Source organism: Geotrypetes seraphini, chromosome 3, assembly GCF_902459505.1.
Source record: "Geotrypetes seraphini chromosome 3, aGeoSer1.1, whole genome shotgun sequence".
In the NCBI taxonomy this organism is placed as follows: Eukaryota; Metazoa; Chordata; class Amphibia; order Gymnophiona; family Dermophiidae; genus Geotrypetes; species Geotrypetes seraphini.
Genome location: NC_047086.1, coordinates 186885105 through 186957193, shown reverse-complemented (window position 1 = coordinate 186957193; position 72089 = coordinate 186885105).

Sequence of the window (72089 nt, the reverse complement as noted above, 5' to 3'; positions counted from 1 at the left end):
CCAGTGATGAAGTTTCCCAGTGATGAAGTGTCCCTTTGATAGAATGTCCCAGTGATAGAATGTCAAAGTGATGAAGTGTCCCAGTGAGTGTCCCAATGAGGGAATGTACCAATGAGGGAATGTCCCAGTAATGATGTGTCCCAGTGATGAAGTGTCCCAGTTATGAAGTGTCAAATGATAGAATGTTCTAGTGATGAAGTGTCCCAGTGATGAAGTGTCCCAGTGATGAAGTGTCCCAGTGATAGAATGTTCCAGTGATGAAGTGTCCTAGTGATGAAGTGTCCCAGTGATAGAATGTCCAAGTGATGAAGTGTCCCAGTGATAGAATGACCCAGTGATAGAATGTCCCAGTGATTAAGTGTCCAGTGATATGTCCCAGTGATGAAGTATCCCAGTGATGAAATGTCCCAGACATAAAGTGTCCCAGTGAAGAAGTGTCTGAGTGATAGAATGTCCCAGTGATGAAGTGTCCCATTGATGAATTGTCCCAGTGATAAAATGTCCCAGTGATGAAATGTCCCAGTGATGAAGTGTACCAGTGATAGAATGTCCCAGTGATGCAGTGTCCCAGTGATAGATTGTCCCAGTGATGAAGTGTCCCAGTGATAGAATGTCCCAGTGGTGAAGTGTCCCAGTGCGAGAATGTCCCAGTGATGAAGTGTTCCAGTGATAGAATGTCCCAGTGATGAAATGTCCCAGTGATGAAGTGTCCCAGTGATAGAATGTCCCAATGATGAAGTGTCCCAGTGATAGAATGTCTCATTGATGAAGTTTGCCAGTGATAGAACGTCCCAGTGAAGAAATGTCCCAGTGATAAAGTGTCCCAGTGATAGAATGTCCCAGTGATGAAGTGTCCCAGTGATAGAATGTCCCAGTGATGAAATGTCCCAGTGATGAAGTGTTCCAGTGATGAAGTGTCCCAGTGATAGAATGTCCAAGTGATGAAGTGTCCCAGTGATGAAGTGTCCCAGAGGTGAAGTGTCCCAGTGACAGAATGTCCCAGTGATGAAGTGTCCCAGTGATAGAATGTTCCAATAATGAAGTGTCCCCGTGATAGAATGTCCCAGTAATGAAATGTCCCAGTAATGAAATGTCCCAGTGATGAAGTGTCCCAGTGATGAAGTGTCCAAGTGATAGAATGTCCCAGTAATGGTGTCCTAGTGATAGAATGTCCCAGTGATGAAGTTTCCCAGTGATGAAGTGTCCCAGTGATAGAATGTCCCAGTGATGAAGTGTCCCAATGATGAAGTGTCCCAGTGATAGAATGTCCCAGTGATGAAGTGTCCAAGTGATAGAATGTCACAGTGATGAAATCTCCCTGTGATGAAGTTTCCCAGTGATAGAATGTCCCAGTGATGAAATGTCCCAGTGAAGGAATGTCCCAGTGATAGAATTTCCCAGTGATGAAGTGTCCCAGTGATAGAATGTATCAAGGATGAAATTTCCCAGTGATGAAGTGTCCCAGTGATGAAGTGTCCCAGTGATAGAATGTCCCAGTGATAGAATGTCTCAGTGATGAAATGTCCCAGTGATGAAGTGTTCCAGTGATAGAATGTCCCAGTGATAGAATGTCCCAGTAATGAAATGTCCCAGTGATGAAGTGTCCTAGTGAAGAAGTGTCCCAGTGATAGAATGTCCAAGTGATGAAATTTCCCAGTGATAGAATGTCACAGTGATAGAATGTCCCAGTGATGAAGTGTCCCAGTGATTAAATGTTCCAGTGATGAAGTGTCCCATTGTTAGAATGTCCCAGTGATGAAGTGTCCCAGTGAAGGAATGTCCCAGTGATGAAGTGTCTCAATGATGAAGTGTCCCAGTGATGAAGTGTCCCAGTGATAGAATGTCCCAGTGATGAAGTGTCCCAGTGAAGGAATGTCCCAGTGATGAAGTGTGCCTGTGATTGTGTCCCAGTGATGAAGTGTCCCAGTGATAGTTTGTCCCAGTGATGAAGTGTCCCAGTGATCGAATTTCCCAGTGATGAAGTGTCCCAGTGATGAAGTGTCCCAGTGATAGAATGTCCCAGTGATGAAGTTTCCCAGTGATGAAGTGTCCCATTGATAGAATGTCCCAGTGATAGAATGTCCCAGTGATGAAGTGTCCCAGTGATGAAGTGTTTCAGTGATTGAATGTCCCAATGATGAAATGTTCCAGTGATGAATTGTCCCCGTAATAGAATGTCACAGGGATGAAGTGTCTCAGTGATAGAATGTCCCAGTGATGAAATGTCCCAGTGATGAAGTTTACCAGTGATAGAATGTCCCAGTGATGAAATGTCCCAGTGTTGAAGTGTCCTAGTGATAGAATGTCCAGTGATGAAGTGTCCCAGTGAAGGAATGTGCCAGTGATAGTATGTCCCAGTGATAAAGTATCCCAGAAATAGAATGTCCCAGTGATGAAGTGTTCCAGAGATTAAGTATCCCAGTGATAGAATGTCCCTGTGATGAAGTGTCCCAGTGAAGGAATGTCCCAGTGCTGAAGTGTCTCAGTGATGAAGTGGTGATGATGTGTCCCAGTGATAGAATCTCCCAGTGATGAAATGTCCGTGATAAAATGTCCCAGTGATGAAGTGTCCTAGTGATAGAATGTCCCAGTGATATGATGTCCGAGTGATGAAGTGCCAAGTGAAGGAATGTCCCAGTGATAGAATGTCCCAGTGATGAAGTGTCCCAGTGATAGAATGTCCCAGTGATGAAGTGTCCCAGTGATAGAATGTACCATTGATGAAGTGTCCCACTGATAGAATGTACAAGTGATGACATGTACTAGTGATGAAGTGTCCCAGTGTTAGAATTTCATAGTGATGAAGTGTCCCAGTGAAGGAATGTCCCAGTGATAGAATGTCCCAGAAATAGAATGTCCCAGTGATTAAGTGTCCCAGTGATGAAGTGTCCCAGTGATAGAATGTCCCAGTGATAAAGTGTCCCAGTGAAGGAATGTCCCAGTGATAGAATGTCTCAGTGATGGTGTCCCAGTGATAGAATATCCAGTGATGAAGTGTCCCAGTGAAGAAGGGTCCCAGCGATAGAATGTTCCAGTGATAAAGTGTCCCAGTGATGAAATGTCTCAGTGATAGAATGTCCCAATGATGAAGTGTTCCAATGATGAAGTGTCCCAGTGATAGAATGTCCCAGTGATGAAGTGTCCCAGTAATGAAGTGTCCCAGTGATTGAATGTCCCAGTGATGAAGTGTCCCAGTGATAGAATGTCCCAGTAATGAAATGTCCCAGTGATGAAGTGTCCCAGTAATAGAATGTCTCAGTGATGAAGTGTCCCAGTGAAGGAATGTCCCAGTGATAGAATGTCCCAGTGATGAAATGTCCCAGTGAGAGAATGTCCCAGTGATAGAATGTCCCAGTGATGAAGTGTCCCAGTGATAGAATGTACCATTGTTGAAGTGTCCCAGTGATAGAATGTACAAGTGATGACATGTACCAGTGATGAAGTGTCCCAGTGTTAGAATTTCATAGTGATGAAGTGTCCCAGTGAAGGAATGTCCCAATGATAGAATGTCCCAGAAATAGAATGTCCCAGTGATTAAGTGTCCCAGTGATGAAGTGTCCCAGTGATAGAATGTCCCAGTGATAAAGTGTCCCAGTGAAGGAATGTCCCAGTGATAGAATGACCCAGTGATGGTGTCCCAGTGATAGAATATCCAGTGATGAAGTGTCCCAGTGAAGAAGGGTCCCAGCGATAGAATGTTTCAGTGATAAAGTGTCCCAGTGATGAAATGTCTCAGTGATAGAATGTCCCTGTTATGAAGTGTTCCAATGATGAAGTGTCCCAGTGATAGAATGTCCCAGTGATGAAGTGTCCCAGTAATGAAGTGTCCCAGTGATAGAATGTCCCAGTGATGAAGTGTCCCAGGGAAGGAATGTCCCAGTGATAGAATGTCCCAGTGATGAAGTGTCCCAGTAATAGAATGTCCCAGTGATGAAGTGTCCCAGGGAAGGAATGTCCCAGTGATAGAATGTCCCTGTGATGAAGTGTTCCAGTGATAGAATGTCCCAGCGATGAAGTGTCTCAGTGATAAAGTGTCCAAGTGATAGAATGTCCCAATGATGAAGTGTCCCAGTGAAGGAATGTCCCAGTGATGAAGTGTCCCTGTGATTGTGTCCCATTGATAGTATGTCCCAGTGATGAAGTGTCCCAGTGATAGAATTTCCCAGTGATGAAGTGTCCCAGTGATAGAATGTCCCAGTGATGAAGTTTCCCAGTGATGAAGTGTCCCTTTGATAGAATGTCCCAGTGATAGAATGTCAAAGTGATGAAGTGTCCCAGTGAGTGTCCCAATGAGGGAATGTACCAATGAGGGAATGTCCCAGTAATGATGTGTCCCAGTGATGAAGTGTCCCAGTTATGAAGTGTCAAATGATAGAATGTTCTAGTGATGAAGTGTCCCAGTAATGAAGTGTCCCAGTGATGAAGTGTCCCAGTGATAGAATGTTCCAGTGATGAAGTGTCCTAGTGATGAAGTGTCCCAGTGATAGAATGTCCAAGTGATGAAGTGTCCCAGTGATAGAATGACCCAGTGATAGAATGTCCCAGTGAATAAGTGTCCCAGTGATTAAATGTCCCAGAGATGAAGTGTCCCAGTGAAGGAATGTCCCAATGATGAAGTGTCCCTGTGATTGTGTCCCAGTGATTAAGTGTCCAGTGATATGTCCCAGTGATGAAGTATCCCAGTGATGAAATGTCCCAGACATAAAGTGTCCCAGTGAAGAAGTGTCCGAGTGATAGAATGTCCCAGTGATGAAGTGTCCCATTGATGAATTGTCCCAGTGATAAAATGTCCCAGTGATGAAATGTCCCAGTGATGAAGTGTACCAGTGATAGAATGTCCCAGTGATGCAGTGTCCCAGTGATAGATTGTCCCAGTGATGAAGTGTCCCAGTGATAGAATGTCCCAGTGGTGAAGTGTCCCAGTGCGAGAATGTCCCAGTGATGAAGTGTTCCAGTGATAGAATGTCCCAGTGATGAAATGTCCCAGTGATGAAGTGTCCCAGTGATAGAATGTCCCAATGATGAAGTGTCCCAGTGATAGAATGTCTCATTGATGAAGTTTGCCAGTGATAGAACGTCCCAGTGAAGAAATGTCCCAGTGTTAAAGTGTCCCAGTGATAGAATGTCCCAGTGATGAAGTGTCCCAGTGATAGAATGTCCCAGTGATGAAATGTCCCAGTGATGAAGTGTTCCAGTGATGAAGTGTCCCAGTGATAGAATGTCCAAGTGATGAAGTGTCCCAGTGATGAAGTGTCCCAGAGGTGAAGTGTCCCAGTGACAGAATGTCCCAGTGATGAAGTGTCCCAGTGATAGAATGTTAAATAATGAAGTGTCCCCGTGATAGAATGTCCCAGTGATGAAATGTCCCAGTAATGAAATGTCCCAGTGATGAAGTGTCCCAGTGATGAAGTGTCCAAGTGATAGAATGTCCCAGTAATGGTGTCCTAGTGATAGAATGTCCCAGTGATGAAGTTTCCCAGTGATGAAGTGTCCCAGTGATAGAATGTCCCAGTGATGAAGTGTCCCAATGATGAAGTGTCCCAGTGATAGAATGTCCCAGTGATGAAGTGTCCAAGTGATAGAATGTCACAGTGATGAAATCTCCCTGTGATGAAGTTTCCCAGTGATAGAATGTCCCAGTGATGAAATGTCCCAGTGAAGGAATGTCCCAGTGATAGAATTTCCCAGTGATGAAGTGTCCCAGTGATAGAATGTATCAGTGATGAAATTTCCCAGTGATGAAGTGTCCCAGTGATGAAGTGTTCCAGTGATAGAATGTCCCAGTGATAGAATGTCCCAGTAATGAAATGTCCCAGTGATGAAGTGTCCTAGTGAAGAAGTGTCCCAGTGATAGAATGTCCAAGTGATGAAATTTCCCAGTGATAGAATGTCACAGTGATAGAATGTCCCAGTGATGAAGTGTCCCAGTGATTAAATGTTCCAGTGATGAAGTGTCCCATTGTTAGAATGTCCCAGTGATGAAGTGTCCCAGTGAAGGAATGTCCCAGTGATGAAGTGTCTCAATGATGAAGTGTCCCAGTGATGAAGTGTCCCAGTGATAGAATGTCCCAGTGATGAAGTGTCCCAGTGAAGGAATGTCCCAGTGATGAAGTGTGCCTGTGATTGTGTCCCAGTGATGAAGTGTCCCAGTGATAGTTTGTCCCAGTGATGAAGTGTCCCAGTGATCGAATTTCCCAGTGATGAAGTGTCCCAGTGATGAAGTGTCCCAGTGATAGAATGTCCCAGTGATGAAGTTTCCCAGTGATGAAGTGTCCCATTGATAGAATGTCCCAGTGATAGAATGTCCCAGTGATGAAGTGTCCCAGTGATGAAGTGTTTCAGTGATTGAATGTCCCAATGATGAAATGTTCCAGTGATGAATTGTCCCCGTAATAGAATGTCACAGGGATGAAGTGTCTCAGTGATAGAATGTCCCAGTGATGAAATGTCCCAGTGATGAAGTGTACCAGTGATAGAATGTCCCAGTGATGAAATGTCCCAGTGTTGAAGTGTCCTAGTGATAGAATGTCCAGTGATGAAGTGTCCCAGTGAAGGAATGTGCCAGTGATAGTATGTCCCAGTGATAAAGTATCCCAGAAATAGAATGTCCCAGTGATGAAGTGTTCCAGTGATTAAGTATCCCAGTGATAGAATGTCCCTGTGATGAAGTGTCCCAGTGAAGGAATGTCCCAGTGCTGAAGTGTCTCAGTGATGAAGTGGTGATGATGTGTCCCAGTGATAGAATGTCCCAGTGATGAAATGTCCGTGATAAAATGTCCCAGTGATGAAGTGTCCTAGTGATAGAATGTCCCAGTGATATGATGTCCGAGTGATGAAGTGCCAAGTGAAGGAATGTCCCAGTGATAGAATGTCCCAGTGATGAAGTGTCCCAGTGATAGAATGTCCCAGTGATGAAGTGTCCCAGTGATAGAATGTACCATTGATGAAGTGTCCCACTGATAGAATGTACAAGTGATGACATGTACTAGTGATGAAGTGTCCCAGTGTTAGAATTTCATAGTGATGAAGTGTCCCAGTGAAGGAATGTCCCAGTGATAGAATGTCCCAGAAATAGAATGTCCCAGTGATTAAGTGTCCCAGTGATGAAGTGTCCCAGTGATAGAATGTCCCAGTGATAAAGTGTCCCAGTGAAGGAATGTCCCAGTGATAGAATGTCTCAGTGATGGTGTCCCAGTGATAGAATATCCAGTGATGAAGTGTCCCAGTGAAGAAGGGTCCCAGCGATAGAATGTTCCAGTGATAAAGTGTCCCAGTGATGAAATGTCTCAGTGATAGAATGTCCCAGTGATGAAGTGTTCCAATGATGAAGTGTCCCAGTGATAGAATGTCCCAGTGATGAAGTGTCCCAGTAATAAAGTATCCCAGTGATTGAATGTCCCAGTGATGAAGTGTCCCTGTGATAGAATGTCCCAGTAATGAAATGTCCCAGTGATGAAGTGTCCCAGTAATAGAATGTCTCAGTGATGAAGTGTCCCAGTGAAGGAATGTCCCAGTGATAGAATGTCCCAGTGATGAAATGTCTCAGTGAGAGAATGTCCCAGTGATGAAGTGTCCCAGTGATAGAATGTCCCAGTGATGAAGTGTCCCAGTGATAGAATGCACCATTGATGAAGTGTCCCAGTGATAGAATGTACCAGTGATGACATGTACCAGTGATGAAGTGTCCCAGTGTTAGAATTTCATAGTGATGAAGTGTCCCAGTGAAGGAATGTCCCAATGATAGAATGTCCCAGAAATAGAATATCCCAGTGATTAAGTGTCCCACTGATGAAGTGTCCCAGTGATAGAATGTCCCAGTGATAAAGTGTCCCAGTGAAGGAATGTCCCAGTGATAGAATGTCCCAGTGATGGTGTCCCAGTGATAGAATATCCAGTGATGAAGTGTCCCAGTGAAGAAGGGTCCCAGCGATAGAATGTTTCAGTGATAAAGTGTCCCAGTGATGAAATGTCTCAGTGATAGAATGTCCCTGTTATGAAGTGTTCCAATGATGAAGTGTCCCAGTGATAGAATGTCCCAGTGATGAAGTGTCCCAGTAATTAAGTGTCCCAGTGATAGAATGTCCAAGTGATGAAGTGTCCCAGTGATAGAATGTCCCATGGAAGGAATGTCCCAGTGATAGAATGTCCCTGTGATGAAGTGTTCCAGTGATAGAATGTCCCAGTGATGAAGTGTCTCAGTGATAAAGTGTCCAAGTGATAGAATGTCCCAGTGATAGAATGTCTCAGTGATGGTGTCCCAATGATAGAATATCCAGTGATGAAGTGTCCCAGTGAAGAAGGGTCCCAGCGATAGAATGTTCCAGTGATAAAGTGTCCCAGTGATGAAATGTCTCAGTGATAGAATGTCCCAATGATGAAGTGTCCCAGTGATGAAGTGTCCCAGTGAAGGAATGTCCCAGTGATGAAGTGTCCCAGTTATGAAGTGTCCCAATGATAGAATGTCCCAGTGATGAAGTGTCCAAGTGATAGAATGTCCCAGTGATGAAGTGTCCCAGTGATAGAATGTCCAAGTGATGAAATTTCCCAGTGATAGAATGTCCCAGTGATAGAATGTCCCAGTGATGAAGTGTCCCAGTGATGAAATGTTCTAGTGATGAAGTGTCCCATTGTTAGAATGTCCCAGTGATGAAGTGTCCCAGTGAAGGAATGTCCCAGTGATGAAGTGTCTCAATGATGAAGTGTCCCAGTGATAGAATGTCCCCGTGATGAAGTGTCCCAGTGAAGGAATGTCCCAGTGATGAAGTGTCCCAGTGATGAAGTGTCCCAGTGATAGTATGTCCCAGTGATGAAGTGTCCCAGTGATCGAATTTCCCAGTGATGAAGTGTCCCAGTGATGAAGTGTCCCAGTGATAGAATGTCCCAGTGATGAAGTTTCCCAGTGATGAAGTGTCCCATTGATATAATGTCCCAGTGATAGAATGTCCCAGTGATGAAGTGTCCCAATGATGAAGTGTTTCAGTGATTGAATGTCCCAATGATGAAATGTTCCAGTGATGAATTGTCCCCGTAATAGAATGTCCCATGATGAAGTGTCTCAGTGATAGAATGTCCCAGTGATGAAGTGTACCACTGATAGAATGTCCCAGTGTTGAAATGACCCAGTGTTGAAGTGTCCTAGTGATAGAATGTCCCAGTGATGAAGTGTCCCAGTGAAGGAATGTGCCAGTGATAGTATGTCCCAGTGATAAAGTGTCCCAGAAATAGAATGTCCCAGTGATGAAGTGTTCCAGTGCTGAAGTATCCCAGTGATAGAATGTCCCTGTGATGAAGTGTCCCAGTGAAGGAATGTCCCAGTGATGAAGTGTCTCAGTGATGAAGTGGTGATGATGTGTCCCAGTGATAGAATCTCCCAGTGATGAAATGTCCGTGATAGAATGTCCCAGTGATGAAGTGTCCTAGTGATAGAATGTCCCAGTGATATGATGTCCGAGTGATGAAGTGCCAAGTGAAGGAATGTCCCAGTGATAGAATGTCCCAGTGATGAAGTGTCCCAGTGATAGAATGTCCCAGTGATGAAGTGTCCCAGTGATAGAATGTACCATTGATGAAGTGTCCCAGTGATAGAATGTACAAGTGATGACATGTACCAGTGATGAAGTGTCCCAGTGTTAGAATTTCATAGTAATGAAGTGTCCCAGTGAAGGAATGTCCCAGTGATAGAATGTCCCAGAAATAGAATGTCCCAGTGATTAAGTGTCCCAGTGATGAAGTGTCCCATTGATAGAATGTCCCAGTAATAAAGTGTCCCAGTGAAGGAATGTCCCAGTGATAGAATGTCTCAGTGATGGTGTCCCAATGATAGAATATCCAGTGATGAAGTGTCCCAGTGAAGAAGGGTCCCAGCGATAGAATGTTCCAGTGATAAAGTGTCCCAGTGATGAAATGTCTCAGTGATAGAATGTCCCAATGATGAAGTGTTCCAATGATGAAGTGTCCCAGTGATAGAATGTCCCAGTGATGAAGTGTCCCAGTAATGAAGTGTCCCAGTGATAGAATGTCCCAGTGATGAAGTGTCCCAGTGATAGAATGTCCCAGTAATGAAATGTCCCAGTGATGAAGTGTCCCAGTAATAGAATGTCTCAGTGATGAAGTGTCCCAGTGAAGGAATGTCCCAGTGATAGAATGTCCCAGTGATGAAATGTCCCAGTGAGAGAATGTCCCAGTGATAGAATGTCCCAGTGATGAAGTGTCCCAGTGATAGAATGTACCATTGTTGAAGTGTCCCAGTGATAGAATGTACAAGTGATGACATGTACCAGTGATGAAGTGTCCCAGTGTTAGAATTTCATAGTGATGAAGTGTCCCAGTGAAGGAATGTCCCAATGATAGAATGTCCCAGAAATAGAATGTCCCAGTGATTAAGTGTCCCAGTGATGAAGTGTCCCAGTGATAGAATGTCCCAGTGATAAAGTGTCCCAGTGAAGGAATGTCCCAGTGATAGAATGACCCAGTGATGGTGTCCCAGTGATAGAATATCCAGTGATGAAGTGTCCCAGTGAAGAAGGGTCCCAGCGATAGAATGTTTCAGTGATAAAGTGTCCCAGTGATGAAATGTCTCAGTGATAGAATGTCCCTATTATGAAGTGTTCCAATGATGAAGTGTCCCAGTGATAGAATGTCCCAGTGATGAAGTGTCCCAGTAATGAAGTGTCCCAGTGATAGAATGTCCCAGTGATGAAGTGTCCCAGGGAAGGAATGTCCCAGTGATAGAATGTCCCAGTAATGAAATGTCCCAGTGATGAAGTGTCCCAGTAATAGAATGTCCCAGTGATGAAGTGTCCCAGGGAAGGAATGTCCCTGTGATGAAGTGTTCCAGTGATAGAATGTCCCAGCGATGAAGTGTCTCAGTGATAAAGTGTCCAAGTGATAGAATGTCCCAATGATGAAGTGTCCCAGTGAAGGAATGTCCCAGTGATGAAGTGTCCCTGTGATTGTGTCCCATTGATAGTATGTCCCAGTGATGAAGTGTCCCAGTGATAGAATTTCCCAGTGATGAAGTGTCCCAGTGATAGAATGTCCCAGTGATGAAGTTTCCCAGTGATGAAGTGTCCCTTTGATAGAATGTCCCAGTGATAGAATGTCAAAGTGATGAAGTGTCCCAGTGAGTGTCCCAATGAGGGAATGTACCAATGAGGGAATGTCCCAGTAATGATGTGTCCCAGTGATGAAGTGTCCCAGTTATGAAGTGTCAAATGATAGAATGTTCTAGTGATGAAGTGTCCCAGTGATGAAGTGTCCCAGTGATAGAATGTTCCAGTGATGAAGTGTCCTAGTGATGAAGTGTCCCAGTGATAGAATGTCCAAGTGATGAAGTGTCCCAGTGATAGAATGACCCAGTGATAGAATGTCCCAGTGAATAAGTGTCCCAGAGATGAAATGTCCCAGTGATGAAGTGTCCCATTGATAGAATGTCCCAGTGATGAAGTGTCCCAGTGAAGGAATGTCCAAGTGATGAAGTGTCGCAATGATGAAGTGTCCCAGTGATGAAGTGTCCCAGTGATAGAATGTCCAAGTGATGAAGTGTCCCAGTGATAGAATGACCCAGTGATAGAATGTCCCAGTGAATAAGTGTCCCAGTGATTAAATGTCCCAGAGATGAAGTATCCCAGTGAAGGAATGTCCCAATGATGAAGTGTCCCTGTGATTGTGTCCCAGTGATTAAGTGTCCAGTGATATGTCCCAGTGATGAAGTGTCCCAGTGATTGAATTTCCCAGTGATGAAGTGTCCCAGTGATGAAGTGTCCCAGTGATAGAATGTCCCAGTGATGAGGTTTCCCAGTGATGAAGTGTCCCATTGATAGAATGTCCCAGTGATAGAATGTCCCAGTGATCAAGTGTCCCAGTGATGAAGTGTTTCAGTGATTGAATGTCCCAATGATGAAATGTTCCAGTGATGAAGTGTCCCCGTAATAGAATGAACCAGGGATGAAGTGTCTCAGTGATAGAATGTCCCAGTGATGAAATGTACCAGTGATGAAGTGTACCAGTATTAGAATGTCCCAATGATGAAGTGTCCCAGTAATAGAATGTCCCAGTGATGAAGTGTCTCAGTGATAGAATGTCCCAGTGATGAAGTGTCCCAGTGATGAAGTGTCCCAGTGATAGAATGTTCCATTGATGAAGTGTACCAGTGATGAACTGTCCCAGTGATAGAAATTCCCAGTTATGAAGTGTCCCAGTGATAGAATGTCCCAGTGATGAAATGTCCCAGTGATGGAGTGTCCTAGTGATAGAATGTCCCAGTGATGAAGTGTTCCAGTGATGATGTATCCCAGTGATAGAATGTCCCAGTGATGAAGTGTCCTAGTGAAGGAATGTTCCAGTGATAAAGTGTCTCAGTGATGAAGTGGTGATGACGTGTCCCAGTGATAGAATGTCCCAGTGATGAAATGTCCATGATAGAATGTCCCAGTGATGAAGTGTCCTAGTGATAGAATGTCCCAGTTATATGATGTCCGAGTGATGAAGTGCCAAGTGAAGGAATGTCCCAGTGATAGAATGTCCCAGTAATGAAGTGTCCCAGTGATAGAATGTACCATTGATGAAGTGTCCCAGTGATAGAATGTACAAGTGATGACATGTACCAGTGATGAAGTGTCCCAGTGTTAGAATTTCATAGTGATGAAGTGTCCCAGTGAAGGAATGTCCCAGTGATAGAATGTCCCAGAAATAGAATGTCCCAGTGATTAAGTGTCCCAGTGATGAAGTGTCCCAGTGATAGAATGTCCCAGTGATAAAGTGAACCAGTGAAGGAATGTCCCAGTGATAGAATGTCCCAGTGATGGTGTCCCAGTGATAGAATATTCAGTGATGAAGTGTCCCAGTGAAGAAGGGTCCCAGGGATAGAATGTTCCAGTGATAAAGTGTCCCAGTGATGAAATGTCTCAGTAATAGAATGTCCCAGTGATGAAATGTCCCAATGATGAAGTGTCCCTGTGATTGTGTCCCAGTGATTAAGTGTCCAGTGATATGTCCCAGTGATGAAGTGTCCCAGTGATTGAATTTCCCAGTGATGAAGTGTCCCAGTGATGAAGTGTCCCAGTGATAGAATGTCCCAGTGATGAGGTTTCCCAGTGATGAAGTGTCCCATTGATAGAATGTCCCAGTGATAGAATGTCCCAGTGATCAAGTGTCCCAGTGATGAAGTGTTTCAGTGATTGAATGTCCCAATGATGAAATGTTCCAGTGATGAAGTGTCCCCGTAATAGAATGTCCCAGGGATGAAGTGTCTCAGTGATAGAATGTCCCAGTGATGAAATGTACCAGTGATGAAGTGTACCAGTATTAGAATGTCACAATGTTGAAGTGTCCCAGTAATAGAATGTCCCAGTGATGAAGTGTCTCAGTGATAGAATGTCCCAGTGATGAAGTGTCCCAGTGATGAAGTGTCCCAGTGATAGAATGTTCCATTGATGAAGTGTATCAGTGATGAACTGTCCCAGTGATAGAAATTCCCAGTTATAAAGTGTCCCAGTGATAGAATGTCCCAGTGATGAAATGTCCCAGTGATGAAGTATCCTAGTGTTAGAATGACCCAGTGATGAAGTGTTCCAGTGATGAAGTATCCCAGTGATAGAATGTCCCAGTGATGAAGTGTCCCAGTGAAGGAATGTTCCAGTGATAAAGTGTCTCAGTGATGAAGTGGTGATGACGTGTCCCAGTGATAGAATGTCCCAGTGATGAAATGTCCTTGATAGAATGTCCCAGTGATGAAGTGTCCTAGTGATAGAATGTCCCAGTGATATGATGTCCGAGTGATGAAGTGCCAAGTGAAGGAATGTCCCAGTGATAGAATGTCCCAGTAATGAAGTGTCCCAGTGATAGAATGTACCATTGATGAAGTGTCCCAGTGATAGAATGTACAAGTGATGACATGTACCAGTGATGAAGTGTCCCAGTGTTAGAATTTCATAGTGATGAAGTGTCCCAGTGAAGGAATGTCCCAGTGATAGAATGTCCCAGAAATAGAATGTCCCAGTGATTAAGTGTCCCAGTGATGAAGTGTCCCAGTGATAGAATGTCACAGTGATAAAGTGTCCCAGTGAAGGAATGTCCCAGTGATAGAATGTCCCAGTGATGGTGTCCCAGTGATAGAATGTTCCAATAATGAAGTGTCCCCGTGATAGAATGTCCCAGTGATGAAATGTCCCAATGATGAAGTGTCCCAGTGATGAAGTGTCCAAGTGATAGAATGTCCCAGTAATGGTGTCCTAGTGATAGAATGTCCCAGTGATGAAGTGTCCCAGTGATGAAGTGTCCCAGTGATAGAATGTCCCAGTGATGAAGTGTCCCAATGATGAAGTGTCCCAGTGATAGAATGTCCCAGTGATGAAGTGTCCATGTGATAGAATGTCCCAGTGATGAAATGTCCCAGTGAAGGAATGTCCCAGTGATAGAATTTCCCAGTGATGAAGTGTCCCAGTGATAGAATGTATCAGTGATGAAATTTCCCAGTGATGAAGTGTCCCAGTGATAGAATGTCCCAGTGATAGAATGTCTCAGTGATGAAATGTCCCAGTGATGAAGTGTTCCAGTGATAGAATGTCCCAGTGATGAAGTGTCCCAGTGATGAAGTGTCCCAGTGATAGAATGTCCCAGTGATGAAGTGTCCCAGTGATAGAATGTCCCAGTGATGAAGTGTCCCAGTGATAGAATGTCCAAGTGATGAAATTTCCCAGTGATAGTATGTCCCAGTGATAGAATGTCCCAGTGATGAAGTGTCCCAGTGATGAAATGTCCCAGTGATGAAGTGTCCCAGTGATAGAATGTCCCAGTGATGAAGTGTCCCAGTGAAGGAATGTCCCAGTGATGAAGTGTCTCAATGATGAAGTGTCCCAGTGATGAAGTGTCCCAGTGATAGAATGTCCCAGTGATGAAGTGTCCCAGTGAAGGATTGTCCCAGTGATGAAGTGTCCCTGTGATTGTGTCCCAGTGATGAAGTGTCCCAGTGATAGTATGTCCCAGTGATGAAGTGTCCCAGTGATCGAATTTCCCAGTGATGAAGTGTCCCAGTGATGAAGTGTCCCAGTGATAGAATGTCCCAGTAATGAAGTTTCCCAGTGATGAAGTGTCCCATTGATAGAATGTCCCAGTGATAGAATGTCCCAGTGATGAAGTGTCCCAGTGATGAAGTGTTTCAGTGATTGAATGTCCAAATGATGAAATGTTCCAGTGATGAAGTGTCCCCGTAATAGAATGTCCCAGGGATGAAGTGTCTCAGTGATAGAATGTCCCAGTGATGAAATGTCCCAGTGATGAAGTGTAGCAAAAATGGATGGAACACTAGTGATGTATATAACGTGATTTAAATCAAGGGAAAAAAGACCTCAAAATACCCCTAAAATGTGAGCAATAAAGTCACAAATATTTTGGGGTTGGGTATCATCACTGGTCAAAAACCCTTGAAGTATTTTTAATATTTTTGCTTTTAATTAATTTTTAATATTTTTAAATATTTTTAAAATATTTTTTCTATTAATGTGAATATAGTGTATATCATTTTTATATTCGCATTTTCTTTCTCTGAACAAATGAGCATATAAATGGCTAGCGACTGTTAGTTCAATACCAAAGTAATCATCATGCTTATATTTGAATGATAATAAGCACTTATCTTTGATAACCCGACGGGGGCCCAGTCCGTTTCGCACTGATGGGCTTCTTCAGGGGTAATGAAAAGGCTTGTTAGATTGCCAGTTAGATTTCAACTTTGCTCAAAGATCTTTAAATGAAAGAAAAATATGTAAGAATATACATTATATACCATATTTTTACTGAATAAATCATTGATGAAAAGCATCAAGCACCCTGTGTACTAATGTTAAAACTGTAATTTCATCTGTAATATTGTATGCATAGACTTTCTATATGTTATGTTATATTTATCATTAAAGCATTATCTCCATAAATTTAAATGTGTCTGGGTTGAACCAATGCAACTGTTAGTCAAAATGTAGTTTAAATGTTACAATGATGATTGCAAGCTCTCTGTTTCTTTGTAGCAATTCAAGGGTGTCTCAAATGAATGAATGTATCCATGAGTTGAATATATTTTAAGCGTTACAAATATGGCTACAAACTCAATTCTTTGTTTACAACAATTATTTATGATGAAATGTACTGACCAAAATGAATATAGAAAATTTCTTAAAGCTTAATGATCTTTAAACAAACAGCAGTGCTTTCAAATCTAACAATTTAACAACCATGTGATACTTGCCGTTGGTGAAACTCTCATGAACATCTTAGAGAGTTATATGTAATGAATAAAATGGCGCCCGTAACTAAACAGAACGCTATAAATTTGTTGGCCAATCAGAACGCTGGATACACAAATGCTCCGTTTTTTTTAAAAACAATTTCTTGATATATATGATTTTTGTTTGATTGTTTAATCACTCGTTTTGTATATAATAGTTTAAACATCTGAATATTTAAATAAGTCCACAATCTATCATGATTGATTACCATTGAACCGACTTAAAGTTTGACGGCGACAAGATATTATGAACTATAGCTGTAAGTTCAGTTTCTTTTTAGATACTTTGCTAGTCACAATAGTGCTCAGAAAAGTTAAAAACTTAATGATATTTAAATGGAAAGCAGTAATATACAATCTAACCGCTTTAAAATTGAAAAATACTTGCCGGTGGTGAAACTTTCATCAACTCCTCACCGAATTTTTACAAAAACAAAATGGCGATCGTATTTAAACTAGACGCTGTGAACTTACTGGCCAATCGGAACACAGATGCAAAACCAATATGATACACGATTTTAATCATTTTTGATTGATTTATTTATATATCAATCTTAAAATGTTACCTTAGAGCATTTGAATTCGCCTGAGATGTATGATGGATAATTGCTATGAAATTTATAAACAAAAACAAAATGTTGAAATCGCTGTTTGTGGCTTTATGTATGTCAACCCAAATTGTTGTGCTTGAAATGCAGCATTTAAATTTGGATACTAAAATTGAATGCCAAAATATAAAAATAAATATTTTTGCAATGATGTGTATGGGCATTAATGGCAATTGTTCAACCAAAAGAACATGTACAGAAGACCTTGAATACAATCGAGTCTTGATACTTTGAATAACACAAATTCAAATTTTCTGTTTGAAGTGTATGAAACTGTGTGTATGGATTAAATTCCAATAATGTATCTAACTGAATAGAAATACACTGAATTATGGATATGTGCTTTCACTTGTAAATTTAAAATGACACTTTCTAAAAGAAAGCATGCCATTCTATTTGACTGTTTAGTCCATAAGGTTCAAGTGAATGAAGTCTCGAGATCCAAGATTGTTCTCTTCTTAATAAAAGTTTGTTACGGTCTTTTGGATTTGGGAACTTGATCAATAACCCAGCATTTAAGTTGTTGAAATTTGTGTTGAAATTCATTGCAATGGGCTACCATGGGGGCTTCAATTTTTATTCTTTTAAGATTAGACCGATGTTCATTCAATCTAATCTTCAAACTTCTTATGGTTTTGCCTACATACATCTTGTTGCATGGGCATACAACAAGATAAACCACATGTGTACTGTTGCAATTGCTGAAAAAGTTAATCTTATATTGTTTGGAATCAAATGGATTCAAGAAGATGTCTGATTGTATCATGATTTCACAGTTGGAACAGTGTCCACATTTGTAGTGACCCTTTAATATGGTAGACTTTGTAGTAGATGTTTTAAGTTCAGACGGGCTTAAAAGTTCTTTAAGGTTCTTGCCACGAGAGTAAGCATTTCTTAGATTAGTATCTTTAAACACATCCAAAGTTTGCATTACTTTCCAATGTTTTTTCATTACATATGAGATTTTAGAACTTGCATTGTTGTATTTAGAGACGAAGGTGCAAACGTTGTTGCTTTGGTGATGCTTTGAAACTGAATTTAACAGATATTCTCGATTATTGAATTTTGCTCTTGTATATGCTAATTTGATGTTTCTTCTGCTGTAGCCTCTATTAAGGAACTTATCCTTTAATGATTTGGATTGGTGTTTAAAATCTCTCTCATCACTGCATATACGTTTATATCTGAGAAATTGAGAATATGGTAAGCTGGTCTTGCATCCCAACGGGTGACAACTGGTGGAATGTAATAGAGTATTACGATCTGTGCTTTTATGATGAACTTTTGTTGTAAATCCTTTTGTTGTTTGTGTAACTTCAACATCTAGAAAATTTATGATTTGGTAAGAATGTGTATATGTAAAAATAATATTCTCATTGCATGTGTTTAACCATCCAAAGAAAAGAATAAATTCCTCAACAGTACCTGACCACAACAGAAAAATATCATCTATGAATCTATGCCACGATTTAATTCTACTGTTGAATGGTGATGATAATATCCATTCTTTTTCAAAAAGATTCATGAAAATACAAGCAATCGACGGAGCAAACGTTGCACCCATCGCGACTCCAGACAACTGAACATATAATTTATCAAGAAACAAAAAATAATTTTCTTGCATTGCTAATCTTGTCAAATGTATCAAAAAGTCAGTAGGAACACAATGTGGACGTGGCCTAGATTCCAAAATTTGTCGAATAGCCTCAATGGCCTCAATGGCCTCTGATTGAGGGATGGATGTATATAGAGAACTGATGTCCAAGGTTACCATCAGGAATAAAGTGCCATCTGTTTTTTGTTCAGATATGGTATCCAAGATATTCAGAAAATGTGTGGTGTCTTTAATATATGAAAAATGATCTTCAACATGAGATCTTAAAAATTTATCAACATACGAAGATAATGCTTCTAATAAAGACCCTTTTGCAGAAATAATCGGTCTACCGGGTGGTTTCTGTATGTTTTTGTGAATTTTTGGTAGTAGATATAGAACTGGAATGGTTGGATTAACTACATTCAAATATTGATGTTCACGTTTAGTTATATAACCATTAGATAATGCTTTTTTGGTTATCTTTGAAATGACAGTTTTTAATCTATGAGTTGGATCAAGACGTATTTCCTTATAGATAGATGGATTACATAATTGAGACAGTGCTTCTTTAATATAGTCGGATCTGTTCATAACGACTACAGCACCCCCTTTATCTGCATTCTTGATTATTAATTGGTCATTTCTACGAAGATTTTGTAAAGCATTACGTTCCATCTTTGTTAAATTGTTATTTCTGAAAGAAAACTTCATTTGATCTATCTCTTGCAATACTAACTCTTTAAACACTGTTAAAGTGGAATCAATTGGACCTGGTGGAACCCAACTTGATTTATTATAAACCACCGAACGGTCAGAAATCTCTTTGTCTTTGAAAAAAATTTTTAGTTGTAATGAACGTATAAATTTTTCAAAGTCTATACGAAATTGAAAGGCATTGAAATGATTTGACGGTACAAAAGATAAACCCAAAGATAAAACGTATTCTTCTATAGAATTGAGTTGATATGATGATAAATTCACTACGGTCGATACAGGTTCCTTTGTTGTCGTCCTCGTCGGTTGTTTCTGCCACCTCTTTGTCTTCGGTAATTTTGTCTTCTTGTGGCTAAAAAATCAGCTGAAGAATCACTGCTGATAGAAGAGCTTTGTGTAGTTTGGACACCTGAAGGTATTGAAACAGTGTTGGCATCATTTTTTCTGTACATCCAAGGGTATACCCGACCTGATTCGTAATCTTTCTGATCTCTTGCTAATTTTCTCATCTTTTGTTTTCTTACAGATTCTTTATGTTTGTCGACTTGACTGGAGATATCTTTAAATTTGATGTCAAACTCCTGTTCTCCTAATTTAGATTTCAAATTGACAAAGTCAGTATCTAATGAAGCTTTTTGTGTGTTGATAACTTTCTTGCTGCGTTCTATCACTAATAACATAATGTCCAAAGAACATTTGTTGAGAATTTTGTTCCAACAGTCAATGAAGTCAGTGTCATCTTTGAACATCTGTGGTTCTAGGTGAACCCTCAATCCACGAGGAATGTGTTCTTTCCTGCAATATTCAACTAAAGCTGAACCATTCAATTCCAATCTCACAATCCGTTTGTATTTGATAATAATGTCATTAATATCTGCTGATTCAATGGAATTGGCAGTGGTGCTCAATGTTTCAAATTCATTCATAAGTGAATTAGCTTTATCTACTGTAAAGCTCAGACCAGAGGTCCATGATTTATTCAGAGTTTCCATAATGTGTACACAGTATCAGCTGAATGAAAGAATGGAAAACAAAATAGTGTCCAAATAATCATATAATGTAGCAAAAATGGATGGAACACTAGTGATGTATATAACGTGATTTAAATCAAGGGAAAAAAGACCTCAAAATACCCCTAAAATGTGAGCAATAAAGTCACAAATATTTTGGGGTTGGGTATCATCACTGGTCAAAAACCCTTGAAGTATTTTTAATATTTTTGCTTTTAATTAATTTTTAATATTTTTAAATATTTTTAAAATATTTTTTCTATTAATGTGAATATAGTGTATATCATTTTTATATTCGCATTTTCTTTCTCTGAACAAATGAGCATATAAATGGCTAGCGACTGTTAGTTCAATACCAAAGTAATCATCATGCTTATATTTGAATGATAATAAGCACTTATCTTTGATAACCCGACGGGGGCCCAGTCCGTTTCGCACTGATGGGCTTCTTCAGGGGTAATGAAAAGGCTTGTTAGATTGCCAGTTAGATTTCAACTTTGCTCAAAGATCTTTAAATGAAAGAAAAATATGTAAGAATATACATTATATACCATATTTTTACTGAATAAATCATTGATGAAAAGCATCAAGCACCCTGTGTACTAATGTTAAAACTGTAATTTCATCTGTAATATTGTATGCATAGACTTTCTATATGTTATGTTATATTTATCATTAAAGCATTATCTCCATAAATTTAAATGTGTCTGGGTTGAACCAATGCAACTGTTAGTCAAAATGTAGTTTAAATGTTACAATGATGATTGCAAGCTCTCTGTTTCTTTGTAGCAATTCAAGGGTGTCTCAAATGAATGAATGTATCCATGAGTTGAATATATTTTAAGCGTTACAAATATGGCTACAAACTCAATTCTTTGTTTACAACAATTATTTATGATGAAATGTACTGACCAAAATGAATATAGAAAATTTCTTAAAGCTTAATGATCTTTAAACAAACGGCAGTGCTTTCAAATCTAACAATTTAACAACCATGTGATACTTGCCGTTGGTGAAACTCTCATGAACATCTTAGAGAGTTATATGTAATGAATAAAATGGCGCCCGTAACTAAACAGAACGCTATAAATTTGTTGGCCAATCAGAACGCTGGATACACAAATGCTCCGTTTTTTTTAAAAACAATTTCTTGATATATATGATTTTTGTTTGATTGTTTAATCACTCGTTTTGTATATAATAGTTTAAACATCTGAATATTTAAATAAGTCCACAATCTATCATGATTGATTACCATTGAACCGACTTAAAGTTTGACGGCGACAAGATATTATGAACTATAGCTGTAAGTTCAGTTTCTTTTTAGATACTTTGCTAGTCACAATAGTGCTCAGAAAAGTTAAAAACTTAATGATATTTAAATGGAAAGCAGTAATATACAATCTAACCGCTTTAAAATTGAAAAATACTTGCCGGTGGTGAAACTTTCATCAACTCCTCACCGAATTTTTACAAAAACAAAATGGCGATCGTATTTAAACTAGACGCTGTGAACTTACTGGCCAATCGGAACACAGATGCAAAACCAATATGATACACGATTTTAATCATTTTTGATTGATTTATTTATATATCAATCTTAAAATGTTCCAATGATGAAGTGTCAAGTGATAGAATGTCCCAGTGATGAAGTGTCCCAGTAATGAAGTGTCCCAGTGATAGAATGTCCCAGTGATGAAGTGTCCCAGTGATAGAATGTCCCTGTAATGAAATGTCCCAGTGATGAAGTGTCCCAGTAATAGAATGCCCCGTGATGAAGTGTCCCAGTGAAGGAATGTCCCAGTGATAGAATGTCCCTGTGATGAAGTGTACCAGTGATAGAATGTCCCAGCGATGAAGTGTCTCAGTGATAAAGTGTCCCAGTGAAGGAATGTCCCAGTGATAGAATGTCCCAGTGATGAAATGTCCCAGTGAGAGAATGTCCCAGGGATGAAGTGTCCCAGTGATAGAATGTCCCAGTGATGAAGTGTGCCAGTGATAGAATGTACCATTGATGAAGTGTCCCAGTGATAGAATGTAAAAGTGATGACATGTACCAGTGATGAAGTGCCCCAGCGTTAGAATTTCATAGTGATGAAGTGTCCCAGTGAAGGAATGTCCCAATGATAGAATGTCCCAGAAATAGAATGTCCCAGTGATGAAGTGTCCCAGTGATAGAATGTCCCAGAGATGAAATGTCCAGTGATGAAGTGTCCCAGTGATGAAGTGTCCCAGTGATAGAATGTCCCAGTGATGAAGTGTCCCAGTGAAGGAATGTCCCAGTGATGAAGTGTCCCTGTGATTGTGTCCCAGTGATGAAGAGTCCCAGTGATGAAGTGTCCCAGTGATAGAATGTCCAAGTGATGAAGTGTCCCAGTGATGAAGTGTCCCAGAGGTGAAGTGTCCCAGTGACAGAATGTCCCAGTGATGAAGTGTCCCAGTGATAGAATGTTCCAATAATGAAGTGTCCCCGTGATAGAATGTCCCAGTGATGAAATGTCCCAATGATGAAGTGTCCCAGTGATGAAGTGTCCAAGTGATAGAATGTCCCAGTAATGGTGTCCTAGTGATAGAATGTCCCAGTGATGAAGTGTCCCAGTGATGAAGTGTCCCAGTGATAGAATGTCCCAGTGATGAAGTGTCCCAATGATGAAGTGTCCCAGTGATAGAATGTCCCAGTGATGAAGTGTCCAAGTGATAGAATGTCACAGTGATGAAATCTCCCAGTGATGAAGTTTCCCAGTGATAGAATGTCCCAGTGATGAAATGTCCCAGTGAAGGAATGTCCCAGTGATAGAATTTCCCAGTGATGAAGTGTCCCAGTGATAGAATGTATCAGTGATGAAATTTCCCAGTGATGAAGTGTCCCAGTGATTGAATGTCCCAGTGATAGAATGTCTCAGTGATGAAATGTCCCAGTGATGAAGTGTACTAGTGATAGAATGTCCCAGTGATGAAGTGTCCCAGTTATGAAGTGTCCCAATGATAGAATGTCCCAGTGATGAAGTGTCCCAGTGATAGAATGTCCAAGTGATGAAATTTCCCAGTGATAGTATGTCCCAGTGATAGAATGTCCCAGTGATGAAGTGTCCCAGTGATGAAATTTTCCAGTGATGAAGTGTCCCATTTTTAGAATGTCCCAGTGATGAAGTGTCCCAGTGAAGGTATGTCCCAGTGATGAAGTGTCTCAATGATGAAGTGTCCCAGTGATGAAGTGTCCCAGTGATAGAATGTCCCAGTGATGAAGTGTCCCAGTGAAGGATTGTCCCAGTGATGAAGTGTCCCTGTGATTGTGTCCCAGTGATGAAGTGTCCCAGTGATAGTATGTCCCAGTGATGAAGTGTCCCAGTGATCGAATTTCCCAGTGATGAAGTGTCCCAGTGATGAAGTGTCCCAGTGATAGAATGTCCCAGTGATGAAGTTTCCCAGTGATGAAGTGTCCCATTGATAGAATGTCCCAGTGATAGAATGTCCCAGTGATTAAGTGTCCCAGTGATGAAGTGTCCCAGTGATAGAATGTCCCAGTGATAAAGTGTCCCAGTGAAGGAATGTCCCAGTGATAGAATGTCCCAGTGATGGTGTCCCAGTGATAGAATATCCAGTGATGAAGTGTCCCAGTGAAGAAGGGTCCCAGCGATAGAATGTTTCAGTGATAAAGTGTCCCAGTGATGAAATGTCTCAGTGATAGAATGTCCCTGTTATGAAGTGTTCCAATGATGAAGTGTCCCAGTGATAGAATGTCCCAGTGATGAAGTGTCCCAGTAATTAAGTGTCCCAGTGATAGAATGTCCAAGTGATGAAGTGTCCCAGTGATAGAATGTCCCATGGAAGGAATGTCCCAGTGATAGAATGTCCCTGTGATGAAGTGTTCCAGTGATAGAATGTCCCAGTGATGAAGTGTCTCAGTGATAAAGTGTCCAAGTGATAGAATGTCCCAGTGATAGAATGTCTCAGTGATGGTGTCCCAATGATAGAATATCCAGTGATGAAGTGTCCCAGTGAAGAAGGGTCCCAGCGATAGAATGTTCCAGTGATAAAGTGTCCCAGTGATGAAATGTCTCAGTGATAGAATGTCCCAATGATGAAGTGTCCCAGTGATGAAGTGTCCCAGTGAAGGAATGTCCCAGTGATGAAGTGTCCCAGTTATGAAGTGTCCCAATGATAGAATGTCCCAGTGATGAAGTGTCCAAGTGATAGAATGTCCCAGTGATGAAGTGTCCCAGTGATAGAATGTCCAAGTGATGAAATTTCCCAGTGATAGAATGTCCCAGTGATAGAATGTCCCAGTGATGAAGTGTCCCAGTGATGAAATGTTCTAGTGATGAAGTGTCCCATTGTTAGAATGTCCCAGTGATGAAGTGTCCCAGTGAAGGAATGTCCCAGTGATGAAGTGTCTCAATGATGAAGTGTCCCAGTGATAGAATGTCCCCGTGATGAAGTGTCCCAGTGAAGGAATGTCCCAGTGATGAAGTGTCCCAGTGATGAAGTGTCCCAGTGATAGAATGTCCCAGTGATGAAGTGTCCCAGTGATGGAATGTCCCAGTGATGAAGTGTCCCAGTGATGAAGTGTCCCAGTGATAGAATGTCCCAGTGATGAAGTTTCCCAGTGATGAAGTGTCCCATTGATATAATGTCCCAGTGATAGAATGTCCCAGTGATGAAGTGTCCCAATGATGAAGTGTTTCAGTGATTGAATGTCCCAATGATGAAATGTTCCAGTGATGAATTGTCCCCGTAATAGAATGTCCCATGATGAAGTGTCTCAGTGATAGAATGTCCCAGTGATGAAGTGTACCACTGATAGAATGTCCCAGTGTTGAAATGACCCAGTGTTGAAGTGTCCTAGTGATAGAATGTCCCAGTGATGAAGTGTCCCAGTGAAGGAATGTGCCAGTGATAGTATGTCCCAGTGATAAAGTGTCCCAGAAATAGAATGTCCCAGTGATGAAGTGTTCCAGTGCTGAAGTATCCCAGTGATAGAATGTCCCTGTGATGAAGTGTCCCAGTGAAGGAATGTCCCAGTGATGAAGTGTCTCAGTGATGAAGTGGTGATGATGTGTCCCAGAGATAGAATCTCCCAGTGATGAAATGTCCGTGATAGAATGTCCCAGTGATGAAGTGTCCTAGTGATAGAATGTCCCAGTGATATGATGTCCGAGTGATGAAGTGCCAAGTGAAGGAATGTCCCAGTGATAGAATGTCCCAGTGATGAAGTGTCCCAGTGATAGAATGTCCCAGTGATGAAGTGTCCCAGTGATAGAATGTACCATTGATGAAGTGTCCCAGTGATAGAATGTACAAGTGATGACATGTACCAGTGATGAAGTGTCCCAGTGTTAGAATTTCATAGTAATGAAGTGTCCCAGTGAAGGAATGTCCCAGTGATAGAATGTCCCAGAAATAGAATGTCCCAGTGATTAAGTGTCCCAGTGATGAAGTGTCCCATTGATAGAATGTCCCAGTAATAAAGTGTCCCAGTGAAGGAATGTCCCAGTGATAGAATGTCTCAGTGATGGTGTCCCAATGATAGAATATCCAGTGATGAAGTGTCCCAGTGAAGAAGGGTCCCAGCGATAGAATGTTCCAGTGATAAAGTGTCCCAGTGATGAAATGTCTCAGTGATAGAATGTCCCAATGATGAAGTGTTCCAATGATGAAGTGTCCCAGTGATAGAATGTCCCAGTGATGAAGTGTCCCAGTAATGAAGTGTCCCAGTGATTGAATGTCCCAGTGATGAAGTGTCCCAGTGATAGAATGTCCCAGTAATGAAATGTCCCAGTGATGAAGTGTCCCAGTAATAGAATGTCCCAGTGATGAAGTGTCCCAGTGAAGGAATGTCCCAGTGATAGAATGTCCCAGTGATGAAATGTCCCAGTGAGAGAATGTCCCAGTGATAGAATGTCCCAGTGATGAAGTGTCCCAGTGATAGAATGTACCATTGTTGAAGTGTCCCAGTGATAGAATGTACAAGTGATGACATGTACCAGTGATGAAGTGTCCCAGTGTTAGAATTTCATAGTGATGAAGTGTCCCAGTGAAGGAATGTCCCAATGATAGAATGTCCCAGAAATAGAATGTCCCAGTGATTAAGTGTCCCAGTGATGAAGTGTCCCAGTGATAGAATGTCCCAGTGATAAAGTGTCCCAGTGAAGGAATGTCCCAGTGATAGAATGACCCAGTGATGGTGTCCCAGTGATAGAATATCCAGTGATGAAGTGTCCCAGTGAAGAAGGGTCCCAGCGATAGAATGTTTCAGTGATAAAGTGTCCCAGTGATGAAATGTCTCAGTGATAGAATGTCCCTATTATGAAGTGTTCCAATGATGAAGTGTCCCAGTGATAGAATGTCCCAGTGATGAAGTGTCCCAGTAATGAAGTGTCCCAGTGATAGAATGTCCCAGTGATGAAGTGTCCCAGGGAAGGAATGTCCCAGTGATAGAATGTCCCAGTAATGAAATGTCCCAGTGATGAAGTGTCCCAGTAATAGAATGTCCCAGTGATGAAGTGTCCCAGGGAAGGAATGTCCCTGTGATGAAGTGTTCCAGTGATAGAATGTCCCAGCGATGAAGTGTCTCAGTGATAAAGTGTCCAAGTGATAGAATGTCCCAATGATGAAGTGTCCCAGTGAAGGAATGTCCCAGTGATGAAGTGTCCCTGTGATTGTGTCCCATTGATAGTATGTCCCAGTGATGAAGTGTCCCAGTGATAGAATTTCCCAGTGATGAAGTGTCCCAGTGATAGAATGTCCCAGTGATGAAGTTTCCCAGTGATGAAGTGTCCCTTTGATAGAATGTCCCAGTGATAGAATGTCAAAGTGATGAAGTGTCCCAGTGAGTGTCCCAATGAGGGAATGTACCAATGAGGGAATGTCCCAGTAATGATGTGTCCCAGTGATGAAGTGTCCCAGTTATGAAGTGTCAAATGATAGAATGTTCTAGTGATGAAGTGTCCCAGTGATGAAGTGTCCCAGTGATAGAATGTTCCAGTGATGAAGTGTCCTAGTGATGAAGTGTCCCAGTGATAGAATGTCCAAGTGATGAAGTGTCCCAGTGATAGAATGACCCAGTGATAGAATGTCCCAGTGAATAAGTGTCCCAGAGATGAAATGTCCCAGTGATGAAGTGTCCCATTGATAGAATGTCCCAGTGATGAAGTGTCCCAGTGAAGGAATGTCCAAGTGATGAAGTGTCGCAATGATGAAGTGTCCCAGTGATGAAGTGTCCCAGTGATAGAATGTCCAAGTGATGAAGTGTCCCAGTGATAGAATGACCCAGTGATAGAATGTCCCAGTGAATAAGTGTCCCAGTGATTAAATGTCCCAGAGATGAAGTGTCCCAGTGAAGGAATGTCCCAATGATGAAGTGTCCCTGTGATTGTGTCCCAGTGATTAAGTGTCCAGTGATATGTCCCAGTGATGAAGTGTCCCAGTGATTGAATTTCCCAGTGATGAAGTGTCCCAGTGATGAAGTGTCCCAGTGATAGAATGTCCCAGTGATGAGGTTTCCCAGTGATGAAGTGTCCCATTGATAGAATGTCCCAGTGATAGAATGTCCCAGTGATCAAGTGTCCCAGTGATGAAGTGTTTCAGTGATTGAATGTCCCAATGATGAAATGTTCCAGTGATGAAGTGTCCCCGTAATAGAATGAACCAGGGATGAAGTGTCTCAGTGATAGAATGTCCCAGTGATGAAATGTACCAGTGATGAAGTGTACCAGTATTAGAATGTCCCAATGATGAAGTGTCCCAGTAATAGAATGTCCCAGTGATGAAGTGTCTCAGTGATAGAATGTCCCAGTGATGAAGTGTCCCAGTGATGAAGTGTCCCAGTGATGAAGTGTCCCAGTGATAGAATGTTCCATTGATGAAGTGTACCAGTGATGAACTGTCCCAGTGATAGAAATTCCCAGTTATGAAGTGTCCCAGTGATAGAATGTCCCAGTGATGAAATGTCCCAGTGATGGAGTGTCCTAGTGATAGAATGTCCCAGTGATGAAGTGTCCTAGTGAAGGAATGTTCCAGTGATAAAGTGTCTCAGTGATGAAGTGGTGATGACGTGTCCCAGTGATAGAATGTCCCAGTGATGAAATGTCCATGATAGAATGTCCCAGTGATGAAGTGTCCTAGTGATAGAATGTCCCAGTTATATGATGTCCGAGTGATGAAGTGCCAAGTGAAGGAATGTCCCAGTGATAGAATGTCCCAGTAATGAAGTGTCCCAGTGATAGAATGTACCATTGATGAAGTGTCCCAGTGATAGAATGTACAAGTGATGACATGTACCAGTGATGAAGTGTCCCAGTGTTAGAATTTCATAGTGATGAAGTGTCCCAGTGAAGGAATGTCCCAGTGATAGAATGTCCCAGAAATAGAATGTCCCAGTGATTAAGTGTCCCAGTGATGAAGTGTCCCAGTGATAGAATGTCCCAGTGATAAAGTGAACCAGTGAAGGAATGTCCCAGTGATAGAATGTCCCAGTGATGGTGTCCCAGTGATAGAATATTCAGTGATGAAGTGTCCCAGTGAAGAAGGGTCCCAGGGATAGAATGTTCCAGTGATAAAGTGTCCCAGTGATGAAATGTCTCAGTAATAGAATGTCCCAGTGATGAAATGTCCCAATGATGAAGTGTCCCTGTGATTGTGTCCCAGTGATTAAGTGTCCAGTGATATGTCCCAGTGATGAAGTGTCCCAGTGATTGAATTTCCCAGTGATGAAGTGTCCCAGTGATGAAGTGTCCCAGTGATAGAATGTCCCAGTGATGAGGTTTCCCAGTGATGAAGTGTCCCATTGATAGAATGTCCCAGTGATAGAATGTCCCAGTGATCAAGTGTCCCAGTGATGAAGTGTTTCAGTGATTGAATGTCCCAATGATGAAATGTTCCAGTGATGAAGTGTCCCCGTAATAGAATGTCCCAGGGATGAAGTGTCTCAGTGATAGAATGTCCCAGTGATGAAATGTACCAGTGATGAAGTGTACCAGTATTAGAATGTCACAATGTTGAAGTGTCCCAGTAATAGAATGTCCCAGTGATGAAGTGTCTCAGTGATAGAATGTCCCAGTGATGAAGTGTCCCAGTGATGAAGTGTCCCAGTGATAGAATGTTCCATTGATGAAGTGTATCAGTGATGAACTGTCCCAGTGATAGAAATTCCCAGTTATAAAGTGTACCAGTGATAGAATGTCCCAGTGATAGAAATTCCCAGTGATGAAGTGTCCCAGTGATAGAATGTCCCAGTGATGAAATGTCCCAGTGATGAAGTGTCCTAGTGATAGAATGTCCCAGTGATGAAGTGTCCTAGTGAAGGAATGTTCCAGTGATAAAGTGTCTCAGTGATGAAGTGGTGATGACGTGTCCCAGTGATAGAATGTCCCAGTGATGAAATGTCCTTGATAGAATGTCCCAGTGATGAAGTGTCCTAGTGATAGAATGTCCCAGTGATATGATGTCCGAGTGATGAAGTGCCAAGTGAAGGAATGTCCCAGTGATAGAATGTCCCAGTAATGAAGTGTCCCAGTGATAGAATGTACCATTGATGAAGTGTCCCAGTGATAGAATGTACAAGTGATGACATGTACCAGTGATGAAGTGTCCCAGTGTTAGAATTTCATAGTGATGAAGTGTCCCAGTGAAGGAATGTCCCAGTGATAGAATGTCCCAGAAATAGAATGTCCCAGTGATTAAGTGTCCCAGTGATGAAGTGTCCCAGTGATAGAATGTCACAGTGATAAAGTGTCCCAGTGAAGGAATGTCCCAGTGATAGAATGTCCCAGTGATGGTGTCCCAGTGATAGAATGTTCCAATAATGAAGTGTCCCCGTGATAGAATGTCCCAGTGATGAAATGTCCCAATGATGAAGTGTCCCAGTGATGAAGTGTCCAAGTGATAGAATGTCCCAGTAATGGTGTCCTAGTGATAGAATGTCCCAGTGATGAAGTGTCCCAGTGATGAAGTGTCCCAGTGATAGAATGTCCCAGTGATGAAGTGTCCCAATGATGAAGTGTCCCAGTGATAGAATGTCCCAGTGATGAAGTGTCCCAGTGATAGAATGTCCCAGTGATGAAATGTCCCAGTGAAGGAATGTCCCAGTGATAGAATTTCCCAGTGATGAAGTGTCCCAGTGATAGAATGTATCAGTGATGAAATTTCCCAGTGATGAAGTGTCCCAGTGATAGAATGTCCCAGTGATAGAATGTCTCAGTGATGAAATGTCCCAGTGATGAAGTGTTCCAGTGATAGAATGTCCCAGTGATGAAGTGTCCCAGTTATGAAGTGTCCCAATGATAGAATGTCCCAGTGATGAAGTGTCCCAGTGATAGAATGTCCCAGTGATGAAGTGTCCCAGTGATAGAATGTCCAAGTGATGAAATTTCCCAGTGATAGTATGTCCCAGTGATAGAATGTCCCAGTGATGAAGTGTCCCAGTGATGAAATGTTCCAGTGATGAAGTGTCCCATTTATAGAATGTCCCAGTGATGAAGTGTCCCAGTGAAGGAATGTCCCAGTGATGAAGTGTCTCAATGATGAAGTGTCCCAGTGATGAAGTGTCCCAGTGATAGAATGTCCCAGTGATGAAGTGTCCCAGTGAAGGATTGTCCCAGTGATGAAGTGTCCCTGTGATTGTGTCCCAGTGATGAAGTGTCCCAGTGATAGTATGTCCCAGTGATGAAGTGTCCCAGTGATCGAATTTCCCAGTGATGAAGTGTCCTAGTGATAGAATGTCCCAGTTATATGATGTCCGAGTGATGAAGTGCCAAGTGAAGGAATGTCCCAGTGATAGAATGTCCCAGTAATGAAGTGTCCCAGTGATAGAATGTACCATTGATGAAGTGTCCCAGTGATAGAATGTACAAGTGATGACATGTACCAGTGATGAAGTGTCCCAGTGTTAGAATTTCATAGTGATGAAGTGTCCCAGTGAAGGAATGTCCCAGTGATAGAATGTCCCAGAAATAGAATGTCCCAGTGATTAAGTGTCCCAGTGATGAAGTGTCCCAGTGATAGAATGTCCCAGTGATAAAGTGAACCAGTGAAGGAATGTCCCAGTGATAGAATGTCCCAGTGATGGTGTCCCAGTGATAGAATATTCAGTGATGAAGTGTCCCAGTGAAGAAGGGTCCCAGGGATAGAATGTTCCAGTGATAAAGTGTCCCAGTGATGAAATGTCTCAGTAATAGAATGTCCCAGTGATGAAATGTCCCAATGATGAAGTGTCCCTGTGATTGTGTCCCAGTGATTAAGTGTCCAGTGATATGTCCCAGTGATGAAGTGTCCCAGTGATTGAATTTCCCAGTGATGAAGTGTCCCAGTGATGAAGTGTCCCAGTGATAGAATGTCCCAGTGATGAGGTTTCCCAGTGATGAAGTGTCCCATTGATAGAATGTCCCAGTGATAGAATGTCCCAGTGATCAAGTGTCCCAGTGATGAAGTGTTTCAGTGATTGAATGTCCCAATGATGAAATGTTCCAGTGATGAAGTGTCCCCGTAATAGAATGTCCCAGGGATGAAGTGTCTCAGTGATAGAATGTCCCAGTGATGAAATGTACCAGTGATGAAGTGTACCAGTATTAGAATGTCACAATGTTGAAGTGTCCCAGTAATAGAATGTCCCAGTGATGAAGTGTCTCAGTGATAGAATGTCCCAGTGATGAAGTGTCCCAGTGATGAAGTGTCCCAGTGATAGAATGTTCCATTGATGAAGTGTATCAGTGATGAACTGTCCCAGTGATAGAAATTCCCAGTTATAAAGTGTCCCAGTGATAGAATGTCCCAGTGATGAAATGTCCCAGTGATGAAGTATCCTAGTGTTAGAATGACCCAGTGATGAAGTGTTCCAGTGATGAAGTATCCCAGTGATAGAATGTCCCAGTGATGAAGTGTCCCAGTGAAGGAATGTTCCAGTGATAAAGTGTCTCAGTGATGAAGTGGTGATGACGTGTCCCAGTGATAGAATGTCCCAGTGATGAAATGTCCTTGATAGAATGTCCCAGTGATGAAGTGTCCTAGTGATAGAATGTCCCAGTGATATGATGTCCGAGTGATGAAGTGCCAAGTGAAGGAATGTCCCAGTGATAGAATGTCCCAGTAATGAAGTGTCCCAGTGATAGAATGTACCATTGATGAAGTGTCCCAGTGATAGAATGTACAAGTGATGACATGTACCAGTGATGAAGTGTCCCAGTGTTAGAATTTCATAGTGATGAAGTGTCCCAGTGAAGGAATGTCCCAGTGATAGAATGTCCCAGAAATAGAATGTCCCAGTGATTAAGTGTCCCAGTGATGAAGTGTCCCAGTGATAGAATGTCACAGTGATAAAGTGTCCCAGTGAAGGAATGTCCCAGTGATAGAATGTCCCAGTGATGGTGTCCCAGTGATAGAATGTTCCAATAATGAAGTGTCCCCGTGATAGAATGTCCCAGTGATGAAATGTCCCAATGATGAAGTGTCCCAGTGATGAAGTGTCCAAGTGATAGAATGTCCCAGTAATGGTGTCCTAGTGATAGAATGTCCCAGTGATGAAGTGTCCCAGTGATGAAGTGTCCCAGTGATAGAATGTCCCAGTGATGAAGTGTCCCAATGATGAAGTGTCCCAGTGATAGAATGTCCCAGTGATGAAGTGTCCAAGTGATAGAATGTCCCAGTGATGAAATGTCCCAGTGAAGGAATGTCCCAGTGATAGAATTTCCCAGTGATGAAGTGTCCCAGTGATAGAATGTATCAGTGATGAAATTTCCCAGTGATGAAGTGTCCCAGTGATAGAATGTCCCAGTGATAGAATGTCTCAGTGATGAAATGTCCCAGTGATGAAGTGTTCCAGTGATAGAATGTCCCAGTGATGAAGTGTCCCAGTTATGAAGTGTCCCAATGATAGAATGTCCCAGTGATGAAGTGTCCCAGTGATAGAATGTCCCAGTGATGAAGTGTCCCAGTGATAGAATGTCCAAGTGATGAAATTTCCCAGTGATAGTATGTCCCAGTGATAGAATGTCCCAGTGATGAAGTGTCCCAGTGATGAAATGTTCCAGTGATGAAGTGTCCCATTTATAGAATGTCCCAGTGATGAAGTGTCCCAGTGAAGGAATGTCCCAGTGATGAAGTGTCTCAATGATGAAGTGTCCCAGTGATGAAGTGTCCCAGTGATAGAATGTCCCAGTGATGAAGTGTCCCAGTGAAGGATTGTCCCAGTGATGAAGTGTCCCTGTGATTGTGTCCCAGTGATGAAGTGTCCCAGTGATAGTATGTCCCAGTGATGAAGTGTCCCAGTGATCGAATTTCCCAGTGATGAAGTGTCCCAGTGATGAAGTGTCCCAGTGATAGAATGTCCCAGTAATGAAGTTTCCCAGTGATGAAGTGTCCCATTGATAGAATGTCCCAGTGATAGAATGTCCCAGTGATGAAGTGTCCCAGTGATGAAGTGTTTCAGTGATTGAATGTCCCAATGATGAAATGTTCCAGTGATGAAGTGTCCCCGTAATAGAATGTCCCAGGGATGAAGTGTCTCAGTGATAGAATGTCCCAGTGATGAAATGTCCCAGTGATGAAGTGTAGCAAAAATGGATGGAACACTAGTGATGTATATAACGTGATTTAAATCAAGGGAAAAAAGACCTCAAAATACCCCTAAAATGTGAGCAATAAAGTCACAAATATTTTGGGGTTGGGTATCATCACTGGTCAAAAACCCTTGAAGTATTTTTAATATTTTTGCTTTTAATTAATTTTTAATATTTTTAAATATTTTTAAAATATTTTTTCTATTAATGTGAATATAGTGTATATCATTTTTATATTCGCATTTTCTTTCTCTGAACAAATGAGCATATAAATGGCTAGCGACTGTTAGTTCAATACCAAAGTAATCATCATGCTTATATTTGAATGATAATAAGCACTTATCTTTGATAACCCGACGGGGGCCCAGTCCGTTTCGCACTGATGGGCTTCTTCAGGGGTAATGAAAAGGCTTGTTAGATTGCCAGTTAGATTTCAACTTTGCTCAAAGATCTTTAAATGAAAGAAAAATATGTAAGAATATACATTATATACCATATTTTTACTGAATAAATCATTGATGAAAAGCATCAAGCACCCTGTGTACTAATGTTAAAACTGTAATTTCATCTGTAATATTGTATGCATAGACTTTCTATATGTTATGTTATATTTATCATTAAAGCATTATCTCCATAAATTTAAATGTGTCTGGGTTGAACCAATGCAACTGTTAGTCAAAATGTAGTTTAAATGTTACAATGATGATTGCAAGCTCTCTGTTTCTTTGTAGCAATTCAAGGGTGTCTCAAATGAATGAATGTATCCATGAGTTGAATATATTTTAAGCGTTACAAATATGGCTACAAACTCAATTCTTTGTTTACAACAATTATTTATGATGAAATGTACTGACCAAAATGAATATAGAAAATTTCTTAAAGCTTAATGATCTTTAAACAAACAGCAGTGCTTTCAAATCTAACAATTTAACAACCATGTGATACTTGCCGTTGGTGAAACTCTCATGAACATCTTAGAGAGTTATATGTAATGAATAAAATGGCGCCCGTAACTAAACAGAACGCTATAAATTTGTTGGCCAATCAGAACGCTGGATACACAAATGCTCCGTTTTTTTTAAAAACAATTTCTTGATATATATGATTTTTGTTTGATTGTTTAATCACTCGTTTTGTATATAATAGTTTAAACATCTGAATATTTAAATAAGTCCACAATCTATCATGATTGATTACCATTGAACCGACTTAAAGTTTGACGGCGACAAGATATTATGAACTATAGCTGTAAGTTCAGTTTCTTTTTAGATACTTTGCTAGTCACAATAGTGCTCAGAAAAGTTAAAAACTTAATGATATTTAAATGGAAAGCAGTAATATACAATCTAACCGCTTTAAAATTGAAAAATACTTGCCGGTGGTGAAACTTTCATCAACTCCTCACCGAATTTTTACAAAAACAAAATGGCGATCGTATTTAAACTAGACGCTGTGAACTTACTGGCCAATCGGAACACAGATGCAAAACCAATATGATACACGATTTTAATCATTTTTGATTGATTTATTTATATATCAATCTTAAAATGTTACCTTAGAGCATTTGAATTCGCCTGAGATGTATGATGGATAATTGCTATGAAATTTATAAACAAAAACAAAATGTTGAAATCGCTGTTTGTGGCTTTATGTATGTCAACCCAAATTGTTGTGCTTGAAATGCAGCATTTAAATTTGGATACTAAAATTGAATGCCAAAATATAAAAATAAATATTTTTGCAATGATGTGTATGGGCATTAATGGCAATTGTTCAACCAAAAGAACATGTACAGAAGACCTTGAATACAATCGAGTCTTGATACTTTGAATAACACAAATTCAAATTTTCTGTTTGAAGTGTATGAAACTGTGTGTATGGATTAAATTCCAATAATGTATCTAACTGAATAGAAATACACTGAATTATGGATATGTGCTTTCACTTGTAAATTTAAAATGACACTTTCTAAAAGAAAGCATGCCATTCTATTTGACTGTTTAGTCCATAAGGTTCAAGTGAATGAAGTCTCGAGATCCAAGATTGTTCTCTTCTTAATAAAAGTTTGTTACGGTCTTTTGGATTTGGGAACTTGATCAATAACCCAGCATTTAAGTTGTTGAAATTTGTGTTGAAATTCATTGCAATGGGCTACCATGGGGGCTTCAATTTTTATTCTTTTAAGATTAGACCGATGTTCATTCAATCTAATCTTCAAACTTCTTATGGTTTTGCCTACATACATCTTGTTGCATGGGCATACAACAAGATAAACCACATGTGTACTGTTGCAATTGCTGAAAAAGTTAATCTTATATTGTTTGGAATCAAATGGATTCAAGAAGATGTCTGATTGTATCATGATTTCACAGTTGGAACAGTGTCCACATTTGTAGTGACCCTTTAATATGGTAGACTTTGTAGTAGATGTTTTAAGTTCAGACGGGCTTAAAAGTTCTTTAAGGTTCTTGCCACGAGAGTAAGCATTTCTTAGATTAGTATCTTTAAACACATCCAAAGTTTGCATTACTTTCCAATGTTTTTTCATTACATATGAGATTTTAGAACTTGCATTGTTGTATTTAGAGACGAAGGTGCAAACGTTGTTGCTTTGGTGATGCTTTGAAACTGAATTTAACAGATATTCTCGATTATTGAATTTTGCTCTTGTATATGCTAATTTGATGTTTCTTCTGCTGTAGCCTCTATTAAGGAACTTATCCTTTAATGATTTGGATTGGTGTTTAAAATCTCTCTCATCACTGCATATACGTTTATATCTGAGAAATTGAGAATATGGTAAGCTGGTCTTGCATCCCAACGGGTGACAACTGGTGGAATGTAATAGAGTATTACGATCTGTGCTTTTATGATGAACTTTTGTTGTAAATCCTTTTGTTGTTTGTGTAACTTCAACATCTAGAAAATTTATGATTTGGTAAGAATGTGTATATGTAAAAATAATATTCTCATTGCATGTGTTTAACCATCCAAAGAAAAGAATAAATTCCTCAACAGTACCTGACCACAACAGAAAAATATCATCTATGAATCTATGCCACGATTTAATTCTACTGTTGAATGGTGATGATAATATCCATTCTTTTTCAAAAAGATTCATGAAAATACAAGCAATCGACGGAGCAAATGTTGCACCCATCGCGACTCCAGACAACTGAACATATAATTTATCAAGAAACAAAAAATAATTTTCTTGCATTGCTAATCTTGTCAAATGTATCAAAAAGTCAGTAGGAACACAATGTGGACGTGGCCTAGATTCCAAAATTTGTCGAATAGCCTCAATGGCCTCAATGGCCTCTGATTGAGGGATGGATGTATATAGAGAACTGATGTCCAAGGTTACCATCAGGAATAAAGTGCCATCTGTTTTTTGTTCAGATATGGTATCCAAGATATTCAGAAAATGTGTGGTGTCTTTAATATATGAAAAATGATCTTCAACATGAGATCTTAAAAATTTATCAACATACGAAGATAATGCTTCTAATAAAGACCCTTTTGCAGAAATAATCGGTCTACCGGGTGGTTTCTGTATGTTTTTGTGAATTTTTGGTAGTAGATATAGAACTGGAATGGTTGGATTAACTACATTCAAATATTGATGTTCACGTTTAGTTATATAACCATTAGATAATGCTTTTTTGGTTATCTTTGAAATGACAGTTTTTAATCTATGAGTTGGATCAAGACGTATTTCCTTATAGATAGATGGATTACATAATTGAGACAGTGCTTCTTTAATATAGTCGGATCTGTTCATAACGACTACAGCACCCCCTTTATCTGCATTCTTGATTATTAATTGGTCATTTCTACGAAGATTTTGTAAAGCATTACGTTCCATCTTTGTTAAATTGTTATTTCTGAAAGAAAACTTCATTTGATCTATCTCTTGCAATACTAACTCTTTAAACACTGTTAAAGTGGAATCAATTGGACCTGGTGGAACCCAACTTGATTTATTATAAACCACCGAACGGTCAGAAATCTCTTTGTCTTTGAAAAAAATTTTTAGTTGTAATGAACGTATAAATTTTTCAAAGTCTATACGAAATTGAAAGGCATTGAAATGATTTGACGGTACAAAAGATAAACCCAAAGATAAAACGTATTCTTCTATAGAATTGAGTTGATATGATGATAAATTCACTACGGTCGATACAGGTTCCTTTGTTGTCGTCCTCGTCGGTTGTTTCTGCCACCTCTTTGTCTTCGGTAATTTTGTCTTCTTGTGGCTAAAAAATCAGCTGAAGAATCACTGCTGATAGAAGAGCTTTGTGTAGTTTGGACACCTGAAGGTATTGAAACAGTGTTGGCATCATTTTTTCTGTACATCCAAGGGTATACCCGACCTGATTCGTAATCTTTCTGATCTCTTGCTAATTTTCTCATCTTTTGTTTTCTTACAGATTCTTTATGTTTGTCGACTTGACTGGAGATATCTTTAAATTTGATGTCAAACTCCTGTTCTCCTAATTTAGATTTCAAATTGACAAAGTCAGTATCTAATGAAGCTTTTTGTGTGTTGATAACTTTCTTGCTGCGTTCTATCACTAATAACATAATGTCCAAAGAACATTTGTTGAGAATTTTGTTCCAACAGTCAATGAAGTCAGTGTCATCTTTGAACATCTGTGGTTCTAGGTGAACCCTCAATCCACGAGGAATGTGTTCTTTCCTGCAATATTCAACTAAAGCTGAACCATTCAATTCCAATCTCACAATCCGTTTGTATTTGATAATAATGTCATTAATATCTGCTGATTCAATGGAATTGGCAGTGGTGCTCAATGTTTCAAATTCATTCATAAGTGAATTAGCTTTATCTACTGTAAAGCTCAGACCAGAGGTCCATGATTTATTCAGAGTTTCCATAATGTGTACACAGTATCAGCTGAATGAAAGAATGGAAAACAAAATAGTGTCCAAATAATCATATAATGTAGCAAAAATGGATGGAACACTAGTGATGTATATAACGTGATTTAAATCAAGGGAAAAAAGACCTCAAAATACCCCTAAAATGTGAGCAATAAAGTCACAAATATTTTGGGGTTGGGTATCATCACTGGTCAAAAACCCTTGAAGTATTTTTAATATTTTTGCTTTTAATTAATTTTTAATATTTTTAAATATTTTTAAAATATTTTTTCTATTAATGTGAATATAGTGTATATCATTTTTATATTCGCATTTTCTTTCTCTGAACAAATGAGCATATAAATGGCTAGCGACTGTTAGTTCAATACCAAAGTAATCATCATGCTTATATTTGAATGATAATAAGCACTTATCTTTGATAACCCGACGGGGGCCCAGTCCGTTTCGCACTGATGGGCTTCTTCAGGGGTAATGAAAAGGCTTGTTAGATTGCCAGTTAGATTTCAACTTTGCTCAAAGATCTTTAAATGAAAGAAAAATATGTAAGAATATACATTATATACCATATTTTTACTGAATAAATCATTGATGAAAAGCATCAAGCACCCTGTGTACTAATGTTAAAACTGTAATTTCATCTGTAATATTGTATGCATAGACTTTCTATATGTTATGTTATATTTATCATTAAAGCATTATCTCCATAAATTTAAATGTGTCTGGGTTGAACCAATGCAACTGTTAGTCAAAATGTAGTTTAAATGTTACAATGATGATTGCAAGCTCTCTGTTTCTTTGTAGCAATTCAAGGGTGTCTCAAATGAATGAATGTATCCATGAGTTGAATATATTTTAAGCGTTACAAATATGGCTACAAACTCAATTCTTTGTTTACAACAATTATTTATGATGAAATGTACTGACCAAAATGAATATAGAAAATTTCTTAAAGCTTAATGATCTTTAAACAAACGGCAGTGCTTTCAAATCTAACAATTTAACAACCATGTGATACTTGCCGTTGGTGAAACTCTCATGAACATCTTAGAGAGTTATATGTAATGAATAAAATGGCGCCCGTAACTAAACAGAACGCTATAAATTTGTTGGCCAATCAGAACGCTGGATACACAAATGCTCCGTTTTTTTTAAAAACAATTTCTTGATATATATGATTTTTGTTTGATTGTTTAATCACTCGTTTTGTATATAATAGTTTAAACATCTGAATATTTAAATAAGTCCACAATCTATCATGATTGATTACCATTGAACCGACTTAAAGTTTGACTGCGACAAGATATTATGAACTATAGCTGTAAGTTCAGTTTCTTTTTAGATACTTTGCTAGTCACAATAGTGCTCAGAAAAGTTAAAAACTTAATGATATTTAAATGGAAAGCAGTAATATACAATCTAACCGCTTTAAAATTGAAAAATACTTGCCGGTGGTGAAACTTTCATCAACTCCTCACCGAATTTTTACAAAAACAAAATGGCGATCGTATTTAAACTAGACGCTGTGAACTTACTGGCCAATCGGAACACAGATGCAAAACCAATATGATACACGATTTTAATCATTTTTGATTGATTTATTTATATATCAATCTTAAAATGTTCCAATGATGAAGTGTCAAGTGATAGAATGTCCCAGTGATGAAGTGTCCCAGTAATGAAGTGTCCCAGTGATAGAATGTCCCAGTGATGAAGTGTCCCAGTGATAGAATGTCCCTGTAATGAAATGTCCCAGTGATGAAGTGTCCCAGTAATAGAATGCCCCGTGATGAAGTGTCCCAGTGAAGGAATGTCCCAGTGATAGAATGTCCCTGTGATGAAGTGTACCAGTGATAGAATGTCCCAGCGATGAAGTGTCTCAGTGATAAAGTGTCCCAGTGAAGGAATGTCCCAGTGATAGAATGTCCCAGTGATGAAATGTCCCAGTGAGAGAATGTCCCAGGGATGAAGTGTCCCAGTGATAGAATGTCCCAGTGATGAAGTGTGCCAGTGATAGAATGTACCATTGATGAAGTGTCCCAGTGATAGAATGTAAAAGTGATGACATGTACCAGTGATGAAGTGCCCCAGCGTTAGAATTTCATAGTGATGAAGTGTCCCAGTGAAGGAATGTCCCAATGATAGAATGTCCCAGAAATAGAATGTCCCAGTGATGAAGTGTCCCAGTGATAGAATGTCCCAGAGATGAAATGTCCAGTGATGAAGTGTCCCAGTGATGAAGTGTCCCAGTGATAGAATGTCCCAGTGATGAAGTGTCCCAGTGAAGGAATGTCCCAGTGATGAAGTGTCCCTGTGATTGTGTCCCAGTGATGAAGAGTCCCAGTGATGAAGTGTCCCAGTGATAGAATGTCCAAGTGATGAAGTGTCCCAGTGATGAAGTGTCCCAGAGGTGAAGTGTCCCAGTGACAGAATGTCCAAGTGATGAAGTGTCCCAGTGATAGAATGTTCCAATAATGAAGTGTCCCCGTGATAGAATGTCCCAGTGATGAAATGTCCCAATGATGAAGTGTCCCAGTGATGAAGTGTCCAAGTGATAGAATGTCCCAGTAATGGTGTCCTAGTGATAGAATGTCCCAGTGATGAAGTGTCCCAGTGATGAAGTGTCCCAGTGATAGAATGTCCCAGTGATGAAGTGTCCCAATGATGAAGTGTCCCAGTGATAGAATGTCCCAGTGATGAAGTGTCCAAGTGATAGAATGTCACAGTGATGAAATCTCCCAGTGATGAAGTTTCCCAGTGATAGAATGTCCCAGTGATGAAATGTCCCAGTGAAGGAATGTCCCAGTGATAGAATTTCCCAGTGATGAAGTGTCCCAGTGATAGAATGTATCAGTGATGAAATTTCCCAGTGATGAAGTGTCCCAGTGATTGAATGTCCCAGTGATAGAATGTCTCAGTGATGAAATGTCCCAGTGATGAAGTGTCCCAGTGATAGAATGTCCCAGTGATGAAGTGTCCCAGTTATGAAGTGTCCCAATGATAGAATGTCCCAGTGATGAAGTGTCCCAGTGATAGAATGTCCAAGTGATGAAATTTCCCAGTGATAGTATGTCCCAGTGATAGAATGTCCCAGTGATGAAGTGTCCCAGTGATGAAATGTTCCAGTGATGAAGTGTCCCATTTTTAGAATGTCCCAGTGATGAAGTGTCCCAGTGAAGGAATGTCCCAGTGATGAAGTGTCTCAATGATGAAGTGTCCCAGTGATGAAGTGTCCCAGTGATAGAATGTCCCAGTGATGAAGTGTCCCAGTGAAGGATTGTCCCAGTGATGAAGTGTCCCTGTGATTGTGTCCCAGTGATGAAGTGTCCCAGTGATAGTATGTCCCAGTGATGAAGTGTCCCAGTGATCGAATTTCCCAGTGATGAAGTGTCCCAGTGATGAAGTGTCCCAGTGATAGAATGTCCCAGTGATGAAGTTTCCCAGTGATGAAGTGTCCCATTGATAGAATGTCCCAGTGATAGAATGTCCCAGTGATGAAGTGTCCCAGTGATGAAGTGTTTCAGTGATTGAATGTCCAAATGATGAAATGTTCCATTGATGAAGTGTCCCCGTAATAGAATGTCCCAGGGATGAAGTGTCTCAGTGATAGAATGTCCCAGTGATGAAATGTCCCAGTGATGAAGTGTACCAGTGTTAGAATGTCCCAGTGATGAAGTGTCCCAGTAATAGAATGACCCAGTGATGAAGTGTCTCAGTGATAGAATGTCCCAGTGATGAAGTGTCCCAGTGATGAAGTGTCCCAGTGATAGAATGTCCCATTGATGAAATGACCTATTGAGAACAAGCCAGCACGGATTCTGTAAGGGAAGGTCGTGCCTAACGAACCTTCTGTACTTCTTTGAGGGAATAAGCAGTCGGGTGGACAATGGGGAACCCATAGACATCATTTACCTCGATTTTCAAAAGGCTTTCGACAAGGTGCCACATGAAAGGCTGCTTAAGAAGCTGTGGAACCACGGGGTGGGAGGGGATGTGCACAGATGGATCAAGCACTGGTTGTCGGGCAGACTGCAGAGGGTCGGAGTAAAGGGTCAATATTCTGACTGGCGGGGAGTCACAAGCGGTGTGCCACAGGGGTCGGTGCTGGGGCCGTTACACTTTAACATATTTATCAATGACCTGGAAAAGGAGGCAAAGTGCGAGGTTATAAAATTTGCAGACGATACCAAACTGTGCGGCAGAGTTAGGACCAGGGAGGAGTGTGAGGACCTACAAAGAGACCTGGACAAGCTGGAAGACTGGGCAAACAAATGGCAAATGCGCTTTAACGTGGACAAATGCAAGGTCATGCATATAGGGAAAAAGAACCCGTTGTTCAACTACAAATTGGGGGGGTATTGTTGGGAGACAGCAGACTTGAGAGAGACTTGGGTGTGCTGGTGGATGCATCACTGAAGCCATCTGCACAGTGCGCAGCAGCCTCGAAAAAAGCCAACAGGATGCTTGGCATCATAAAGAAGGGCATAACAACCAGAAAACGGGAAGTCATCATGCCATTGTATCGAGCGATGGTGCGTCCACATCTGGAATACTGCGTTCAGTATTGGTCGCCGCACCTCAAGAAGGACATGGCGGTACTTGAGAGAGTCCAAAGGAGAGCAACGAAAATGGTAAAAGGGCTGGAACACTGCCCATACGACGAGAGGTTGGATAGGCTGGGGCTCTTCTCTCTGGAGAAAAGGAGGCTCAGGGGAGATATGATAGAGACCTTCAAGATCATGAGGGGCATAGAGAGGGTGGATAGGGACAGATTCTTCAGACTGAAGGGGACAGCAAATACGAGGGGGCATTCTGAGAAACTGAAGGGAGACAGGTTCAGAACAAATGCAAGGAAGTTTTTTTTCACCCAAAGGGTCATGGACACTTGGAATGCGCTACCGGAGGAAGTGATCAGGCAGAGTACGATACAGGGATTCAAACAGGGATTTGGACGGATTCCTGAAGGATAAAGGGATCATGGGATACTGAGGGAGGAGCTGGGATGTAACACAAGTATAGAAAGCTAACCAGGTAATGAGTATAGAAACCAAACCAGGTCGTGCATGTGTAAGACCGGAGGGTTAGGACTTCGATAGGAAGACAGGACTTAAATGAGAAACCAAGGTGGCAAGGGAGCCCTTCTGGTGATACAGACAGGTCGTGACCTGTTTGGGCCGCCGCGGGAGCGGACTGCTGGGCAGGATGGACCTATGGTCTGACCCGGCGGAGGCACTACTTATGTTCTTATGTTCTTATGTTCTTAAGTGTACCAGTGATGAACTGTCCCAGTGATAGAAATTCCCAGTTATGAAGTGTCCCAGTGATAGAATGTCCCAGTGATGAAATTTCCCAGTGATGAAGTGTCCTAGTGATAGAATGTCCCAGTGATGAAGTGTCCCAGTGAAGGAATGTGCCAGTGATAGTATGTCCCAGTGATAAAGTGTCCCAGAAATAGAATGTCCCAGTGATGAAGTGTTCCAGTGATGAAGTATCCCAGTGATAGAATGTCCCTGTGATGAAGTGTCCCAGTGATAGAATGTCCCAGTGATATGATGTCCGAGTGATGAAGTACCAAGTGAAGGAATGTCCCAGTGATAGAATGTCCCAGTGATGAAGTGTCCCAGTGATAGAATGTCCCAGTGATGAAGTGTCCCAGTGATAGAATGTACCATTGATGAAGTGTCCCACTGATAGAATGTACAAGTGATGACATGTACCAGTGATGAAGTGTCCCAGTGTTAGAATTTCATAGTGATGAAGTGTCCCAGTGAAGGAATGTCCCAGTGATAGAATGTTCCAGTGATAAAGTGTCCCAGTAAAGGAATGTCCCAGTGATAGAATGTCTCAGTGATGGTGTCCCAGTGATAGAATATCCAGTGATGAAGTGTCCCAGTGAAGAAGGGTCCCAGCGATAGAATGTTCCAGTGATAAAGTGTCCCAGTGATGAAATGTCTCAGTGATAGAATGTCCCAGTGATGAAGTGTTCCAATGATGAATTGTCCCAGTGATAGAATGTCCAGTGATGAAGTTTCCCAGTAATGAAGTGTCCCAGTGATTGAATGTCCCAGTGATGAAGTTTCCCAGTAATGAAGTGTCCCAGTGATTGAATGTCCCAGTGATGAAGTGTTCCAGTGATGAAGTGTCCCAGTAATAGAATGTCCCAGTGATGAAGTGTCCAAGTGAAGGAATGTCCCAGTGATAGAATGTCCCAGTGATGAAATGTCCCAGTGAGAGAATGTCCCAGTAATGAAATGTCCCAGTGATGAAGTGTCCCAGTAATAGAATGTCCCAGTGATGAAGTGTCCAAGTGAAGGAATGTCCCAGTGATAGAATGTCCCAGTGATGAAATGTCCCAGTGAGAGAATGTCCCAGTGATGAAGTGTCCCAGTGATAGAATGTCCCAGTGATGAAGTGTTCCAATGATGAAGTGTCCCAGTGATAGAATGTCCCAGTGATGAAGTGTCCAAGTGAAGGAATGTCCCAGTGATAGAATGTCCCAGTGATGAAATGTCCCAGTGAGAGAATTGTCCCAGTAATGAAATGTCCCAGTGATGAAATGTCCCAGTGAGAGAATGTCCCAGTGATGAAGTATCCCAGTGATAGAATGTCCCAGTGATGAAGTGTCCCAGTGATGACATGTACCAGTGATGAAGTGACCCAGTGTTAGAATTTCATAGTGATGAAGTGTCTCAGTGAAGGAATGTCCCAGTGATAGAATGTCCCAGAAATAGAATGTCCCAGTGAAGAAGTGTCCCAGTGATGAAGTGTTCCAGTGATAGAATGTTACAGTGATGAAGTGTTCCAGTGATAGAATGTCCCAGTAATGAAATGTCCCACTGATGAAGTGTCCTAGTGATGAAGTGTCCCAGTGATAGAATGTACAAGTGATGACATGTACCAGTGATGAAGTGACCCAGTGTTAGAATTTCATAGTGATGAAGTGTCTCAGTGAAGGAATGTCCCAGTGATAGAATGTCCCAGAAATAGAATGTCCCAGTGATTAAGTGTCCCAGTGATGAAGTGTCCCAGTGATAGAATGTCCCAGTGATAAAGTGTCCCAGTGAAGGAATGTCCCAGTGATAGAATGTCCCAGTGATGGTGTCCCAGTGATAGAATATCCAGTGATGAAGTGTCCCAGTGAAGAAGGGTCCCAGCGATAGAATGTTTCAGTGATAAAGTGTCCCAGTGATGAAATGTCTCAGTGATAGAATGTCCCTGTGATGAAGTGTCCCAGTAATGAAGTGTCCCAGTGATAGAATGTCCCAGTGATGAAGTGTCCCAGTGATAGAATGTCCCAGTAATGAAATGTCCCAGTGATGAAGTGTCCCAGTGATAGAATGTCCCAGTGATAAAGTGTCCCAGTGAAGGAATGTCCCAGTGATAGAATGTTCCAGTGATGAAGTGTCCCAGTGATAGAATGTCCCAGTAATGAAATGTCCCAGTGATAGAATGTTTCAGTGATAAAGTGTCCCAGTGATTAAATGTCTCAGTGATAGAATGTCCCAGTGATGAAGTGTTCCAATGATGAAGTGTCCCAGTGATAGAATGTCCCATTGAAGAAGTGTCCCAGTAATGAAGTGTCCCAGTGATAGAATGTCCCAGTGATGAAGTGTCCCAGTGATAGAATGTCCTAGTAATGAAATGTCCCAGTGATGAAGTGTCCCAGTAATAGAATGTTCCAGTGATGAAGTGTCCCAGGGAAGGAATGTCCCAGTGATAGAATGTTCCTGTGATGAAGTGTTCCAGTGATAGAATGTCCCAGCGATGAAGTGTCTCAGTGATAAAGTGTCCCAGTGATAGAATGTCCCAATGATGAAGTGTCCCAGTGATGAAGTGTCCCAGTGAAGGAATGTCCCAGTGATTAAGTGTCCCTGTGATTGTGTCCCAGTGATGAAGTGTCCCAGTGATAGTATGTCCCAGTGATGAAGTGTCCCAGTGATAGAATTTCCCAGTGATGAAGTGTCCCAGTGATGAAGTGTCTCAGTGATAGAATGTCCCAGTGATGAAGTTTCCCAGTGATAAAGTGTCCCATTGATAGAATGTCCCAGTGATAGAATGTCCCAGTAATGAAATGTCCCAGTGAAGAAGTGTCCCAGTGATGAAGTGTTCCAGTGATAGAATGTTACAGTGATGAAGTGTTCCAGTGATAGAATGTCCCAGTGATAGAATGTCCCAGTAATGAAATGTCCCAGTGATGAAGTGTCCTAGTGATGAAGTGTCCCAGTGATAGAATGTCCCAGTGATGAAGTGTCCCAGTTATGAAGTGTCCCAATGATAGAATGTCCCAGTGATGAAGTGTCCCAGTGATAGAATGTCCAAGTGATGAAGTGTCAAAGTGATAGAATGTCCAAGTGATGAAATTTCCCAGTGATAGAATGTCCCAGTGATAGAATGTCCCAGTGATGAAGTGTCCCAGTGATGAAATGTTCCAGTGATGAAGTGTCCCATTGTTAGAATGTCCCAGTGATGAAGTGTCCCAGTGAAGGAATGTCCCAGTGATGAAGTGTATCAATGATGAAGTGTCCCAGGGATGAAGTGTCCCAGTGATAGAATGTCCCAGTGATGAAGTGTCCCAGTGAAGGAATGTCCCAGTGATGAAGTGTCCCTGTGATTGTGTCCCAGTGATGAAGTGTCCCAGTGATAGTATGTCCCAGTGATGAAGTGTCCCAGTGATCGAATTTCCCGGTGATGAAGTGTCCCATTGATGAAGTGTCCCAGTGATAGAATGTCCCAGTGATGAAGTTTCCCAGTGATGAAGTGTCCCATTGATAGAATGTCCCAGTGATAGAATGTCCCAGTGATGAAGTGTTTCAGTGATTGAATGTCCCAATGATGAAATGTTCCAGTGATGAAGTGTCCCCGTAATAGAATGTCCCAGGGATGAAGTGTCTCAGTGATAGAATGTCCCAGTGATGAAGTGTCCCAGTGATGAAGTGTCCCAGTGATAGAATGTCCCATTGATGAACTGTACCAGTGATGAACTGTTCCAGTGATAGAAATTCCCAGTTATGAAGTGTCCCAGTGATAGAATGTCCCAGTGATGAAATGTCCCAGTGATGAAGTGTCCTAGTGATAGAATGTCCCAGTGATGAAGTGTTCCAGTGATGAAGTATCCCAGTGATAGAATGTCCCTGTGATGAAGTGTCCCAGTGAAGGAATGTCCCAGTGATGAAGTGTCTCAGTGATGAAGTGGTGATGATGTGTCCCAGTGATAGAATGTCCCAGTGATGAAATGTCCGGAATAGAATGTCCCAGTGATGAAGTGTCCTAGTGATAGAATGTCCCAGTGATATGATGTCCGAGTGATGAAGTGCCAAGTGAAGGAATGTCCCAGTGATGAAGTGTCCCAGTGATAGTATGTCCCAGTGATGAAGTGTCCCAGTGATAGAATGTACCATTGATGAAGTGTCCCACTGATAGAATGTACAAGTGATGACATGTATCAGTGATGAAGTGTCCCAGTGTTGAAGTGTCCCAGTGAAGAAGGGTCCCAGCGATAGAATGTTCCAGTGATAAAGTGTCCAGTGATGAAATGTCTCAGTGATAGAATGTCCCAGTGATGAAGTGTCCCAGTAATGAAGTGTCCCAGTGATAGAATGTCCCAGTGATGAAGTGTCCCAGTGATAGAATGTCCCTGTAATGAAATGTCCCAGTGATGAAGTGTCCCAGTATAAAATGTCCCAGTGATGAAGTGTCCCAGTGAAGGAATGTCCCAGTGATAGAATGTCCCTGTGATGAAGTGTTCCAGTGATAGAATGTACCAGCGATGAAGTGTCTCAGTGATAAAGTGTCCCAGTGAAGGAATGTCCTAGTGAGAGAATGTCCCAGTGATGAAGTGTCCCAGTGATAGAATGTCCCAGAGATGAAATGTCCGTGATGATGTGTCCCAGTGATAGAATGTCCAAGTGATTGAAGTGTCCCCCGTGATGAAGTGTCCCAGTGATAGAACTGTCCCAGTGAGAATGTCCCAGTGATGAAGTGTGCCATGATGATGTGTCCCAGTGATGAAGTGTCCCAGTGATAGAATGTACCAGTGATGAAGTGTCCCAGGTGATAGAATGTCCCAGTGATGAAATGTCCCAGTGATGAAGTGTCCCAGGTGAAGGAATTGTCCCGATGATAGAATGTTCCAGTGATGAAGTGTCCCCGTATTAGAATGTCCCAGGGATGAAGTGTCTCAGTGATAGAATATCCAGGTGATGAAGTGTCCAAATGATGAAGTGTCCCTGTGATAGAATGTCCCATTGATGAAGTGTACCAGTGATGAACTGTCCCAGTGATAGAAATTCCCACTTATGAAGTGTCACAGTGATAGAATGTCCCAGTGATGAAATTTCCCAGTGATGAAGTGTCCTAGTGATAGAATGTCCCAGTGATATGATGTCCGAGTGATGAAGTGCCAAGTGAAGGAATGTCCCAGTGATAGAATGTCCCAGTGATGAAGTGTCCCAGTGATAGAATGTACCATTGATGAAGTGTCCCAGTGATAGAATGTACAAGTGATGATATGTACCAGTGATGAAGTGTCCCAGTAATAGAATGTCCCAGTGATGAAGTGTCCCAGTGAAGTTATGTCCCTGTGATAGAATGTCCCTGTGATGAAGTGTTCCAGTGATAGAATGTCCCAGCGATGAAGTGTCTCAGTGATAAAGTGTCCCAGTGAAGGAATGTCCCAGTGATAGAATGTCCCAGTGATGAAGTGTCCCAGTGATAGAATGTCCCAGAGATGAAATGTCCGTGATGATGTGTCCCAGTGATAGAATGTCCAAGTGATGAAGTGTCCCCGTGATGAAGTGTCCCAGTGATACATGTCCCAGTGAGAATGTCCAGTGGATGAAAGTGTGCAGTGATGATGTGTCCCAGTGATGAAGTGTCCCAGTGATAGAAATGTCCCATGTGATGAAGTGTCCCCAGTGATGAAGTGTCCAAGTGATAGAATGGTCCCAGTGATGAAATGTCCCATTGATGAAGTGCCCTAGTGGAGGAATGTCCCGATGATCAGAATGTCCCCAGTGATGAAGTGTCCAGTGATAGAATGTCCCTAGTGATGAAATACTCCAGTTATAAGAAGTGTCCCAGTGATAGAATGTCCCAGTGATGAAGTGTCCACTTGAAGGAATGTCCCAGTGATAGAATGTCCCAGTGATGAAGTGTTCCAATGATGAAGTGTCCCAGTGACAGAATGTCTCAGTGATGAAGTGTCCCAGTAATGAAGTGTCCCAGTGATAGAATGTCCCAGTGATGAAGTGTCCCAGTGATAGAATGTCCCAGTAATGAAATGTCCCAGTGATGAAGTGTCCCAGTAATAGAATGTCCCAGTGATGAAGTGTCCCAGTGAAGGAATGTCCCAGTGATAGAATGTCCCTGTGATGAAGTGTTCCAGTGATAGAATGTCCCAGCGATGAAGTGTCTCAGTGATAAAGTGTCCCAGTGATAGAATGTCCCAATGATGAAGTGTCCCAGTGATGAAGTGTCCCAGTGATAGAATGTTCCAGTGATGAAGTGTCCCAGTGATGAAGTTTCCCAGTAATAGAATGTCCCAGAGATGAAATGTCCGTGATGATGTGTCCCAGTGATAGAATGTCCCAGTGATGAAGTGTCCCAGTGATAGAATGTCCCAGTGAGAATGTCCCAGTGATGAAGTGTGCCAGTGATGATGTGTCCCAGTGATGAAGTGTCCCAGTGATAGAATGTCCCAGTGATGAAGTGTCCCAGTGATAGAATGTCCCAGTGATGAAGTGTCCCAGTGATGAAGTGTCCCAGTGATGAAGTGTCCCAGTGAAGGAATGTCTCGATGATAGAATGTCCCAGTGATGAAATGTCCCAGTGATGAAGTGTACCAGTGATAGAATGTCCCAGTGATGAAGTGTGCCAGTGATAGAATGTCCCAGTGATGAAATGTCCCAGGGATGAAGTGTCCCAGTGATGAAGTGTGCAAGTGATGAAGTGTCCTAGTGATAGAATGTCCCAGTGATGAAGTGTCCCATTGATAGAATGTTCCAGTGATGAAGTGTCCCAGCGATGAAGTGTCCCAGTGATAGAATGTCCCAGTGAGGTAGTGTCCCAGTGATAGAATGTCCCAGTGCTGAAATGTCCCAGTGATGAAGTGTCCCAGTGATAGAATGTCCCAATGATGAAGTGTCCCAGTGATAGAATGTCTTAGTGGTGAAGTGTCCCAGGGCTAGAATGACCCATGATGAAGTGTTCCAGTGATAGAATGTCCCAGTGATGAAGTGTCCCAGTGATGAAGTGTCCCAGTGATGAAGTGTCCCAGTGATAGAATGTCCCAATGATGAAGTGTCCCAGTGATAGAATGTCCCATTGATGAAGTGTGCCAGTGATAGAATGTCCCAGGGATGAAGTGTCCCAGTAATGAAGTGTCCCAGTGATGAAGTGTCCCAGTGATAGAATGTCCCAGTGATGAAGTGTCCCAGTGATGAAGTGTCCCAGTGATAGAATGAACCAGTGATGAAGTGTCCCAGTGATAGATTGTCCCATTGATGAATTGTCCCAGTGATAGAATGTCCCAGTGAAGAAATGTCCCAGTGATGAAGTGTCGCAGTGATGAAATGTCCCAGTGATGAAATGTCCCATTGATAAAGTGTCCCAGTGATAGAATGTCCCAGTGATGAAGTGTCCCAGTGATAGAATATCCCAGTGATAGAATATCCCAGTGATGAAATGTCCCAGTGATGAAATGTCCCAGTGATGAAGTGTCCCAGTGATGAAGTGTCCCAGTGATAGAATGCCCAATGATGAATTGTCCCAGTGATAGAATGTCCCATTGATGAAGTGTGCCAGTGATAGAATGTCCCAGAGATGAAGTGTTCCAGTGATGAATTGTCCCAGTGATAGAATGTCCCAATGAGGAAGTGTCCCAGTGATGAAGTGTCCCAGTGATAGAATGTCCCAGTGATGAAGTGTTGCAGTGATAGATTGTCCCATTGATGAATTGTCCCAGTGATAGAATGTCCCAGTGAAGAAATGTCCCAGTGATAAAGTGTCCCAGTGATGAAGTGTCCCAGTGATGAAATGTCCCAGTGATAAAGTATTCCAGTGATAGAATTTCCCCGTGATCAATGTCCCAGTGATGAAGTGTCCAGTGATGAAGTGTTCCAGTGATAGAATGTCCCAGTGATGAAGTGTCCCAGTGATAGAATGTCCCAGTGATGAAGTGTCCCAGTGATGAATTGTCCCAGTGATAGAATGTCCCAGTGATGAAATGTCCCAGTGATAAAATGTCCCAGTGATGAAGTGTCCCAGTGAAGGAATGTTCTAGTGATAGAATGTCCCAGTGATGAAATGTCCCAGTGATGAAGTGTCCCAGTGAAAGAATGTCCCAGTGATGAAGTGTCCCAGTGAAGGAAAGTTCCAGTGATAGAATGTCCCAGTGATGAAGTGTCCCAGTGATAGAATGTAGCATTGATGAAGTGTCCCAGTGATAGACTGTACAAGTGATGATATGTACCAGTGATGAAGTGTCCCAGTAATAGAATGTCCCAGTGATGAAGTGTCCCAGTGAAGTTATGTCCCTGTGATAGAATGTCCCTGTGATGAAGTGTTCCAGTGATAGAATGTCCCAGCGATGAAGTGTCTCAGTGATAAAGTGTCCCAGTGAAGGAATGTCCTAGTGATAGAATGTCCCAGTGATGAAATATCCCAGTGAGAGAATGTCCCAGTGATGAAGTGTCCCAGTGATAGAATCTCCCAGTGATGAAGTGTCCCAGTGACAGAATGTACCATTGATGAAGTGTCCCAGTGATAGAATGTACAAGTGATGACATGTACCAGTGATGAAGTGTCCCAGTGTTAGAATTTCATAGTGATGAAGTGTCCCAGTGAAGGAATGTCCCATTGATAGAATGTCCCAGAAATAGAATGTCCCAGTGATTAAGTGTCCCAGTGATGAAGTGTCCCAGTGATAGAATGTCCCAGTGATAAAGTGTCCCAGTGAAGGAATGTCCCAGTGATAGAATGTCCCAGTGATGGTGTCCCAGTGATAGAATATCCAGTGATGAAGTGTCCCAGTGAAGAAGGGTCCCAGAGATAGAATGTTCCAGTGATAAAGTGTCCCAGTGATGAAATGTCTCAGTGATAGAATGTCCCAGTGATGAAGTGTTCCAATGATGAAGTGTCCCAGTGACAGAATGTCTCAGTGATGAAGTGTCCCAGTAATGAAGTGTCCCAGTGATAGAATGTCCCAGTGATGAAGTGTCCCAATGATAGAATGTCCCAGTAATGAAATGTCCCAGTGATGAAGTGTCCCAGTAATAGAATGTCCCAGTGATGAAGTGTCCCAGTGAAGGAATGTCCCAGTGATAGAATGTCCCTGTGATGAAGTGTTCCAGTGATAGAATGTCCCAGCGATGAAGTGTCTCAGTGATAAAGTGTCCCAGTGATAGAATGTCCCAATGATGAAGTGTCCCAGTGATAAAGTGTCCCAGTGATAGAATGTTCCAGTGATGAAGTGTCCCAGTGATGAAGTTTCCCAGTAATAGAATGTCCCAGAGATGAAATGTCCGTGATGATGTGTCCCAGTGATAGAATGTCCCAGTGATGAAGTGTCCCAGTGATAGAATGTCCCAGTGAGAATGTCCCAGTGATGAAGTGTGCCAGTGATGATGTGTCCCAGTGATGAAGTGTCCCAGTGATAGAATGTCCCAGTGATGAAGTGTCCCAGTGATGAAGTGTCCCAGTGATAGAATGTCCCAGTGATGAAATGTCCCAGTGATGAAGTGTCCCAGTGAAGGAATGTCTCGATGATAGAATGTCCCAGTGATGAAATGTCCCAGTGATGAAGTGTACCAGTGATAGAATGTCCCAGTGATGAAATGTCCCAGGGATGAAGTGTCCCAGTGATGAAGTGTGCAAGTGATGAAGTGTCCTAGTGATAGAATGTCCCAGTGATGAAGTGTCCCATTGATAGAATGTTCCAGTGATGAAGTGTCCCAGCGATGAAGTGTCCCAGTGATAGAATGTCCCAGTGAGGTAGTGTCCCAGTGATAGAATGTCCCAGTGCTGAAATGTCCCAGTGATGAAGTGTCCCAGTGATAGAATGTCCCAATGATGAAGTGTCCCAGTGATAGAATGTCCCAATGATGAAGTGTCCCAGTGATAGAATGTCTTAGTGGTGAAGTGTCCCAGGGCTAGAATGACCCATGATGAAGTGTTCCAGTGATAGAATGTCCCAGTGATGAAGTGTCCCAGTGATGAAGTGTCCCAGTGATAGAATGTCCCAATGATGAAGTGTCCCAGTGATAGAATGTCCCATTGATGAAGTGTGCCAGTGATAGAATGTCCCAGGGATGAAGTGTCCCAGTGATGAAGTGTCCCAGTGATGAAGTGTCCCAGTGATAGAATGTCCCAGTGATGAAGTGTCCCAGTGATGAAGTGTCCCAGTGATAGAATGAACCAGTGATGAAGTGTCCCAGTGATAGATTGTCCCATTGATGAATTGTCCCAGTGATAGAATGTCCCAGTGAAGAAATGTCCCAGTGATGAAGTGTCGCAGTGATGAAGTGTCCCAGTGATGAAATGTCCCATTGATAAAGTGTCCCAGTGATAGAATGTCCCAGTGATGAAGTGTCCCAGTGATAGAATATCCCAGTGATAGAATATCCCAGTGATGAAATGTCCCAGTGATGAAATGTCCCAGTGATGAAGTGTCCCAGTGATGAAGTGTCCCAGTGATAGAATGCCCAATGATGAATTGTCCCAGTGATAGAATGTCCCATTGATGAAGTGTTCCAGTGATGAATTGTCCCAGTGATAGAATGTCCCAATGAGGAAGTGTCCCAGTGATGAAGTGTCCCAGTGATAGAATGTCCCAGTGATGAAGTGTTGCAGTGATAGATTGTCCCATTGATGAATTGTCCCAGTGATAGAATGTCCCAGTGAAGAAATGTCCCAGTGATAAAGTGTCCCAGTGATGAAGTGTCCCAGTGATGAAATGTCCCAGTGATAAAGTATTCCAGTGATAGAATTTCCCCGTGATGAAATGTCCCAGTGATGAAGTGTCCAGTGATGAAGTGTTCCAGTGATAGAATGTCCCAGTGATGAAGTGTCCCAGTGATAGAATGTCCCAGTGATGAAGTGTCCCAGTGATGAATTGTCCCAGTGATAGAATGTCCCAGTGATGAAATGTCCCAGTGATAAAATGTCCCAGTGAAGGAATGTTCTAGTGATAGAATGTCCCAGTGATGAAATGTCCCAGTGATGAAGTGTCCCAGTGAAAGAATGTCCCAGTGATGAAGTGTCCCAGTGAAGGAAAGTTCCAGTGATAGAATGTCCCAGTGATAAAGTGTCCCAGAGATGAAATGTCCCAGTGATGAAGTGTCCCAGTGAAAGAATGTCCCAGAGATGAAGTGTCCCAGTGATAAAGTGTCCCAGTGATAGAATGTCCCAGTGATGAAATGTCCCAGTGATGAAGTGTCCCAGTGAAGGAATGTCCCGATGATAGAATGTCCCAGTGATGAAATGTCCCAGTGATGAAGTGTACCAGTGATAGAATGTCCCAGTGATGAAGTGTGCCAGTGATAGAATGTCCCAGTGATGAAATGTCCCAGGGATGAAGTGTCCCAGTGATGAAGTGTGCAAGTGATGAAGTGTCCTAGTGATAGAATGTCCCAGTGATGAAGTGTCCCATTGATAGAATGTTCCAGTGATGAAGTGTCCCAGTGATAGAATGTCCCAGTGAGGTAGTGTCCCAGTGATAGAATGTCCCAGTGCTGAAATGTCCCAGTGATGAAGTGTCCCAGTGATGAAGTGTCCCAGTGATAGAATGTCCCAATGATGAAGTGTCCCAGTGATAGAATGTCTTAGTGGTGAAGTGTCCCAGGGCTAGAATGACCCATGATGAAGTGTTCCAGTGATAGAAAGTCCCAGTGATGAAGTGTCCCAGTGATGAAGTGTCCCAGTGATAGAATGTCCCAATGATGAAGTGTCCCAGTGATAGAATGTCCCATTGATGAAGTGTGCCAGTGATAGAATGTCCCAGGGATGAAGTGTCCCAGTAATGAAGTGTCCCAGTGATGAAGTGTCCCAGTGATAGAATGTCCCAGTGATGAAGTGTCCCGGTAATGAAGTGTCCCAGTGATAGAATGAACCAGTGATGAAGTGTCCCAGTGATAGATTGTCCCATTGATGAATTGTCCCAGTGATAGAATGTCCCAGTGAAGAAATGTCCCAGTGATGAAGTGTCGCAGTGATGAAGTGTCCCAGTGATGAAATGTCCCAGTGATAAAGTGTCCCAATTATAGAATGTCCCAGTGATGAAGTGTCCCAGTGATAGAATATCCCAGTGATGAAATGTCCCAGTGATGAAATGTCCCAGTGATGAAGTGTCCCAGTGATGAAGTGTCCCAGTGATAGAATGCCCAATGATGAATTGTCCCAGTGATAGAATGTCCCATTGATGAAGTGTGCCAGTGATAGAATGTCCCAGTGATGAAATGTCCCAGAGATGAAGTGTTCCAGTGATGAAGTGTCCCAGTGATGAATTGTCCCAGTGATAGAATGTCCCAATGAGGAAGTGTCCCACTGATGAAGTGTCCCAGTGATAGAATGTCCCATTGATGAATTGTCCCAGTGATAGAATGTCCCAGTGAAGAAATGTCCCAGTGATAAAGTGTCCCAGTGATGAAGTGTCCCAGTGATGAAATGTCCCAGTGATAAAGTATTCCAGTGATAGAATTTCCCCGTGATGAAATGTCCCATTGATGAAGTGTCCAGTGATGAAGTGTTCCAGTGATAGAATGTCCCAGTGATGAAGTGTCCCAGTGATAGAATGTCCCAGTGATGAAGTGTCCCAGTGATGAATTGTCCCAGTGATAGAATGTCCCAGTGATGAAATGTCCCAGTGATAAAATGTCCCAGTGATGAAGTGTCCCAGTGAAGGAATGTTCTAGTGATAGAATGTCCCAGTGATGAAATGTCCCAGTGATGAAGTGTCCCAGTGAAAGAATGTCCCAGTGATGAAGTGTCCCAGTGAAGGAAAGTTCCAGTGATAGAATGTCCCAGTGATAAAGTGTCCCAGAGATGAAATGTCCCAGTGATGAAGTGTCCCAGTGAAAGAATGTCCCAGAGATGAAGTGTCCCAGTGATAAAGTGTCCCAGTGATAGAATGTCCCAGTGATGAAGTGTCCCAGAGATGAAGTGTCCCAGTGATGAAATGTCCCAGTGATGAAGTGTCCCAGTGATGAAGTGTCCCAGTGATAGAATGTCCCAGTGATGAATTGTCTCATTGATAGAACGTCCCAGTGTTGAAATGTCCCTGTGATGAAGTATCCCAGTGATAGAATGTCCCAGTGAAAGAGTGTCCCAGTGATAGAATGTCCCAGTTATGAAGTGTCCCAATGATGAAGTGTCCCAGTAATAGAATGTCCCAGTGATGAAGTGTCCCAGTGATAGAATATCCCAGTGATGAAATGTCCCAGTGATGAAGTGTCCCAGTGATGAAGTGTCCCAGTGATAGAATGTCCAATGATGAATTGTCCCAGTGATAGAATGTCCCATTGATGAAGTGTGCCAGTGATAGAATGTCCCAGTGATGAAATGTCCCAGAGATGAAGTGTTCCAGTGATGAAGTGTCCCAGTGATGAATTGTCCCAGTGATGAAATGTCCCAATGATGAAATGTCCCAGTGATGAAGTGTCCCAGTGATGAAATAGCCCCTAATGTGCACTTCTGCAACCATTTCTATTGATAAGTCATCCGATTCCTCTTTTGAATACATGTTAATGTCCTTTACTTCCTTTGTTCTACACATCTTAGCAAAGCGATTGTTCCTTTCTCATTTATGAAATGATTGTAGGGCAGTTTTACTGGGAATGCTTGTTTCCACACCAATCGCAAGGCGTTTGTGATCTTTTTGTTTTGTCTGTGTCTTTGTGATGCTGGAGTTAAGGCTGTGAGTGCATACTTATTGCATGTGCATTGTCTGTTACAGTCCTTAACTTTAACTGGGCTTGTTCCACTTTCAGTTCTTGCAATGTCGAGCGCTTTGTAAGTGTTTGAGGCTTGTGCAGATGAGGAATAGAGCTTGCAGGAATAGGGCAGGGACAGGAAAAGAACTCGCTGGGACAGAAAAATGAGTTCCCGCAAGGACAGGGAAAAATTTATCCCCTTGTCATTCTCTATCCGTAGGCACTCTCTATGATGCCTAATGCCACTGTGGGCATGGCTAATGCTGGAACCTTAAAGCGTATATGAAGACACAAATCACATCAAAGTTAGGTGCTAGAAACATAGGCCTTAAAAATTCTGGCCTACATTTCCGGCAACTACATTTACCAGAGGTGTGTTTCTCTACCAGTGCTGTGATTGGCACATGACTGGTGGCCACTTTTAAGCTGCCCGCTGACAATGGTGCTGTTTAGAGAATCTGGGCCTAAGAATATATTATTCATCCTATACCTGTGATATACTGTATTTGCTAGATGTTCTCTAAAGACATGGGTAGTGAGAATATTTGTACTCCAGTTGATTCATAATCATTTGGAGAAAAAATTTGGCCGAAGATATTGAGGAAATTTTAGAAAGGACTGACATAGAGCCCAGCAATGAAGATTTGGACAAGATGGCACAGCAAGGCATCAGGGACAGTGATGATGAAGAGGCATCAAACACTCCATAAATTGAGCCTCTATCAGCAAAAAGAGCAGAATGGGCATCAATATTGAGAAAAAATGTTCAGTGACACGGAGAAATGTGATTCCATGTTAGAGTGCAGTCTAAAATTCAAGCATCTTGCAAGCTCTGTGTTTCCCCTTAAGAACATAAGACATAAGAATTGCCATACTGGGACAGACTGAAGGTCCATCAAGCCCATTATCCTGTTTCTAACAGTTGCCAACCCAGGTCCCAAGTACCTAGCTAGATCCCAAGTAATAAAACATTTTATGCTGCTTATCCTAAGAATAAGCAGTGGATTTCCCCAAGCCATCTCAATAGTGGCCTACGGACTTCCCTTTTAGGAATTTATCCATAACTTTTTAAAACCCCACTAAGCCAACTGATTTCACCTCATTCTCCGGCTACAAGTTCCAGAGTTTAATTACATGTTGTGCGAAGAAATATTTTCTCCAGTTTGTTTTAAATCTAGTATTTCATCGCATGCCCCCTTGTTCATCAAATGCCCCCTTGTTTAAAATCTAGTACTTCATCGCATGCCCCCTAGTCCTAGTATTTTTGGAAAGAATAAACAAGCAATTCACATCTACCCTTTCTACTTTACTCAGTATTTGATAGAACTCTATCATATCACCCCTGAGCCGTTTCTTCTCCAAGCTAAAGAGTCCTAGCTGCTTTAGCCTTTCCTCATAGGGAAGTCATCTCATTCCTTTTATCATTTTAACATTTTTGTCTCCCTTCTCTATACCTTTTCTAAGTTCCACTATATCTTGTTTGAGATATGGTGACCAGAACTGCACACAGTATTCAAGTTACAGCGATGCAAGGGCATTATAACATTTTCATCTTTGTTTTCCATTCTTTTCCTGATTATATTGTGACAGGGAAAAGCAAGCAATCAGCAAAATGCTTAAGATGCAGGCTGAGCCAAGCCCTGTCACTAAAGAGAAGCCCAGTAAGAATGTCACTCAGGTTAAGCATGACACTTCAAAAGTCAGAAATGTCCCTTTGTAAAAAGCTTATTTGCCTTTAGGTGAGAAGCCTGTGAACCAGCATTTAATTCCAAAACCCACTTCTCCTGGTAAAGGGAAATCCCAGAGAGCGGGTGAAGTGGAAACAATTACACCTAAGAACACTAGTTGGAACCTAAGAACAGGACCGGGCAGAGCTTTAGATTCTTGCCCAGAAATAGCTAAGGAGAAGAAGAAAAACAACAACAACAAATTTTTAGATTGAATCAGATTGGGCAGACTAGATGGACTATTCTGCCGTCATCTACTATGTTACTATGAATAACACACCGGGGAAAGCTTTAGTCAAAGCAGACAGGCTTGTTAAGGAACAGCCAATGAGAATCCTAGCTGTTCCTGCAGATGTGGATAAACAGATGAAGCTAAGGAGGAATGGCTCCATTCCCAACCAAAGCTTCATTCCTGTCACATCACAAAAGCCACAGGGCCGAAGCCTATTGCCCTTAGGAGGTCTAGCTACTCGGAGAACTAAAGCTGACCCAGGTCTTCTGGCAAGGAAACTTTCCAAACCCAGCTTTGCAGAAAAGTCTTATCAGGATTTAACCCATGCAGCAGATGGGCACGACATAGACCTAGTTTTTCTATCTGGGGAAAGATCTATTCAGTTAGAGAGTGTGCATGAGTCAGGAGGAATGTAATTCAAGAAGATTTCTGGAAAATGAGGAAATGCTGTGGGAGCCTGAGACAGAAACATATGGTATGATTGTATTGGTATGAATGTTGTATTATAGTAGGAAATACTGAGGAATAAAGCTGACACAACTCAGAGCAGTTTCAGTTTCCCATGAGAAGATTTACTGTGGTTGGAAGGGAATCCTTAACTCTTTCCTTCTCTAATTGACAAGCACAATTGCAGCAGTGCTAAAGCTTAAAGTTAAATCCCTAATTTTGATTGAAGCTCACAAAAGGGTTTGTTTATGAAAGGGATACAACCTGGGAGGTTCGCCCCTCCCACTGAGTTCAGGCAATTCCAGTAAAGGACTCAGGGGCAGATTCTCAAAACTAAAATATGACTTTAACATGCTCGCTAAACCAGTTTCAGCCAGTTTAGCGTGCATGTATTTTAGCGGTGGATTATCAAAACGGCTTACCAAGGTCTTTTCCGAGTTTTCTAGCAGTCTCCGATACTGCCATGCAAATGTAGTACAACAATGTCATTAATATTAAAATGATCACTTAAAGCGATTCTCTATAATTGCCGAGTGATTCTCAAACCCCATTGTGCCACATTTGCAGCCAAATTTGTCGACAGGTCTGAGCTGTCATTCCCTTACTTTCTGATCAGTGCCTGAGCACTGATTGGCTCAGGCACTGACAGGAAAGAAAGATTTGACAGCTCAAACCCCACACACACACAAATTAAAATAATAATATATATATATTTTTAATGAAGATTGGCAGGAGAGATGCCCACTCTCACCTGACACTGTTAACACCCCCCCCCCCTTCCACACACACACAAACAAATTAAAATAATAATAATTAAAAAATTGAAGATCGGCAGGAGAGATGCACACTCTCTCCTGTCATGTTGGACAATCACCCAACACTACTAACAACAACCCCCCCCCCCCCCGCCCACAGCAGAAGAGATGTCCACCTTCTTCCACCAAGCAACACTCCCCAACATCCCTCCATGCCTCAGACAATCCCTACACCTACCCACACCTTCAAAAAGATATAAAAAGGATGGAGTCGGTCAAGAGGAAGGCTACTAAAATGGTGTGTGGTCTTCGTGATAAGGCGTATGGGGACAGACATAAAAATCTCAATCTGTATATTTTGGAGGAAAGGCGGGAGAAGGGAGATATGATAGAGACATTAAATACCTATGTAATATAAATGTGCATGAGTCAAGTCTCTTTCATTTGAAAGGAAACTCTACAATGAGAGGGCATAGGATGAAGTTAAGAGGAGATAGGCTCCGGAGTAATCTGAGGAAATACTGGTAGATGTGTGGAACAGCCTCCCAGAAGAGGTGATGGAAACAGAGACTGTGTCTGAATTCAAAAGGGTCTGGGATAGGCACGTGGGATCTCTCAGAGAGAGAAAGAGATAATGGTTACTGCGGATGGACAGAATAGATGGGCCATTTGGCCTTTATTTGCAGTCATGTTTCTATGTTTCTTATAATGGCTGGCCAGAGGGATGCCTACTCCATCCAGCCAGCAGACCTGTCTCTTCAAAATGGTGGGCCTTCCCCTCCCCAGTGCATCCTGGGGTGCATCAGGGAGGGGCCTGAGGTTCTGATTGGCTCAGGTTGTTTATAGCCCCTCCGGCCAGCCATCATAAGGTAAGGGGGGTCATCTGAGGCATGGGAGGGTTGTGTGGCCGCGGGAGGGAGTGAGCATCTCTCCCACTGTCAGGGAGTCAGGTGGGGGGATCACTTTATCTCTCTTCCCCCATCCAGCATCGCTCACTCTCTCTTCCTCCCCATTCTGCATCACCTTAATGTCTATCTTCCTGTTCCCACCCACCCTGTTCCTGTCTCCCTTTCAGCCCCCAATCTATCTCTCTTCGCTTATCTAGCATCACCCCATCTCTCATCTCATCCATCATCATCCACTCTTCCCGATCCAGCATCATTCCATCTTCTCTCTCTCTTTACTATCCCATCCAGCATGCTGCTGTCTCTGTCTTCGCCTCCATCAAGAATCACCCCATCTTTCTCTGTATATTTCTTCCCTCATCCATCACCAACTCATTTCTCAATCCCTTGTATCCCTTCCCTCTCATCCAACATAGCTCCCTTTGTCTCTGTTTTCCCTTTCCAACATCCACAACTCTTCCGGACCCCAGCGTTTACCTAGCTGGGGTCCGCTCACATTCCCGCAGCCTTCTAACTTCTTCCCTGGACCCTCTTCTGCTCTTCCCAGCCTCTTCTGCTCTTCCCGGACTGCTTCCTCATCTTCAGCACTGCCAGGAGCCCCTGAGGGATCGTGGCAGAGCCGCGATTAAACCTCCTGCCTGCTGTTCTCCCCCACCCGGAAGTTCTCTGACCATGACCAAGGCCGGGAACACCCCCCTCATGCTTCCACCCGGGGTGGTACGCCCCCCCCCCTTGGTAGGCCACTGTCACTTACTTCTCCCGGGTTTCCTCGGCAGACGGAGCGAGGGCAGCACAGCCAAGCCTAGAACCTAGAAGGCTAACTTTAAAAGCCTGTGATGAAGTGTTTGGACAGCACAAGTGTATAAAGTTTGGCAAGAAACCACCATATTTGATGGACCCAGGACTTAGTGGAGTTGTAGTCAAGTTGCTGTATTGAAAGTGGAATCAAGAGGCAAGGGTAACCTGCCTTACAGACTGTGTTTTGAAGCAACTTGCCATTTATTTGTGGAAAGAAGTTTATGCTTTTGTTTTGAGACTGTTGTTTTTGAACACCTCAGTGCATGGTGAAAGCACATGATTAGACTTGATTACATTTGCTCCAATACCCCGAGCATGGGGAAATAAAAGTCTTCAGTTTTTGCACGTGTGTTTGTTTTTTCCCCCTTTTGAGTTTGCAATCCGCTTGGCCACTCCAGTAAAATCGCTCGGCTGGTGCACTGCTGTGGATTAGGGTCCAGCTACCTGCCTTCCCTACTGCCCGCTATAATATCGAACATTCTATTTGCTTTCTTAGCCACCACTACCACCACCACCACTGCCGCACATTGAGCTGATTCAAAAGGCTTCACCACTCAAAATTAATAAATTTAAGATTTATCTCTGTTGCAAGATTCTTTAGATAACCACCTTAAATAAGCTTTTTGTTAGACCTCAGCGGTGTAACTGTGTGCATAGCAAACTCCACACACAGATTAGCAACACTAGCTTCTTCATCGGTCCAATATTCTTTAAAATGCTAGTGCTTAATAATGCATTTAAAGTTTTTAAATTATTTAGTTTTAAATAAATAAATACTCATCTCATAAACACGGCTAGGGGTACATATTCCGACATAGAATATGAACTTCCGACATGGAGATAGAACTTAACGATATGGGTGACATGGAACCGGCAATTTAGAGGGGGATTTCCTTGAAACAGCCAGTGGCGAAACATAGTCCTATGTCGGAATATGTACCCCTAGCCGTGTTTATGAGATGAGTAATACGTAATATGTAAATAACCACCAGTCTGATTATAATAAAATTGAATGCAGAATGTTAGCCAATTTGCTAGTGTATGCTTTGCTACTGGAATACCAAATCTTTTGAAGGAAATAAAAAGCTGTGTAGACTTTCAAAAAACAAACAAACCCCAAACCCTCTGCCTTTTCAAATATCAAGCAAGGGCCCATTTACAGTCTTAAATATGGATGGTCTTGTCACCTTGGTACTTATCAGGCTTTCATTAGTGTGAAAGGATATCTCTCTTTGGCAGGAACTTAAGGTGGATTCATAGAGCTAATTTATTATGATGAAATTGAGTACATGGCTTATACTCGTACTTGGCTGAGGTTTGAAGTTTGCTGATTCTTCCAGCCAAAGGAACTGCTACCAGAAAAAGCACTTTCCAAGTTAGATGCTTCAAGGATGAGAGGATTCCATCAGCTCAATGGCATTTTCATAAGAGATGAAAGTACAATATTCAGGCCGTTTGGAATTGGAGGGGTTTCAATTAGTAATATAACATGAAAGCCTCTCATGAATTTAGAAACAATGAGCTACAATATATTAGGACATGATAAGCTGAAAGAGTGCTGTAATATCTAAGCCAGTAGATTTGGTACAAATTTTAAAGCATGGAATATGGATGACACCGAAAGAGGTCCTGGCTGTTAGCAAAACACCAGGTAAGAAACCTCTTCTGTTCTTAAAATATATGACAGTCTTGTGAAAGATGTTTTTGCCATCACTAAAATGTCTTGAATTGGAAGTTGTCATCCCAAGAAAGGCAATTAGGCATGCTCAATTTCCGTGGCAGAAAGACTATGAGTATCATAATGTGCTATTTTTCTTCTACAGATTAAGAACATATGAATAGCCTTACTGGGTCAGACCAATGGTCCATGAAGCCCGGTAGCCCATTCTCACGGTAGCCAATCCAGGTCCCTAGTACCTGGCCAAAACCCAAGGAGTAGCAATATTCCATGCTACCAGGGCAAGCAATGGCTTCCCCCGTGTCTTTCTCAATAACAGACTATGGACTTTTCCTCCAGGAAACTGTCCAAACCTTTCTTAAGACCAGCTACGCTATCCGCTCTTACCACATCTCCAGATCAAGTTTCAAATTTCAATTCATTGGGATTTGTTATCCGCAATATCATATATTTCAATGCATATAACAATTGTTTTTAAAATAACAATTAACAAATTGGGGAGGACAAAACAAAATAATATAGACAAATTTTGGCATTCTATTACAAACTGGTACAAAAGGCAAAAGGGGTGAACTATAAATTTTTTAAGAAAAGAAAAAGAAACATTTAAGGAAAAAGAAACACATATGGAGGGGTCATGGAAAAACATATGGTAGGATCTCAAATCCAAGATATAAAGTGAAATAAAGAGTATTTTGGCGACCTACACATAACACTCATTAAAAACTGGGATTTAATATTTGTAGGTAATATTTTCTATATATTGAAAGCGTCCTTGAACAAAAAGCTTTTAAGGGAATGCTTAAATTTTTCTAAAGAAGATTCATTACATAAAAATAGTGGTAAATTGTTCCAGAGCTGGGGTACTATGACCGAAAAAATGGTAGATCTCCTGGTCCCTATTATTTTTAAAGACGGAATAGTTAATAGATGTTGTTCTGTTTGTGGGATGGTGTTTTGGTAATGTTGCTGGCTAAGTGGGAGAACCAATATCAGATTTCTCCCAGGTGAAAAAAGTTGTTCACTCTTGTCACAGTCATTTACCCATGATAATAGACCAACTATAAATATATTCAGTTTTCTTCTTCCGTTGTGATACAAGTGTTCAAAATTTGTAAGGAGTTAACACCAATCTCTTGGAGTTTTGAACTAATTTTACCACACCCCACAATCAGATTACTGTAGCAATGGAATTTATTTCAATATGATTTGAGAGAGCCTTTAATATGTTAGATTAGCAGTTTATTGATATTTATTGTAGCTACTTTGATGCATTCATCTCCGAGAAGTGGATTATCAAGTTTGATAAATCAAATCAGATAAATAAATACATGTCTGGGCAGGAGAAGCTACAATTCAAGATGGAGATGCATTGACAGAGCTGTGCTTTAGAGAGAAACTCAGGGAGAGAGTGTGATGCAGTGGTCAACCCTACAGCCCCAACACCTGAGGCTGTGGGTTCAAACCCATGCTGCTCCTTCTGAAAGGCAGCACTGTACATTTTGACATTTATAGACGGTCCCTGCTCTGAAGAGAGCTTACAATCTAACAGACCTTGAGCAAGTCACTCAATCCTCTCCTCCCCCAGGTACATTAAATAAAGTGTGAGCCCACCAGGACAGAAAGGGGAAAAATGCTTAGGTACCTGAATAAATTCAAGGGAACTCGGGAGAACAGTATAGAAAATGGAATAAATAAATTAGAAAACACCCAGTTCTTTAAAGAAGCAACCAGCTTCTGTTTCACAATGATTATATTTAGCCAGGCTTCTTGGAAATGACAAAAGATACGGGGTCTCCTTGAATGCAAGTTCGCGTTTCCAAAACATCTCTGAGTTAGGACCACACATTCGAAGAAGAATTTCTCTCATTCCCTTATAATTACATGCCTGGATGTGGTGCCATAAATCACCACCTAGCACACAGAAGTCTATTTTTGCTTTTCAGAGCTGTCTTAATTCTTTTTTTTTTTTTTTCACATCTTCCTGTCAGTAGCTGAGAACCTTTGCTAAGTGCTCTCAGAGAGTTTTCCTCCAAAGTTAAAAGAACTAATACAGACTTTGAGTGAGGAACAGACTGAGAATATAATCATTGTGTGATAGAGATTTAAAAATAAAAAAAGAAACAATAACAAAACAAAATAAAACCAAGCAAAACTTGCCACCTGTACGATACTGCTTAATAGCTTGCTAGCAGCAGTAAATCAGCATTCATTGATGTCTGACAACTCGATCATGGCCAGGTGAGCAACTGTTAATACCAAAGAGAGATGGGCTGTCACTAATATATTTCTCTTCTTAGAATACTTTTGTTGCTTTATGCGTACTACTCTGTGCTATGTCTTGTTGAGGTGACTACCTTACTCTGAATCATGAGAAGAAGCTGAGAAAGTCATGGTTCTGCAAAGTCTGTAGCACTAAGAAACTCCCAGAATGCTCTCAGGACTGATTTACTCGTCCCTAACTACAAAGTGGCCTGATAACTCTGAGGTCCTTTTACTAAGGCGTGCTAGCCGATTTAGCGTGTGCTAAACGCTAACGCATCCATTATATTCTATGGATGCGTTAGCATTTAGCACGTGCGCTAAGTCGGTTAGCACGCCTTAGTAAAAGAGGTGGGTCTGTGAACAGTTGAAAATTGAAAGCACTGAGTGGGGATTTATGTATGTGTAGCGCCATATGAATGTATATAGGTTGTGAAAGGGGGAAAGGTTTTCCCCTTTCTATTCCTATGTTTGATTTCTTTATGTTATCTGAATTATAAGAGTTGTCTTCCTTCAAATTGTGGGCTAGATGGATATTCACCTTAAGTGGTTTATTTGATTTGGATGCTGTATTAATTGCTTTGAAATCCATATCTTAATTATGTTTAAGTGGATGTAATATGATGAAAATACTTTAATTTAAAAAAAAAAAGAAGAAAATTGAAAGCACTGGAAACTCCCCCCAGAGCAGCTGCAGGGAGGGGCTGACGGGCTGCACCAGCTCCCCTACCTAAATATCCTAATATATGTAAACCATTTTGGTACTATAAAAAAGCTGTAAATCAAATCCATGGCTCTTTATCCTGTACCCTTCTTACAGCTTGATCCAGCCTGCTGCACCAGCTGCCCTTGGGGGTGGGGGGTGGCGAAGAAGCAGAGGAAAGAGATGAGAGCCATAGGGTTGGCTAAAAGTGTCTCAACTGCAGTGGTCTGTGACTGGGAGAGAGCAAAGACAGCTGCATCTGGTCTACCCCCCCCCCCCCACACACACACACACACACACACACACACACTAAGGTCTACCACTGCACTGGCATCCTTAAAAGTGCTGCAGCCCAAAGGAATGACAGGAATCCCAGCCAGAAAGCACAGCACCATATCCTCTTCCCCCTACATCTGTGGAGCTAAGAGCACTGGAGCAAAGTAATCTCCGATGAGGAGAAAGTTTGACAGCACTGAACAGCCCCTGTGAGAATTAGGGCAAAACGTTCACCCAGCACAAAGCTGCAGCAAGAAGCACCAAGGTTCCATCCTCTCTGGGGCCCTCCAAAGGAATGCTGGGTCAGAGAGAAGCTGAAGAACAAGAAAATAAATGTAAACCAAGAAAGGGTGTCAAATAAATAATATAAGAACAACACACCCTTAATACTCAAGATTTCATATCGAATCTTCCCTAAAGGGGAGAAAAGACCTCAGTGTCTAGGGGCTCTCAAAGTAGCTACCCACATAGACAAGCTGGTTTCAAATAGAACTTGAAGCCAGCAGACACATCCTTGGTCAGAAAAACTCCCAAAAAGGATGAAGACACGATTTCAGTGACATCCAAAAAAACTGTCTATTTCAATAGTAATATCAGTCTTATCAAGAAAACCATATATGAACATGAGGGCTCCTTGGAATATTCAACTTTTTTGGACCCGCATTTGGACAACTATTAAAGAGGTAACATCCTGCACTGAGGACATCTCATTTGACATCATCATTCTTCGATCCCAACATCCTTGTTTTGCCTCGTTGCTTTGCCCGCCACGACTGATAGATGCGATGATTGCCACTGCCATTATGCACATACTCAAGAACTGGAAATCGGCCGACTTGCTGGATTATACCTTTTGGTGGAATTCTCTCTGTCTTTATCAAAAATATGAACAATATGCTTTTGAAAAACGATGTATATCCAATGTATCTTCAGTACACTCAGGTCCCACTTCCCCTTGGCGATTCCTTGATAAATTCATTCATTCTACTTAATAGACCACTCTCCTCTTCTCATCTTTCTTTCTCAGACTTTCCTTTTCTCCTCCTTCTCTTTCGTTCCTTTTTTCTTTCTTTCTTTCTTTTCCTTTCTCCCAGACACTGTGATACTCATATACATCCTTTCTATCTTTATTCTGGTTACGATGAGCATTCGGTTTGATTCCTTAGCTCATTATATTGCTATCTATGCGTGTAACCTAGTTTGATGTATATGAACAGCTGTTTATTGTTCTATATTTATTTTTATTTATGTTTTGTTGTTTATATAAAATCTAATAAAAATCTTTTACACTAAAAAAAAAAAAGAAAACCATCCCTCCCCCTTATCCCTCTCCCCCCCCCCCCAACACCACCAATTGTAAAATCTGGACCCATGGCCCCACCCTCCCAGGCCCACCTAGTTCTACCCAGCCCTGCTCTGTTCCACCCCAGCCCCGCCTCTTCCCATGCTCAAAGCCGCATCGGGCGGGCATCTGCACATGTGTAGATGTGACATGATGACATCACACACATGCGTGTGACATCACCGTATTGCAGCCACACATGCACAGATGCCCTCCCAATGTGGTCCCAAGATGGAAACTTTTCAAAACTCAAAGTGCCAGGTTTCAAAAAGCCGTCCGGATACCCGGACATGTCCAGGAAAATCCGGACATCTGGTAATCCTTCTGCAGTCAGCCCAGGCACTGCTTTCATGCTGAAGGAAATAACCAGGTCCAAGGTGCAAATGAATAACTGGAACTATTTATTCAGCATGAACTGAAGTAGTGCAGAACTATTTACACTTCTTCAGATGTATCGGCAGTCTGCAAATCCAAAAGACATTTCATAACAGTTCAAGCCACAAACCTGTATATCCTTTTCATCTTGTACTCTGGTTGGAGTAATTGCTTATTCTCTGTCCTTCCCCCAGGACCAAAAATGGGGTCTCCCTCGGAGCACAGGGCCTTTGCAGGAGAAATAGGATAACCAAGCCCTCAAATTTCTGTCTCACTTATCCAGTAGTCAATATCAGCTTTCTCTCTCTCTCTCTCCCAGGAACCACAGGAGTCTCCCTCTGTACACAGGACTTTGGCAGGAGAAAAGTAATCACCAAAAGCCTTGAGTTCCTCATATATAATATATAATCCACTTATATAACCTTCCCCTTCCCTTTGGGAAAAGGGACCTTCTACATCTACTACTACTATTTATCACTTATATAGCACTAAAAAGTGTACACAGCACTGTACACTTTGACATTTAATAGACGGTCCCTGCTCAGAAGAGCTTACAATCTAACTTGGATAGACAGACAAGGGCCCCTCCCCCTCTTGCTATCTTTCCCAATTACCTCTCAAAGGCTCTAGTATGCATCCAACCCATTTTGTAATCTCCTGGAAATGTCCAGCCATCTTCTTATGTAATCCGCTTTGAACAAAGATATATCTTCAATTCTTGACCCAGAAATCTTAATCGCTTTCTCTGACTCCATCGAAAATCAATTGTCTGTCTGGAACTCATCTTTGACATCCCTTCTTGACAAAGTATCCCCACTAACATCAAAAACTATTTCTCATCGTAGAATTATTAATCCTTGGTACACTTCAGAGCTTCAAATGATCAAACAACAATTGCGTTCTCTAGAAAGAAAATGGCGACAAAACAAAACACTCGACAATCTCCAAAAATATAGGGAAAACGTTTCATTATATAAGACCAAAATCAATCTGGCAAAGAAATCCTATTATTCCAATAAAATTGAAAAAGCAAAAAATTCTTCTATACTGTATAACATCTTAAAATCTATGGACCCAAAAAATAAATTAAACAATCCCATGCAAAAATCCTCATTAAAAGCTCAAGAACTAGCCGACGCATTCTCTCAAAAGATAAACAATATTCGCAATTCCTTTTCCCAAAACACACTAACCAACTCTAATGTCACAGTTCAACCAGAACTCATTCCGACAGCAAAATGTTCAAATTTCAAAATCCCCTCACTTCAAGATATTGAATCCTTATTTCAACAGGTTAATTTAAAAAGTTCCCGACTCAAAATAATTCCACCTTTTTATTTGAAAAAACACTTTTCACATTTTGGCCAATTCATATTATCAATCATTCAGAATAGTTTACTCACATCTACAGTCCCACATCAATGGAAGACTGCTTCCATTACCCCTATCATCAAAAATCATAAAATCAGCATCAATGAAGTATCTAATTACTGCCCGATAGCAAATATACCATTTATTGCAAAACTAACAGAAAAACTGATTTTTAATCAACTTTCCGACTTCATCGAGAAAACAAATGCTTTACACCCCAATCAAACTGGATTTAGAAAATTCCACAACACCGAATATTCATTAATAGGACTAACCTCGAATATCCAATACTATCTAGACCACCACAAATCTGTTATTCTTTTCTCTTTAGACATATCTGCTGCCTTTGACACCATAGATCACAATTTGCTTTTAAACAGACTTGAGGAAAAAGGAATAAATGAGAGAGTTTTAAAATGGTTTAACTCATATCTTGCTAATAGAACTTCCTTTGTTAGATTCAATAACGAAGATTCCATTTCTTATACATCAACATTTGGGATCCTGCAAGGATCCATTTTGTCCCCTTTACTATTTAACATTTTCCTTTCACCATTATTAGAGATCTGTCAGGCTATAGGCTTCATTCCATATTCATACGCAGATGACATTCAACTTATACACCCCTTGGATCCGGAAAATAACATAGAAATCTCTTCTATTAATCAAAAATTAGAACAAATACAAAATTGGCTTAACACAAATAAATTAGCTTTAAACATTAATAAGACCAAATCTATGCTATTCAACTGGAAAAAAGACATATCACTCTCTAAACCGTTCTATCTCAATAACATCCCAATCAATTTGGTATCCTCAGTTAAAATTCTTGGTGTATTTCTAGATGACAAATTAACCTATCACGAACATATCTCTCTCACTGTTAAAAACTGTTTCTTCAAATTACGTCAGATTAGGTCAATTGCCAAATTTCTTAGTCCATCCTCATTAAAGATACTAATCCATTCCTTTATAATATCAAAAATTGATTATTGTAATGCCCTATTTATAAACATTACACAAAAAGAAAAAAGGAGATTACAGATAATTCAGAATACGGCCATAAAACTAATTTACAACGCAAAAAAATTTGACCACGTAACCCCACTATTAATAGACGTTCACTGGCTACCAATCGGTCATAGGATTTTGTTTAAAATAATGCTTCTCATTTTTAAGACCTTGGCATCCAGTGAACCACAATTCATTTCTAGATCATTGATCCCATATAAAACCCAACGCTCTTTGCGATCATCAGATCAAAACTTACTTTCCGTACCTTCCTTGAAAATCATAGGGACTAGAAGATTAGATATGTTCACTGTGGCGGGTCCACAATGGTGGAATGCCCTTCCTCAGTACATTAGAACAGAACATGACATTGTAACATTTAAAAAACTTTTAAAAACGTATTTATTTAAAGATGCCTATAACTCTTGAAACCTTTTTACCTGTTTTAATAACACTATATAGATTGTGCTTTGGTATTTTGTACCCTTTCCTCTTGTTTTTCCCTTCCTTTCTTACCATACCCAATATTGTAACTTTTAACTCCTTTCCTTACCCCTCATGTAAGTATCAATTGTAATGTCATTGTTATTATGTTAAGCTTCTTTATCTATTTTACTTAGACTA